General features: G+C 37.0%; 2 protein-coding genes and 1 long non-coding RNA gene across 4 annotated transcripts; all 3 read left to right on the plus strand.

The window, feature by feature from the left end:
- Positions 1-3,129: 3,129 nt before the first annotated feature.
- LOC121467653 lies at positions 3,130-4,464 on the plus strand. The gene is made up of 3 exons (XM_041709748.1): positions 3,130-3,302; positions 3,401-3,818; positions 4,185-4,464. Exons 2-3 carry the CDS (start codon positions 3,503-3,505, stop codon positions 4,271-4,273), a joined length of 405 nt encoding a protein of 134 aa, XP_041565682.1. The 5' UTR covers positions 3,130-3,302; positions 3,401-3,502; the 3' UTR covers positions 4,274-4,464.
- A 1,622-nt stretch (positions 4,465-6,086) lies between these two features.
- Positions 6,087-6,992, plus strand: LOC121467652. Its single transcript, XR_005977727.1, has 4 exons — positions 6,087-6,313; positions 6,377-6,584; positions 6,644-6,700; positions 6,771-6,992. It is a non-coding gene; the product is annotated as an uncharacterized LOC121467652 (long non-coding RNA).
- A 4,076-nt stretch (positions 6,993-11,068) lies between these two features.
- On the plus strand, positions 11,069-41,503 carry LOC108134987. 2 transcript variants are annotated; one of them, XM_041709749.1, is made up of 2 exons: positions 11,069-11,228; positions 40,389-41,503. In XM_041709749.1, the coding sequence occupies exons 1-2, from the start codon at positions 11,204-11,206 to the stop codon at positions 41,465-41,467; spliced, it is 1,104 nt and encodes a 367-aa protein (XP_041565683.1). In that variant the 5' UTR covers positions 11,069-11,203; the 3' UTR covers positions 41,468-41,503. The 2 variants fall into 2 exon arrangements, with proteins under 2 accessions (XP_041565683.1, XP_041565684.1); XM_041709750.1 differs by lacking the exon at positions 11,069-11,228 and adding an exon at positions 18,571-18,778.
- The last annotated feature ends 12,351 nt before the right edge of the window (positions 41,504-53,854 follow it).

Below are 53,854 nucleotides of genomic sequence, written 5' to 3' on the forward strand. Positions count from 1 at the left end.
CACTGGATCAAAACCCATCCCTTGTCGTTATCGGTTTTTGTTTCGAACCGGGTTGCAGAATTTCAGTAGTGGTCGGAGAAAGCAATTTGGAGACACGTTCCCACGAAAGTCAACCCAGCAGACATAGTGTCCCGAGGATGTGACGTAGAGGAGCTTACAACGTCCGTTTGGTTCGGTGGGCCTTCGTTCTTGCTCGACTCAGAAAATAATTGGCCTGTAAATAGACATTTCGAACTGCCGGCTGATGTAGTGTCGATGGAGTTACGCAAATCGGCACTAACTCTCGTAGTCAGCCCAGAGCCAAATTATTTGCTTCAGAAAACAGAGACCTTTTCGCCGCTCCTGAAGCTTCTGAGAGTGTTCGTGTGAGTTTTCCGTTTTATTCAAAGGTGCAGAAAGGTGTCGAAGCCCTTTGAAAAAAGTATTTTGCCAAGAGAACTGGATTTTAGTTAACATATCTAGTTAATGCTCAAGAAGTCTGCCGAAAAACAGTTTGGTCGTGCATGCGCTTCTTTCGCTGCAAGCCGCAACTCTTGACGCAAATTATGGGGAACTTGCCTTCGAGCTCTCCGCCCGTTCAATATTTGTGGGGTTGATTTTGTGGTCCCTTCGGCACAACGTATCGTATCCGTGGTAAGCCACCGTACAAGTCGTACGTGGCCTTGTTCGTCTGTTTTGCGTCCAAAGCGGTCCACTTAGAATTAGGGTCTGACCCAACCAGTGATGCGGTTTTGTTGGCATTTCAAAGGTTCGTGAGTCGTCGAGGGATTCCGGAGAAGGTGTTGTGCGACAACGCCACCAACTTCGTCGGCGCAGATCGGCACATGAGGGAGTTCTGAGCCCGTCTGGAGGGAACAGGGGGGCGGTTAAGAAACATTCGCATCAAAAAAGGATGCGAGTTTGCGTTCATACCGCCCAGAGGACCGCACTTCGGCGGAATATACTCTGGACATGAACATTCTGGTTGCCACCTGCCTGCCTTTTTAAGGAGAAACAGTCTTTCTTTATATGGCCTAATTTGCCCGCAATGAAAACACTTCAACTTATTCTGAAATTGTTTCTTCACAAATTTTGTTATTTTGTTTTTGTATGTGTTATCCCTAGGCTCTCGATTGCCTATAGCCTGCAACACTTTTGCACTTGTGTCCTTGCCAGCACCTTTTAGTTTAATTTCGTGATCTAGAAGCCGAGTCTTTACAAAGGCTAATGTTAAATTGCTCTCAGATAGAGTTTCTATCGCTGTTATTACCCCATCATAGCTAGTTGGAAGTGTTAGAAGCAAATGGGACACTTTGTCCATTTCATCTATCTTGGCTCCCGCCGCAACTAACTCAGTAACCAAATCATCAAATAAACGAAAGTGGTTTACTAGCGGAGTATCACCCTTCAATTTTAAAGACAATAGTTGTTTGCGTAATGAAAGTTGAGATGCCAGACTTTTACGCTCGTAAATAGTATCCAAATTTTTAAAAATTTCCTTAGCCGAGTTCCCATTGTTGGCAAACACTAAAAAAGAGTCACTCAAGTATTCAATTATAAGACTCTTTGCATTTCTCTCTGCTCGCTTCACTTCCTCACTTTCCTTATCACTTGGTTCCTCATCAATTACTTTTATCAAATCGTTTTCCTCTAACAAAGCCCTGACTCTAAATTTCCATATGGAATACTTTTCCCCGTTAAAAGGTGTTATATTTCTCTTTCCCTTTTCCATCTTCCGAGAATAACTGTTCTTCTTTTCGGTTGCTATGCGCTTCTCAAATTTTTTGTTGCTGGTCTGCTCTAACACTCGCACTGAAAAATGAAAAATGTGCGCCAATTTGGTGCGTCGTTATACATATATGTATATGTACGTTGTTCACTTATAAGCACAAATTTCAATAGTAATTATTTTGTTTAGACTTGATTTAAGTTTTAATTTGTTTCACTTTTTTTTTTATTTCACTTTTATTATTCGGTAACAATTAAAGCATTTTTCTATAGCACTTAGCTACAAATCGTGACTGGGCCCATAACCTATTGAATATATATAATTAATGTATATACAAACTCCAGGAACACACCAGCCCGATTTGCCAAATAGTAAAACACTTTAATTGTCTTTTTAGTTAATTTTTATTTCACAACCGCACGCTCTCGTTGTCTTCAAGTAAGTGGCAAGGGTACGCATGTGCATACAAAGGAAACAAAAACGTTCTTTGAAAGAGAGGGAGAGAACAAAGAGAGGAGAGGGCTTTGCCTCTCTCTGAGATCTTCATTGTTCATCCCCTTCCCACACACACACCATGTGTATATGTATAAGTGTGACTTTTGGTATTCTCAACACTCCTCATCGGCATCCTCGACCTCCGCGTAGTGCTCCATCTCCCTCATGTGTAATTCTTCGGCCTTCTTCACGCCTTCGGGATCGATGTGGCCTATAATTGCTGGTTGCAGTCCAAATGCTTGTCAAAAATCCACTCCAAAATAGGCTGGCTGCTCCAGGTAAGGACATAAATAGAAGAGAATGTGCTCCGTCCGTCCTCGGTATTCCATTGGTAGCTTGACCCGTCCTATAATTGACCGATCCTCTCCAGACTGCGGATAAGTAATTCTGGACGGGCACATCCAATGCCTCAACCAGCTCTCTGCCACCTTTACCAAGCAGACAAACACTCGCTCCAGTGTCCAACAACCTCGTCAGTTGCTTGGTCAGGACTCGGACTGCGGCGAATGGTCTGGGATCACGCGATAAACTCCGCTTCACGGCGGCCACTGCTTCGCGTCGGCAGACCCGACGTTTGCGAAATCGATCCCTGGCCTTCTGCACCTTGCGAGACACCATTCGCATCCCGTCTAGCTGATGCTCTGAGAAGATCCTATTCCTGATATCTAGGTACCGACGCATCCTCTCCGCATAAGGTAAGTATCGTAAATTAGTCTTATTAGTATTCTTAGAAGAAAACATTTATTTAACTCTACCAACTTTTCTTCTCGGCGGGACTCCTGTCTGGACGTCGACGGTTTTCCGCACAATCCGGACATTTGGGAGACACGGTGTCTGGCGTTCTGTTGCTGCGCAGTCCTGAAACCCGTGATCCCCGGCTCCACAATTCCAGCAGCCGGCTCGGAACGGATTCTTAAGCATCGCCCGGACTTCGTCCACCTCGTGCCATAGAGAATCCTCACCAGGATCTGGGCCAATAGCTTCGCTAACCTTGGCCTTCTCTGCCGGAGAATAGCGCATCGGCTGCGTGTACGTGGCCCGTCCACGTCGTCCAAAACTGCGTTCCACCTCGCAGCACTCTTGCCAGAGTTCATCCACCGTAAGTACATCCATCGCGTAGACAAACCTTGCGATGCTCTCCCTCAAGCCCTTTTTAATTATCCTAACCAACTGTCGCTCTGACATTGGCCTTTTCAGACGGGCCGCTAACTGCTGCATCGCGAGGACGTAATCGCCAACTCCTTCTCCGAGCTGCTGCTTCCTCTGCAGAAGTTGGTGCATCCGGTCGTGCTCCGTCTGATGGCATCGGAACCTATCCATCACCGAGGCTCGAAGCTGGGACCACCTGTCCACCCTGCAGTGACGCACGTGCACCCAATACCACTCCCGAGCCCGCCCAGTAAGCAGCACGTTGAACTCCGCTGCAGGAACTCCAACCGGAAGAGCGTGGTCCTGCTGCAGCTCGGTGTCCTGTGGTCCTTGTTGCTCTCGTTGCAGTCCCTGGCGCAAGCGGAGTCCTGGGCAACCCTTCCGATATGCGCGGCAAAGCGCCCTCCACATCCGTGGACCACATCTTTTCGTCGTCCTCGCCTGGAAAACCCTTCGACCGAAGCAGGTGATCATGCTTGCTGCCTTGTCGCTTTGACATCCTGAATTTTGGTAACCCATAACACGACTTCTAAAAACCCTAATTACCCCGAATTCAATGGGACCACTAAAAACCCAAATTATATATAAATAATTAAATTATGCTGAATGCTAGTAAATAATAATAAATAATAAATAAATACCACTAAATAATATGCACCTAAATAATACGAATACTTATATTACAAGGCCAATAAATAATAATAACAAATAAATAAGAAAATATATTAACGACCAACAAATACCTAAGGCTAAACAAATTCACACTAATAATTAACTCCTAACAAAAAAACCAGTCCCTTAAGTCTAAATTTCTTTTTCTATTGTTTTCCAGCCACAATAAGGGGAGATGGAGCCGATCACCAGCCGGTAGACTCCGCGCCAGTCGTCTTGCGCCTACAATTCCGTCCGAATTCTCTCTAAACAAGCCGCTCTTCAACTGGACTAACTTTCAGCCGTGCTGAAAGTCGCCAGTTAAGGAATTCGACTGTTTACAGGATCTCATAGGATTTCCTTTTGGAGTTGCACTTTTCATTCAAGTCGCGGTGGCCGAGCAGCGCGTGAGGACGTCACGGGTCACGACCACACATTTAAGTTTGAAACCGATATGATATGAACACGCAAATACCAAGAAAACCCAAGGATCTGCACAAAACAAACAACTACACTGTAACCCCAAAACAAAACATTCATTAAAATTAAGTTAACAAAAACAAGAAAGAAAGCAAACTTCGGCAAGCCGAAGTTCATATACTCTTGCAGCTATTGCAAGAATTAAACATTTTGAAAATATTAAAATTATGATTTACTTGCGTATATGTTCAAAAACATTGAAGCTATGATAATTTGCAGCTCAATTATTAGATAGTTATTTTATATATTTTTATTATTTCTTTGGGAGCTATATGATATAGTCGTCCGATTTTGATGAAATTTAAACCGTAATTCTAAAATATTAAACCATTACTATATGTCAAAGAACTAATAGAAAAATTTGAAAACAGCAAAGTTAAAATTTTTTTTGTATTTTTTTAATACAAATTTAATTCTGAAATATTTAACCATTACTATATGTCCAAGAACTAATAGAAAAATTAAAAAACAGCAAAGTTATAATTTTTTTTGTATTTCTTTTCCGATTGTTCCTACGGGAGCTATATGATACAGCCGTCCGATTTTGATGAAATTTAAAACGTAATTCTGAAATATTTAACCATTACTATATGTCCAAGAACTAATAGAAAAATTAAAAAACAGCAAAGTTATAATTTTTTTTGTATTTTTTTCCGATTATTCCTATGGAAGCTATATGATATAGGCGTCCGATTTTATGAAATTTAAACCGTAATTCTGAAATATTTAACCATTACTATATGTCGAAGAACTAAAAAGGAAATTAAAAAACATCAAAGTTATAATTTCGTTTTATTTATTTTTTCGATTGTTCCTATGGGAGCTATATGCTATAGTCGTCCGATCCGGCTCGTTCCGACTTTTATACTACCTGCAATAGAAAGACAACTTTTGGGAAAGTCTCATGATGATAGCTTTAAAACTGAGAGACTAGTTTGCGTAGAAACGGACGGACAGACGGACGGAGAGACGGACAGGCGGACATGGCTAGATCGACTCGCCTAGTGATGCGGATCAAGAATATATATACTTTATTCGGTCGGACATGTCTCCTTCACCGCGTTGCAATCTTCTGACTGAAATAATAATACCCTCTGCAAGGGTATAAAAATATGTCCCAAATACCTATATCACAGTTATATCACAGTTTTTGGTTTAACCTTTCGTGCTTATTGCACGGACGACCTGGGATGCGAATCCTTCGATTTCCTTCGAAAAGGATGTCACCGCCAAATCACAGCTAAACCCTGAAAACTGTGCCTCGGGAGCAATTGTCCTATCTCTAGTGGACACGCCTTCCTTTCTCCCTACAAAATTTAAATTTTCTCCCCCAGTCCACATCCACGGTGCAATTACTTGTGGGTCATGCAAGCCACCGTTCGTGGGCTGGCTGGAGATATAAATATGCGAGACGCCGTCGACTCGGTTATCACATATTTTGTTTGTTAATTTGGGCGCCATATTGTTATGGAACTGCATTTTTCCCGGAGGGCAGCGTCGGCTAGCCACGGAGTCCCAAGGCGGAGTACCCCCTATGCCCTGCAGTCCAAACAATCGATACCGGCTCATAGGACGTCTCACGTCACTGACTTGACGATTACCATCCCTATCACAAATCAAAACAAACAAGGTATTTTTTTTACATCAAAAACTAAGACAATTGGACGAAATTGGTGGCTTCGGTGTCCTCTGTGCCCCAAGAATGATATTGGAGGCACACCCCATTTCCGGCAGACCGGAGTCTATTCCTGGTGGATTAGGATCGGCTCATCTCACCGCCCAAAGTTACTCACACAACCATCTCGGTAGCTTGTTTACATTTAATTTTGGGTAAGATTAATTATAGAATACATTCAAATTTAATTCCTACTCATGATCTACTCTTTTTATTAGCAACACTTAAGGCTGAACTCAGACCGTCGCCTAAATAAGAAGAGGTCAAAGCGATAATGGAAGGTACATTTTTAAACGCTTAAAATTACAAGTGTTTGGGTAAAAACGCCACGGATGTGAATTACATGACACCAAATTGGAGGCGTTTGCCAACCGGGTCACCTAATCCTGAGGAGCTCCAAAGGAAAAGAAAGGACGTGCTAAAAGGGTAAGTACGCTAAATAAATCCCTTAATTCATTAAATTTTGCAACCCAATTTTAACGTAGTTTGACGCGCGGCTGGGGTGCGGAATAAATGCCTCTACTTCCAGATTAGATTTCACAGTGAGTGCCTTGAAACAATTCTTTGACTGCCTGATTTCACAAATTAATAACTAAAACTAATTTATTTCAGAGTTCAACGTCGGTCATTGTCGAAGCTGTGCTGCTGGTGGACGACGTGGTCTTCACGACCAGGTTAGGTCCACCTGGTAAGGTTTTCCTTCCCGAATCTTTTAAATTTCCGGGGCCCTTTAGATAGGGTCCCCGGCGGCTTCAATATTTAAAAAAAAAACACTGACATTTACAAGTTTAGGACTAATAAATAACTACTCACTTTGAGTTATCTAAACACTTATTACGAATTTTCGTATCAATTTTTCCCGACCGTTCTCCTACGACTTCTTGCAGTAACTAAAGCAAAACCCTGACCTACACCAAAGTCGCTCGCCATTTCTCTCCCGCTCTCCCAAAATGGGTCAGTGAACGTATCCAAGGCTATTTAACCCAGTTAACGAGCGGACCGGGCCAAATTTAAATAGCTAAATCCTCTCCCCGCTATCAACAGTCGGTGTCACCACCAAATCTTATCGATAGCGGGACCTGCTGACGTATCGGTTGATTTGGTATTTTCCCGACGGCTTCAATTAAAAATGCAACAAGCAAAACAAAATCTAGTTGAAATACGCCTTGCATGTTTTGTGACTTTCTTCGTAAAGCTGGTAGCTGACGAGAAAAATCCAGAAAACTTCAAACCGTCATTTAAAAAAAGAACGAGCGATCAGTTATTTGGACCGGCTTAGCATCACCAAACTTTTATCGATATTTTAAAAACTATCGCTTAATTTCTCATCTCTTGATACATTTTTTATTTTTCTCGGACAAACAATCAGTTCACACTCGAACAACATAATACTTCTTTTTTATTGAAATACCGTTAAGATTTTTGAAATTTAATATTTTGGTTTTATTACTGTTTTTTTATTTTGTAGTATGTTATCTATATTCAGTAGCATTTTTGGATTATTTTTCTGTTTGTTATGGGTTTTTTTCAGATATGGTGAGAAAATTTAGGAGGGAATTAGAAGAACGAATGGACGATGGAGAGAAAAGCGCCGCAGGCAAATATCGCGCGATTTTTGTTTAAAGAATGTGCTTGTCGATGGCATTCATCAAACCGATATTACTTCAATAGCATTAACGAAAATGATAATGTTTCGATGAACGTTAAGCAAGTTTGCTCATCTCAATGCCGTATCGGAACAATTACTTCGTCCCTCGTTTAAAATTACGGGTAAAAAAAACCTATTTTGGACGATATCTCGTTTAAAATAAGCTTTACGCAAAAGTGTCACCTAACATAAAATGGTAGATCATCTACTCTTGTTTTCATGTGTTTTTAATAAATGTAAAAAAAAACATAGATAACGGTTTTTACCGTTTTTCCAAGAAATTTGTCTTATAGCCTGATTCCATTGCCACGTTAGTGGACTTTTTAAATGTACCTGTTTACATTGGCGCATTAGCATTCAGATAATGCTTCTGCTAATGCTCAGCAGGACATCCATTATGCTGTCCGAGGTATTTGCCAGCTTGGACGACAAGAAAGAGAAGCTGATTGTGTCGTTATGACGGGTTTGCAGTGGAGACCACCACAGTTTCTAAAAAGGGAAAGTATCCCCTTATATGTGGGAGAAATGCATTGTGGTACTGCGAGCAGAAATTGCAGCATGCCCTCTAGGTTTCAGTCATTTTTATACAAAATACATTATATATTCAAAAGACATCAAAAATTGCGCCAATCTTGAATATCGAAAACATCTGTTGTAGTGGTGGCACGAACCAAATATCGTTAAGCATCGGTTATTTCCGGTATATTTCCTAAAAATGGTTTTTAATCGCATTTAATAATCGCATTTATTTTAAATGCGGCATTTAGCCGTATGGGATCCCCTGTGTAAATAAATGCGCATTACCCTAAATGCGTTTTAATGCGCCAATGGAATCAGGCTATTAGTAAAGACCCTAAAGCACATGGATCGCGAAAATTTGAAAATGACTTATCGACACATTTTTCACACTAATGCCTTCTTTCCACACACAGTCCATCCGTTGGAAACGGTTGGAAATTTCAACAAATGTGAAACTCCAATTTCCACAGAGCACATCAACCTTCAATTTCAGCTGATCCACTGGACTAATAAATAGTAAATAGTAAATAGTAAATGAGTAAATAGTAAATAGTAAATAGTAAATAGTAAATAGTAAATAGTAAATAGTAAATAGTAAATAGTAAATAGTAAATAGTAAATAGTAAATAGTAAATAGTAAATAGTAAATAGTAAATAGTAAATAGTAAATAGTAAATGAGTAAATAGTAAATAGTAAATAGTAAATAGTAAATAGTAAATAGTAAATAGTAAATAGTAAATAGTAAATAGTAAATAGTAAAATAGTAAATAGTAAATGTTAGTAAATAGTAAATAGTAAATAGTAAATAGTAAATAGTAAATAGTAAATAGTAAATAGTAAATAGTAAATAGTAAATAGTAAATAGTAAATAGTAAATAGTAAATAGTAAATAGTAAATAGTAAATAGTAAATAGTAAATAGTAAATAGTAAATAGTAAATAGTAAATAGTAAAAGTAAATAGTAAATAGTAAATAGTAAATAGTAAATAGTAAATAGTAAATGTAGTAAATAGTAAATAGTAAATAGTAAATAGTAAATAGTAAATAGTAAATAGTAAATAGTAAATAGTAAATAGTAAATAGTAAATAGTAAATAGTAAATAGTAAATAGTAAATAGTAAATAGTAAATAGTAAATAGTAAATAGTAAATAGTAAATAGTAAATAGTAAATAGTAAATAGTAAATAGTAAATAGTAAATAGTAAATAGTAAATAGTAAATAGTAAATAGTAAATAGTAAATAGTAAATAGTAAAATAAGTAAATAGTAAATAGTAAATAGTAAATAAAGTAAATAGTAAATAGTAAATAGTAAATAGTAAATAGTAAATAGTAAATAGTAAAATAGTAAATAGTAAATAGTAAATAGTAAATAGTAAATAGTAAATAGTAAATAGTAAATAGTAAATAGTAAATAGTAAATAGTAAATAGTAAATAGTAAATAGTAAATAGTAAATAGTAAATAGTAAATAGTAAATAGTAAATAGTAAATAGTAAATAGTAAATAGTAAATAGTAAATAGTAAATAGTAAATAGTAAATAGTAAATAGTAAATAGTAAATAGTAAATAGTAAATAGTAAATAGTAAATAGTAAATAGTAAATAGTAAATAGTAAATAGTAAATAGTAAATAGTAAATAGTAAATAGTAAATAGTAAATAGTAAATAGTAAATAGTAAATAGTAAATAGTAAATAGTAAATAGTAAATAGTAAATAGTAAATAGTAAATAGTAAATAGTAAATAGTAAATAGTAAATAGTAAATAGTAAATAGTAAATAGTAAATAGTAAATAGTAAATAGTAAATAGTAAATAGTAAATAGTAAATAGTAAATAGTAAATAGTAAATAGTAAATAGTAAATAGTAAATAGTAAATAGTAAATAGTAAATAGTAAATAGTAAATAGTAAATAGTAAATAGTAAATAGTAAATAGTAAATAGTAAATAGTAAATAGTAAATAGTAAATAGTAAATAGTAAATAGTAAATAGTAAATAGTAAATAGTAAATAGTAAATAGTAAATAGTAAATAGTAAATAGTAAATAGTAAATAGTAAATAGTAAATAGTAAATAGTAAATAGTAAATAGTAAATAGTAAATAGTAAATAGTAAATAGTAAATAGTAAATAGTAAATAGTAAATAGTAAATAGTAAATAGTAAATAGTAAATAGTAAATAGTAAATAGTAAATAGTAAATAGTAAATAGTAAATAAGGTCGGGAAGACTGGGTCTACTTCTCCGGTATTTCGGATATTCCTTGACGGTGGAATTTACGTTCCTAACTGCACTTTTCTAGCCGATATTTAGCCGATGTTTTTCGGTGCACTTCTAAAGTCTTGGCGCTAAAGAATTTGAATTGAAATGGTTTCCGTGAAAAAGATGGTGGCTTTTTAAAAAAAGTGAAACTTTGGTTTCCACAGAGCACATCCACCTTCCGATTTTAGCTGATCTGAACAGCTGTTGCTCGTCAAAACGTAAACAAAGTCAACAGGTCAACCATCTTTGGTAGGTGGATGTGCTCTGTGGAAAACGGAGTTTCACTTTGTTGAAAGTGACCGTTTTCAAAGGATTGACTATGTGGAAGAGAGCATAACTGGGAAGTTTTTGGAAAGGAAAAGACTTATGGACCATACCTTCAACGAATGGTGGAAGGAACTCTGTGGAAATAGGATATTTAATATGAAAATGCTATCATAAAGATCATCTATCGATATTTTAGTAGTAAAATGTTGCTCATAACTCTTCCATCGCTATTGTTTTTTGCTTTCGTCGACATCGATGCTATAAAATTAATATAATTTGTCCATTGCAGAATTCAATCCTTCGAAGAGTGAACAATAAGTTTGGACTCTTATATACGAAAAGCTGCAACAATATGGACGTAGATGATTATTTATACAGTAAGATCCTTCTGTTTATTAAATACATAAAAATATATTTTAAAATAACTTATTTGTGGCTGTCGGATATCTTCTGTAGACTTTTTGCAACAAAGAAAACACCAAAATAAAGTAAATAAGTTGACATTATAACTGTAAGTAATGTGTAAAACGTTTGAGTAAGCTGCCTTCAGTTGCAAGAATAATATGACTAACAGCTAGTTTTTGAGCTTTGTACATACCTAGGTACAATGGGTACAATAAATATATTAAACCCTGTCCCCAACCGAAGACTATAACAATAAGATGTGTAATGAAAAAGAGCAAGAAAATGTCTAAGATTGTTAGGTCATGAGCTAGAACGGCCCTAGTTCGATTTCTGCTTGAATGCTTTATTTAGTCTATTTATTTTTGGAGTAGGCATAAAATATTATAGTTGCTCTTGTTTTTTCGAACTGACTGTATGGTAATTTTATAATATATTAGTAATTTTTACTAAGAAAATTGGTTGGCATACACGTTTTATTATATTTTTTACATTTTACTATGCTAGCTGATCAAATACACATATATATAAAACTAACAAAATATTTTATAGAATCAAAAAATTGCAAAGGCAAAAAAATTAAAAGAAAAAAACTTATAAAAATATTAATTGTTAGCCGGCTCGAGGTCAGGACGTTGAAAAAAAAAACACAAAATTATTTCAATTTTGGTAATTCGTCAATATATATCGGAGGCTCTTCAGCAACCGTCTTCAGGACAACTATAAAATAATTACAACGATTTTAATATTTTTAACAAACAGATGTACAAAACAATTTACATTTGACCTACATTTAATTTACACGTCTGCGTCCGGTGACGTGGAGTTGTTAACTAATTTTTCTTTCCTAGTAAGTGTCTATATAAATGAGCGCAATTGTCAGTGTCCGTTTTGTAGTTCATCCGTATGTCTGTAGGTGTTTTTATGATATGTAGCATTTCTATGGTGAATCGTTTGGCATAGTGTTGATCTTGTGATAAAATACTCGCCTCTTCGAAGTTCGGTGAGTGATTACTCTTGGCACAGTAGGACATGAGTGCTGATTTTTGCGTGTTCGTATGATGTCTAGCTTTGAAGTCCGATTTATGTTGTGCTAGTCTAGTTTAAGTTTAGATTTTGTTGTTCCTATATATATCATGTTGCATGTTTCGTTGTTGTTGCCGTTGCACGGTATTTTATATATTACGTCTTTTTGTCAATTTCATTTATCTTTGATTTGGTTTTGTTGTATATAGATTTTAATGTGTGATCCGGTTTATGTGCGATACTTATGTTTTCTTTGTCGTAGCATTCCGATTTCGCTACACGTTCGGATAATGCCGGGACGTATGTAATTTACATATATTTTTGTTTTATTGTTTTTAACGCTGTTTTGTTTTCTTGTTTTGTGTTCCGATAATAATGTTTTTATTATGTGTTTTGGGAAATCATTATCTGTCAACATTGATTTTATCTCCTGGGTCGTCTCTTCGGTGGTAATCCGTGTCTGAAATATTTGAGCATTCTATGTATACAGCTCCTAGCTGTATTTATTATCATTTGTTTTGGGTGTTTGGAGTTGAAATTGATGATTCGTCCGGACGTAATTGGTTTTCTTGTACCATTTTAATTTTAATCGATTTCCACGTCTAATTATCACTGAGTCCAAATAAAGTAATTGGTCGTTTTCTTCTAGTTCCATTGTAAATTTTATATTTTTGGTGAAAGAGTTGAGCATGGTCAGTGTAGTTTTAATGTCATCCTCTTGAATGATTGCGAACAGGTCATCTTCGTATTTTTCAGTAATCTTGGAGGTCTTATTAGTTTTCTAACTCTCTGAACTTCGAAGAGGCGAGTATCTTATCACAAGAACAACACTTTGCCAAACGATTCACCATAGAAATGCTACATATCAAAAAAACACCTACAGACATACGGACGAACTACAAAACGGACACTGAAAATTGCACTCATTTATATAGACACTTACTAGGAAAGAAAAATTAGTTAACAACTCCACGTCACCGGACGCAGACGTGTAAATTATATGTAGGTCAAATGTAAATTGTTTTGTACATCTGTTTGTTAAAAATATTAAAATCGTTGTTATTATTTTATAGTTGTCCTGAAGACGGTTGCCGAAGAGCAACCGAAATGTATTGATGAATTACCAAAATTGAAATAATTTTGTGTTTTTTTCAACGTCCTGACCTCGAACCGGCTAACAATTAATATACTTTGGAAAGGTCGCCAAAACCAACTATATAAACTTATAAAAAGTTAATACAAACAAAATAGTTTTGAAAAACTTTTGTGGAGCTAGAACCCGCGCCGTCCTGCCTTATAGACGTGTACTTTCACCACTTCACTACGATTCCACTACGAAGCAGCCGACAAGACATGAATTTAAGACTGATTTGCAGGAGTCTTTTTAAAAAAAGACTTACACTTACACTATAAAAATAGTGGGTCCACATCGAAAATCCACTCTCAAAATTTTGGTTACCTTTCGGTTGTATGACCCTTACGCATCTTAGTCTATTAAAGAGTCTTTGCTTCAACCTAATCAGAGGTTCTTTTTTGGCCATTTTTATACCCTTGCAGAAGGTATTATAATTTCAGTCAGAAGTTTGCAACGCAGTGAAGGAGACATCTCCGACCCTATAAAGTATATATATTCTTGATCAGCATCACTAGGAGAGTCGATCTAGCCATGTCCGTCTGCCCGTCTGTCCATCCGTCTGTACGTCCGTCTCTACGCAAACTAGTCTCTCATTTTTAAAGCTATCTGCATGAAACTTTCCCAAAAGTTGTCTTTCTATTGCAGGTAGTATATAAGTCGGAACGAGCCGGATCGGACGACTATAGCATATAGCTCCCATAGGAACAATCGTATAGCTGCCATAGGAACTATCGAATAATTAGGCCGCAAATCATTATAGCTGCAATGTTTTTAAACATACACGCAAGTAAAATCATAATTTTAACGTTTTCAAGAGTATTTAGTTTTTGAAATAGCTGCAAGGGTATATGAACTTCGGCTTGCCGAAGTTTGCTTGCTTTCTTGTTTAACATTATTTATTACAGACTTTTAAGATTGAAAAAATAGCTTTTTATGTTGTTAGAAATTCCATTAAATATTCTTATTATTTCATTTAATCGAAATTTAAACAAACAGGAAACTAAATTCCAAAAGATATTAAAATTGCTTCAATTTAATATTTTTTATATTCATTAAATATTGGAGAAAAGGAGTAAAATCAACATTGGCGGCATATTCCAAAGACTGGACAATTGGCACGCCGGGCACTTTTTTAATGCGGAGATTTATTAAAAGTGGAAAAAAATTGTATAATTTCAATAACATGGGGCTACACAATAAAAAATGTGCATAAAGTTAGCAGAACAACTTTTGAAATTTGAACTTTTTTCTTATCGACAATTTGCCGTTATTTATCCGTAAATTCGTGAAAGCAAAAAATTTGCCGCTCAATTTTTTTAGCAGAACATCTTACTAAACTTGAACTTTTCCAAAAAAAAAACTTTAAAATTGGAGCGGCAAATTTTTTTCTTTCACGAATAATTTACGGATAAATAACGGCAAATTGCCAGTTAAAAATTTTTTGGAAAAGTTCAAGTTTAGTAAGTTTTAAGTAAATTTAAAAAAAAAATCCTTAAAACAGGAGCTGCAAATTTTTTTCTTTCACGAATAATTTACGGATAAATAACGGCAATTGCCAGTTAAAAAATGTTTGGAAAAGTTCAAATTTAGAAGGATGTTCTGCTAAATTGTTATCAAGTTAGCAGAACAACTATGTTTAAAAAAAAAAACCTTAAATTAGGAGCGGCAAATTTTTTTCTTTCACGAATAATTTACGGATAAATAACGGCAAATTGCCAGTTAAAAATTTTTTGGAAAAGTTCAAGTTTAGTAAGTTTTAAGTAAATTTAAAAAAAAAATCCTTAAAACAGGAGCTGCAAATTTTGTTCTTTCACGAATAATTTACGGACAAAAAACGGCAAATTGCCAGTTAAAAATTTTTTGGAAAAGTTCAAGTTTAGTAAGATGTTCTGCTAACTTGATATCAAGTTGATATCAAGTTAGCAGAACAACTATGTTTTAAAAAAAAAATCCTTAAAACAGGAGCGGCAAATTTTTTTCTTTCACGAATAATTTTCGGATAAATAACGGCAAATTCCCGGTTAAAAATTTTTGGAAAAGTTCAAGTTTAGTAAGATGTTCTGCTCCTATTTTCTTATTTACCATTCCTAACTAATCGTAGAACGTTGCTTAATACTGTCTTATTTTATAATCTTATACGTTGTAAGATTGATAGCCCCGATTTGGCAGTTCGTCTTAACATAAATGTGCAAGTGGAAATAATAGTCCCCCAATACTAAATCATTTTAGGTCAAATTATAACTCACGAATCGTCCCGTGCGACACACTGCTACGCCCCTCGCCCAACCGGGCGTGGACCGTGGGTCTCGTTGCGAAAAAAAATTAAAAAAGTAACGATCTACCAAAAAATTTAGTATTTTGAACTTTTATATGATCTTCATAATGTTTAATATTTAATTGATGCTTTAAAATAAATTTTTTTACCCATTACTCGTAGATAAAAAGGGTATATTTTTTATAGTTGAAAAGTATGTATCAGGTATAAGAAACGTTTTCCACCCTATAAAGTATATATATTCTTGATTAGGAGCATTAGCTGAATCGGTCTAGGCATGTGCGTCTGTCTGTCCGTCCGTACGTCGATATCTCGAAAATTATACAAGCTATGGATTTGGGATTTGAAATGCAGATACTAGTATTTTTTACGCAGCGCTATTAAAACAGAGCCACGCCCACTCTAACGCCTACAAATCGTAAAAAACCAAACACGTTTGTCACGTCACTCTGAAACATGTTAGACCTTAGCTGTTGTAATCGTGTGTTGTTTGTATCTATCGGTACCAATATCTTGGATTATAATGAATTGTTTAAAAATCAACCAAAGATCACTAAGCATAACATTTAAAACAAGTGTCCTAAAAGACCGCTCCACTTAAAAGCATTCGTCGGTAGGGTATGCAGGCACCAACCGCTCGCAAAACATCGACAAGAGCTGATTTAGTTTGAAGTTTTCTCAACCACTAAAGTGCAGTCGGTGTTTCAAGTGACACGACTGCGATATGCCCTGTTCCCATCTCAGTGGACTGATGTCTATAAATTCGAATACATACATATATGTAAAACATTTTACTGCTACCACTGATTTGAATTTGTAAACAAAAAAAAATGTATGCTGAAATATTAAACAAAATATATTATAACATATAATATTAATATATATATCATAACCCAATAGTAAATACGCCCATATTCTTAGGGTACCAAGTTTGAAAAGTGGCAAAAGACAAAATATTCTGGATGCGCCGAAATGAAATAAACGCACACATGCTCCCGTGTACGAGAATGCATGATCACGCATACATACAAGGACGAATTCAAGCGCAGGGCAGCCTTCTTCAAAAAGCGCCTCTCTGCGACTGAACGACTGAACTCGTGCAATGAGTGCGCGAGCATAAAAATGAGAATGAGAATGAGAGGGCAAAAAACCCGAACGCACACGAAGTGCATGGACCTGCTGCTGTGAGCACGGTGGACCTTTCGGGGTCCGTTTTTTTGTGTCGAAATGCGTCGTATGAAATGACCAGTCTAGCAAAGTAGCAAGTTCGTTGGAGGAACATATTACATAAATAAAATTTTAACTCAGTATAGGACAGTATTTTGTTACTTTGACAGTATTTACTGACTCAAGGGGGGTATTCTGCTCTAGAAGCCAGAATTTGAACCATTTTTTTCAAGTTAGGTAAAAGAGAAATGAAAAACATTTTTAGTATACATTTTTATATGGTTTTTATTCACATTTTAAGAATAAAAAAATTTAAAAAAACCTATATTGGCCGAGGTACAGGCCTATGGAGTAGGGTATTCAAAAAATCGCTGTGTCCTGGTTGACATGATTTCACCCCTTGTAGAGACCAGAAAAATAAACAAATAAATTCTTAATTGGTAAAGATGCCGCCATCGGGCTGACCACCTTAAAAAAATATAAAAATAACAACATGGCGTCGACTTGAAAACAAAACCTGTTTTTTAATAATTTTTTTCGATTTTTCGAATATTTAAGAAATACTTACAATCAACTTTTGTTTAAGTCCATGGCAGACTCGATAGAGTAGTATAAAACAAGTTATATACCAACGCGTTTAAAGTTTAGGAAACATTTGTAATGGCTCGGACGCCGCATCACAAAACCGGCTGCATAAAATAGTTCGAATTAAAAAAATTTTTTTTTTTTTTTTCAAATATTTTAAAAAGTCTAAAAATTCAAATAATGCAAAAAGATCGATATTTTCAAATTTCTAGACCAGAACGCTCCCTTAAGTCAGTATTTACTAAAATAGTATAGTTTTTACTACTGTGGGCCAAAAGAAAGGTTGATTTGTTTGTAAAATGAAACTGTTTTTATTTATTCTTAATCAATTTCATTCCCTTCAAAAAAATCACTCAGTTTTTGGAATAATCATGCATTTGAGCTTGTCAGAATAGTCCAAATAGTCTTTCAAAATGGTTTTCATAGATCCTTCTGATATTCTTATCATATTAGTAAGGTCTCAAACAGTGAACGATCAATTTTTGTGCACTAATTCCTTCACTTCATTGACGTGTTGGTCATTTGTTGACGTCGATGGTCGTCCGGAGCACTGCAAGTCATTAACACGTTCTCTCTTTCAAGTCTTTGTTACACTTATGAACACTTTTCTGCGACATGGTAGAATCACCAAAATCCTTCCGCAACATCCTCAACGTTTCCGCAGCCGACATTTCATTCCGCTAAGAAAATTTTATGGCATTTCTCTGCTTAAACAATTTAGACGTTGTTAAAAACAAAAAAATGCACTCTTGGTCGTTTGGTAAACAGAATGACATTGGCATGAAATTTGTCCCTGTGTTTAACAGTCATGCCAACTCAAGAATAAAGATCTAGCTCCAAATGTTGGCCCGCGAAGCTTAAATTGAAAATTCACCTTACTTTTTGCTCATAGTAGTATATAAATTAGTTATATTCACATCCGTAGCCGGTTGGCTGTCGAATTAATTAGTTGTCTTCCTTCTATCCGGGTGGCTGGCGTGGTGAGGGGGGTGACAACTGGAATTACGGTGAGAGGGTAACTGCCCTCATGTGCCTCTGCCCTTAAGCTCAGCAGGCGTATTTCAAAGTAATAAAAAGGCGATGGCCTGAGTAGTGTTCTTGAGCATAGCTCTGTTCATAGGAATTCGAAACAAGACTGAAGTTAAGGAATAAACTTATAGCTAAGAAAGCTCACAGCGACAACGCAAATATGCAGTGTCTGCCGTCTGTGCATGAGCATCCGGCCCAATGCTAGGCCAGCAGAGCGTTGTTGTCAAGTTGATTATGGTCAACGACTCTGGTCTGGCTGACCACATTTAACGTATATATGTGAATTGATATTTGGGAATGGTTACAAGGTTGAGTAATGTTTAATAAGTTTTGAAAAACTTTTGTGCTGACGACGAAAAATTCTAATTTGCGACCATTCGGCATTCTGTAGCTGCTCGGCCACCGATCGGCCGATCTGCCCCTGCTAGCAGTTGTGAGAGCGACGAAGAAAATTACACAACTGCCAGCGTTAAATTTTTAAAATCGAGCTGTTTATTTTAGGAATATTGAAGGTTATGAAGTCCCCCACTGCCACTGTCGGTGTTCTGCCGGTAATCGCTGCAGTAGAGAGATAGCTCGAAAAAATTGTGGTGGGGTGGGGGTCTGCACTCTGGCATTTTGTTTTCAATAATTGTTTTGAATCGCACACTGACACAAGGATGGATTTTTGACAGCTATCTAACTATACTTGTTAGTTAAAATTTTTCAGAAATATCGAATATATTTAGTATAAATTGTATTTGTCGAGAGCGGACGTATGTAAAAGGGACTGCGAATAACGGGATATGCGGAGGAGCACCGTACGGAGTTGGTTTCGAGATGTATGTGAAGTGGCGGAGGCGTTTGTTATTGAAATGAACAATTAATTAACAATTGTTTTAGCTGGCAGGTCTTTAATTTTATTGGAGTAGTTTTTTCAGAAGTGGACAGTTTTGGAATACGTATGGAATTATATACATTCGCACGCAGCGGGATCACAGTAAACAATTTTGGAGGAAAAATTGAGTTCGTTATTTTTTATTGTGGCTGGGCTATATTTCCGAATGAACGAAAATATGGGACTTGGATTTTGACAAAATCATACAGAAAGCCGAACGAAAAGAACTTCCAAAAATCTGACTGTATTTCTGACTAATTTATTGGATACAACTTATCTGAAGCGATTTAATCCACCAAAACTGCTGCAGTAAATCTGGCTCGGTTGGATCAAATATTGGGGTGAGGGTGGCGGCTTCATTAGGTCTATATAGAATGATGAAACCGATTCCCGCGTAGGAATGCGAAAATAAAAGTCTCGAGAACTTTGAGGTTTTTGCGCTACGTGCGGGTCTTTATTAGAACTAACGTAAGCTTAACTTATCTAGAGCGCTCCAAAGCGGATCGGAGACTAAGAAGGAGAGTTTGAGCGGGAGAGTGTAGGGACAGCGGATGGAGACTTGTAAATCTACCATGCCAGACTATACAAACGCCTACATGGCGTGAACACTCAATAAATTCAATTTTTATTATAGCTCAAGCATTCAGCCAATATTGTAAAGCCACCTATGTAGATTAGAGATCAAAATTGTTCAGATCTAATTAATAAACTCAAGCAAATAATTGGGCAAAACAACTTTTATATTACTATTTTAAAAAGAGGTAATATATCTGAAACCAAGCTCCAGATAACCAATGAAGCCAACTACCGCTCTGTAACAAACTTCCTGGACAGTGAGCGTGCTAATTATTACACCTACCAACTCACAAAGTAGCAAAGGACTTAAAGTTATAAAAAGGGTAGCGAGTCAACCGTATATAGCTGAAGGACTTCAAGAAAATGGTTTTGACGTCAAAAACGTAATGAACATAACCAACAGGAAAAAATTCCTCAGTCACTCTTCAGGATTGAACTTAAACCAGACGCGACTACTCTGAAGAAAAACGCAGTGCACCCCATATACAAACTGCAATGCCTACTCCATCGAAGAATAACGGTAGAGGAGCAGCATAAACGAAACGGCCTGGTACAGTGTACAAACTGCCAGGAGTTTGGAAGTTACTTTTGCGTCTGCACTTCAATACCCTGGATTATTGCCTACAAGAACCGTTCAGCCCGAGGCATTACAGCCCCACCCGCATATACCAAAACCAAAATATACTCTGATTCCAGAGCAAAACGCTCAAAGACCAACTCAACCTTATAATTAACAAAACCAGACTCCACAAATACAAAACAGTATCGAAGCTACTTAAGCTACACTCACTAACATCATGCTTTCAATGCAAGGTACCCTCCAGGAACTAGTGCGAAACCAGAACAACATTATGGAACTTCTAATCAAACAAAATTCAACTTAAATGGATCCCTTAAGAATATGCTTTTGGAACGCTAACGGTGCTTCGCAGCACAGACTTGAACTTCTACAGTTCTTAAACACCCAGGACATCGATATCATGCTCCTCTCAGAAACGCACCTAACCAATGAAAACCATTTCTATCTCACTGACTACATCTTCCATGCGAGCAACCACCCAGTCGACAAAGCTCACGGAGGCACCGGAATCCTTATCAAACAGCGCATTAGGCATCAGCCTCTGGAGGCGTTTGCTTACAACCACATACAGGCCACATTAACCCCAAAGGACGTCATTTATGCAACTCTATTATCAAACCCGGTAATTAGCTAGATTTTGTTTCACCAGGTACTCCCACATACGGGCCAGCAGATCCGAACAAAAATCCAGACATCGATTTTGCTGTAACTAGGAGAGTACCGTCCAGGCTGATACATGTTGAAACCCTGGCGGAACTGTCATCTGACCACTCGTCTGTTTTACTTTGTCTATTTCTGAGAACCAATACAACAAACTGGCTAAAGTATAAAATATATATACTCTCACACTTTGAAATCGAACCTAAAATATCCTGTGAAGCTGATATTGAAGACTCACTTAAACATATAACGGATGTAATGTCCTCTGCTGCCAAACACTCTACACCCGAACTTTCAGCCTCATGCCCCCCCAAAAACTACACGAACAACCACACAGATCCAGACGCTCATTCGCCGAGACTGGGAGGCACACCGCTCCCCATCCACTAAACAATGGTTTAAAGAAGCTTGTCGGAAGTTGTCTACAGCTTTACCAACCGAAAAGAATCAGACTCAACGTGCCTATAAAGCGCAACTATCGCCCACCAGCAACAAATTTCTACTATGGAGAGCGCACCCAAACATTCAACGACCAATAGAACCTGATTTTCCAATTCGATCACCAACAGGTGGGTGGGCCCGTAGTGACGAGGAAAAGGACAACATATTCGCCTCTTACTTAACAAATGTCTTCCAACCTCATCCGCCGACAAACCAATTCACTTTACCATATTACAATGATACCAAATTCAATGATACCAAATTCAGGCAATCAAAGCCTATCAAAGCTATTTGAAAAACTGCTTTTGTGCCACCTCAGAAACGACAGAGCGATCCCCCTGCATCAGTTCGGCTTCAGGGAAAAGCACGGAACTTCCAAACAGGTAAATCGCATTACAGCTGAAATACGCACAGCGTTTGAACGCAGGGAATACTGCAGTTCCTTATTCCTAGACGTATCTCAAACCTTCGATCGCGTTTGGATTGACGGTCTGGTTCATAAAATCAAGACTTTCCACCACAAAACACCCACAAATTACTTGAATCTAACCTTAAAGACAGATTATTTACTGTCAGATTCAAAAATTTCTTCTCCGCCAACCACAAAATACCCCATGGAAGTGTACTCGGACTGATCTTGTATGTCCTATACACGGCTGACATTCCCACAAGCAGTCAGACAACTCTATCCACCATTGCTGATGACACAGCTATACAGCTATTCAAAATGTCCAAAAACAGCAACAGCGTATTTAAAGAACCACCTGGGGGCCGTAGAAAAATGACTAGCAGATTGGCGCATACAAGTCAACGAACAAAAATGCAAACATATTACGTTTACACTCAATCGGGCAACCTGCCCACCACTGGCCCTAAATAACAAAGAAATCCCCCGAGTCACATACCTGGGCATCCACTTAGACAGGCGGCTTACCTGGAGAAAGCACATTAAAGCGAAGAAGATTTCCCTAAAATTCAAGGCCAACAGTTTCCACTGGCTCATCAATTCCCGCTCACCCCTGCCACTGGAACTCAAAGTACTTATTTACAACACTTGTTTAAAACCAACCTGGATGTATGGGTCTGACCTCTGGGGAAACGAAAGCAGTAGCAACATACAAATCATCCAACGAATACAGTCGAAGATACTGCGAACATTATCGCAAATATCCACAGGGACCTGGATATAAAACCCGTAAAAGAAGAAATTGATAGTAAAGTCTCGAAGTACGAAGCTAGACTATCAATACATCCAAGCCAACCGGGCAGCTCAGGCGGCTCAGTAACGACTCTCGGTTACAACGCAACGACCACCCACTCCTGCCCAACTTAGGGCCACTAACCAATTAACAATTATAATACAGTATAGGTTAAGATTTGAATACTTATTGTAAGTCTCTTCTAGAGAAGATTCAATAAACAAATAAAACGTATAAATAAAAAAAAACAATTTATTTATTGTCTAAAGCAACTTTTTAATAACTTCCAAAATGTAATTACATTTAATAAATAAAAATTATGAAAATATTCTTACAAATACCTCAGCACTTTTAAAAAAGGGAATTCAGTCTATATAATACATTTAATTTTTTTCGTACTTATATTGTTCTCCCTCTTCCCACCAAAAATCTTTATCTCATTTTGGGCCTTTCTTTGAACAGAACAACAAATATAGAGTGTGGCAGAGCGGCAGAATTTGGTTTGCCTTCTTTGTTTCGAACTTCGCTGGACGAAGCCCTTTAAATTTGTTTTGGTTTCAAACAGGGAAAAGAAGGGAAGGGAATTTTGCTAATGAAGGGTACTGTATGTAATCTGCGTTTTAAAAATAATTAATTAAAGTCAAAAAAGTTTGCAAAGCCCCATTTGTCTCGGGTTTAAAAAAAAAAAAACAAAGAAAAGAACAAAAGAACAAAAGAACAAAAGATGACGACGATATCATTTAGCTTTCAAAGAAGCAATCGGAAAAAATACAAAAATGTAATTTCATTAAATGTACCATTTTAAAACAATTCATCATATAACCTCCATAGAAACAATCTGAAAATTAAAGGAAATAAATATATCAACCCTGTTCTAGTTTTCACTACCGAAAGATTTACACGGATTCGAATTTCCCAGAATTTTTCTAGTTTCGACGTCCGAAAAATCCCCACGGAATCGAATTTTCCTCTGTTAGATCTCTGTTAACTTCCGAAAAAAACTCACGGAAACTTTCCGCCAAGCAATTGTCTGGCGGATTTAATCCCGCAAGGACAGATTTTAACTGTATAATACTTTGCGATAAGTTAAAGCGCAGATGATATTTTTACCTTGTTCTATGATATTTTAATATCATTATTGCTTTACAAGTTTGGTTAATAATAACCAGTTTTGGGAAAGGTAATAGTGTTTTAGATCTAGGTAAGGTACAATGTATTTGAGAAAACAATGAAATAGGTAAGGTAAAAGCTACACAATTTGAGAAGTATTTAGGTAGTGAAAAATGTACAATAAAAGTCAAAAACATTTTGTAGTAATTTTTTTAATTTTCACGAAGTTGTAAATTAATTATAATATTGTGTATACGCTCTGGCAATTAAGTTTGATTGTAGAAACAATAAAAAGAAATCTTGCATATCTTGAAGTTGCAGTAAAATGATGCTATTTTTATTAACGTATTGGCGAAAATAATGCAAAATTACATCATGTGGAATCAAACTAATTTGAAAACAAAACAAAAAAAAAACAAATTATGTTTCAGTATAAATAAAATAAAAAATGTACCTAGGTAAGGTAAAAGGTATTCTCACATTCTTTTAAAGGAAAGGTATAAGGTATCATAAATTTTTACCTAAGTACGTACCTAGGCACAAGTAGCTAGGTACACCCCAACTCTGATAATAACATATTTGTTTGTTTTTTTAAATTATTTTGTGATTGCGCCTTGAAATCGTTTCGGTTCTAGCCTACATCAGTGCTAAAAATCCGCCGCCCCAGTTCTAGTTTCCGAACGAATTTGGTAGGTATAATGCAAGGGTCATGATACTTGGGACTTATTTTACTTTTGTATTCGTTTAAATATGGAAGGAAACGTATTTCTTTGAAGTTAAATTTTAAAGTGTTTTTGTTTATAGTGCAGCTTAATTACATGTAATAATTGTGCGAAGTATGTTGTGTTTAGACATTTTTAATTGCCTTTGGCAACTCTGATCCTCAACACTACTTTGAAAATATCACAATACTGGTACGGTACCTAAACAGCTGATCCGCGCAAAACATTTAAAATAAAAAAGTAAGTAAAACAAACGTAAATGCAATAGTCTTTTCGATTCAAATATAACCGGATTTTTTATTTAAAAATGCGTGCCACATAAGAACGCAAGTTGGGAAAGTATTCCCTAGATTGAGTTATCTGCTCTGATTTTTGTTCGCAGGAAATGTTCTCGGAGCATTGGTTTTCCAATGATCCCACCACTTTGTGTAGTATTTTGGTATATGTGATTCTTCCTATATTCACATCGTGATCCGTTGCCACCGCCAGTTGGTAGGGGTTACTAGAAAACGAAAGAACTGTTGCAAGCTGGGTTACATGAGCAATCCAAAGATGTCCTGGGTCGGGTCTTACTTTCTCGATTAGAAAAAATAGCTTTTTGTAAGATTGAACAAATCTGCAAAGTTTTCAGTTATTAAAGTAATTTTAAATCGATTGATCTGGCGATCTGGCAATTAAAAATGTTTGCATTGCTTCTTAAATGTTGTTTATTGCGTCTAATGTCTAACAATTGTATTCTCCTCTACTATTTACTCGACAAAATTTGCAATATTTTACAAGACGAAACAACAATAAAGATAATTTTTTTTTTTGCATAATTATTGCAATTTGTTAAATAAAAAAAATGCCTCTGAAGAAATAGTCGACGTAACTACGAGTCTAAATATCAATCTTCTAATTTCATATCAACCCGCTCGCCAAAACTTGACTTAAACGGGACCCTTGCCGATTTTACAAGTATTATGAACAGGACAAATTCTGGACAAATTTATTTTCAAGTCAAAAGCAAAATTTACGATTCAAAACATGTGTCATTAGATAATAAAAAAAAATATTTCAAATCTATGAAGTATAACTTTTGTAATTAATTCCCTAAGTAACCACTTAGTTTCTCGGCTCGAGAGTAGAAGACCCCCTTAAATAGTTTTACTCGATTTTTACCGATTTTGACCATCGAGGTCTCATTTTACTAAAAAAAATAATGCTAACAAATTCGAAAAACGACGTTAATCAGCATCACTAGGAGAATCGATCTAGCTATGTCCGTCTGTCCGTCCGTTTCCACAGCTGTTCAGATCAGCTGAAATCGGAAGGTGGATGTGCTCTGTGGAAATCGGAGTTTCACATTTTTTGTTGTTTAATTGCGAAAATAACTTGTTTTAAATTTTAGCGACAATTGCGACGACGAAAGGGAGTGTTTTCGATGTTCCAACATTGGAAAACCAATGCTCCGAAAACATTTCCTGCGAACAAAAATCAGAGCAGATAACTCAATCTAGGGAATACTTTCCCAACTTGCGTTCTTATGTGGCACGCATTTTTAAATAAAAAATCCGATTATATTTGAATCGAAAAGGCTATTTTTGCATTTACGTTTGTTTTACTTACTTTTTTATTTTAAAAGTTTTGCGCGGATCAGCTGTTTAGGTACCGTACCAGTATTGTGATATTTTCAAAGTAGTGTTGAGGATCAGAGTTGCCAAAGGCAATTAAAAATGTCTAAACACAACATACTTCGCACAATTATTACATGTAATTAAGCTGCACTATAAACAAAAACACTTTAAAATTTAACTTCAAAGAAATACGTTTCCTTCCATATTTAAACGAATACAAAAGTAAAATAAGTCCCAAGTATCATGACCCTTGCATTATACCTACCAAATTCGTTCGGAATCTAGAACTGGGGCGGCGGATTTTTAGCACTGATGTAGGCTAGAACCGAAACGATTTCAAGGCGCAATCACAAAATAATTTAAAAAAACAAACAAATATGTTATTATCAGAGTTGGGGTGTACCTAGCTACTTGTGCCTAGGTACGTACTTAGGTAAAAATTTATGATACCTTATACCTTTCCTTTAAAAGAATGTGAGAATACCTTTTACCTTACCTAGGTACATTTTTTATTTTTTTTTTAAATTTGCTATGTTAGGTTTTAATATACTGAAACATAATTTGTTTTTTTTTTGTTTTGTTTTCAAATTAGTTTGATTCCACATAATGTAATTTTGCATTATTTTCGCCAATACGTTAATAAAAATAGCATCATTTTACTGCAACTTCAAGATATGCAAGATTTCTTTTTATTGTTTCTACAATCAAACTTAATTGCCAGAGGGTATACACAATATTATAATTAATTTACAACTTCGTGAAAATTAAAAAAATTACTACAAAATGTTTTTGACTTTTATTGTACATTTTTCACTAACTAAATACTTCTCAAATTGTGTACCTTTTACCTTACCTATTTCATTGTTTTCTCAAATACATTGTACCTTACCTAGATCTAAAACACTTTTACCTTTCCCAAAACTGGTTATTATTAACCAAGCTTGTAAAGCAATAATGATATTAAAATATCATAGAACAAGGTAAAAATATCATATGCGCTTTAACTTATCGCAAAGTATTATAAAACAATTAAAATCTGTCCTTGCGGGAATAAATCCGCCAGACAATTGCTTGGCGGAAAGTTTCCGTGAGTTTTTTCGGAAGTTAACAGAGATCTAACAGAGGAAAATTCGATTCCGTGGGGATTTTTCGGACGTCGAAACTAGAAAAATTCTGGGAAATTCGAATCCGTGTAAATCTTTCGGTAGTGAAAACTAGAACAGGGTTGATATATTTATTTCCTTTAATTTTCAGATTGTTTCTATGGAGGTTATATGATGAATAGTTTTAAAATGGTACATTTAATGAAATTACATTTTTGTATTTTTTCCGATTGCTTCTTTGAAAGCTAAATGATATCGTCGTCAGCTGTGTTCTTTTCTTAGTTTTTTTTTAAAACCCGAGACAAATTGGGCTTTGCAAACTTTTTTGACTTTAATTAATTATTTTTAAAACGCAGATTACATACAGTACCCTTCATTATCGAAATTCCCTTCCCTTCTTTTCCCTGTTTGAAACCAAAACAAATTTAAAGGGCTTCGTCCAGCGAAGTTCGAAACAAAGAAGGCAAACCAAATTTTGCCGCTCTGCCACACTCTATATTTGTTGTTCTGTTCAAAGAAAGGCCCAAAATGAGATAAAGATTTTTGGTGGGAAGAGGGAGAACAATATAAGTACGAAAAAAATTAAATGTATTATATAGACTGAATTCCCTTTTTTAAAAGTGCTGGGGTATTTGTAAGAATATTTTCATAATTTTTATTTATTAAATGTAATTACATTTTGGAAGTTATTAAAAAGTTGCTTTAGACAATAAATAAATTGTTTTTTTTTTATTTATACGTTTTATTTGTTTATTGAATCTTCTCTAGAAGAGACTTACAATAAGTATTCAAATCTTAACCTATACTGTATTATAATTGTTAATTGGTTAGTGGCCCTAAGTTGGGCAGGAGTGGGTGGTCGTTGCGTTGTAACCGAGAGTCGTTACTGAGCCGCCTGAGCTGCCCGGTTGGCTTGGATGTATTGATAGTCTAGCTTCGTACTTCGAGACTTTACTATCAATTTTTTCTTTTACGCGTTTTATATCCAGGTCCCTGTGGATATTTGCGATATTGTTCGCAGTATCTTCGACTGTATTCGTTGGATGATTTGTATGTTGCTACTGCTTTCGTTTCCCCAGAGGTCAGACCCATACATCCAGGTTGGTTTTAAACAAGTGTTGTAAATAAGTACTTTGAGTTCCAGTGGCAGGGGTGAGCGGGAATTGATGAGCCAGTGGAAACTGTTGGCCTTGAGTTTTAGGGAAATCTTCTTCCCTTTAATGTGCTTTCTCCAGGTAAGCCGCCTGTCTAAGTGGATGCCCAGGTATGTGACTCGGGGGATTTCTTTGTTGTTTAGGGCCAGTGGTGGGCAGGTTGCCCGATTGAGTGTAAACGTAATATGTTTGCATTTTTGTTCGTTGACTTGTATGCGCCAATCTGCTAGCCATTTTTCTACGGCCCCCAGGTGGTTCTTTAAATACGCTGTTGCTGTTTTTGGACATTTTGAATAGCTGTATAGCTGTGTCATCAGCAATGGTGGATAGAGTTGTCTGACTGCTTGTGGGAATGTCAGCCGTGTATAGGACATACAAGATCAGTCCGAGTACACTTCCATGGGGTATTTTGTGGTTGGCGGAGAAGAAATTTTTGAATCTGACAGTAAATAATCTGTCTTTAAGGTTAGATTCAAGTAATTTGTGGGTGTTTTGTGGTGGAAAGTCTTGATTTTATGAACCAGACCGTCAATCCAAACGCGATCGAAGGTTTGAGATACGTCTAGGAATAAGGAACTGCAGTATTCCCTGCGTTCAAACGCTGTGCGTATTTCAGCTGTAATGCGATTTACCTGTTTGGAAGTTCCGTGCTTTTCCCTGAAGCCGAACTGATGCAGGGGGATCGCTCTGTCGTTTCTAAGGTGGCACAAAAGCAGTTTTTCAAATAGCTTTGATAGGCTTTGATTGCCTGAATTTGGTATCATTGAATTTGGTATCATTGTAATATGGTAAAGTGAATTGGTTTGTCGGCGGATGAGGTTGGAAGACATTTGTTAAGTAAGAGGCGAATATGTTGTCCTTTTCCTCGTCACTACGGGCCCACCCACCTGTTGGTGATCGAATTGGAAAATCAGGTTCTATTGGTCGTTGAATGTTTGGGTGCGCTCTCCATAGTAGAAATTTGTTGCTGGTGGGCGATAGTTGCGCTTTATAGGCACGTTGAGTCTGATTCTTTTCGGTTGGTAAAGCTGTAGACAACTTCCGACAAGTTTCTTTAAACCATTGTTTAGTGGATGGGGAGCGGTGTGCCTCCCAGTCTCGGCGAATGAGCGTCTGGATCTGTGTGGTTGTTCGTGTAGTTTTTGGGGGGCATGAGGCTGAAAGTTCGGGTGTAGAGTGTTTGGCAGCAGAGGACATTACATCCGTTATATGTTTAAGTGAGTCTTCAATATCAGCTTCACAGTTGAAGGTGGATGTGCTCTGCGGGAAAGAGGGTTGCACCGCAGAAACGTCGGCTAACTATCGCATAAATTAGTCCGTCAAATTTTAACGGCGAACTGGGAAGTTTTTGGAACGGCAAAACCTTATGGACCATCCCTTCAACGGATGGTGGAAGGTGGATGGATCTCTGTGGAAATACCCTATTACCCAGAAATTAAAAAAAATGCATGTACTAACAATTATAATTCTGCCATATATAAATATATTCCGAATTTTAAGTGAATTGTTTTGTATCATAAACACGCAATTAAAATACTAATCGCCGACCCAATTTGTGCAAAATTAATTCCCCCAATTTTCGTCGAAGTGAGCAACCATTAGGATATAAATAAAAAGGCTAGAAAAAAAGTGCAAATTGTAAAAAATGAGTAATTCTAAAAAACTAGCGACAAAAAACTTCAGCCGCAGTTTGTCTGAACATTTTTCAGCGCCTTTCACAATTTTCCCGCGCTTTTCATAATTTTTCCGCGTCTTTCGGCATCAGGCTTATATATTCGTTGCCCTTAGTTATCGGTCAGTCGAAAGGAACAAATTCGCAATTTAACATCGTCGAACTACTGCAGTCACAATTTTTCGCGTCGTTAATACAAATCAGTATTCAATTTCGCGAGTTTTAATTTTTTTTCGGTGAAAAACTATAAACAATACCAACAAAAACCAAAACCAATTTATTCGTGTCGGTTCGGCCAATAAAGTAAATTTAACAATATTTCGTCGCTGGAAATTTTCTGCCGTTCTTGAAGTTGCGCCTGACGTTTCGGCAAATTTAATTGCTCAATTTGCTGCTGCCGCCAAATGGAAGACAAAAAGGAAGTTGCAATTATCAAGTCGGCCATCCAGGTATAGAGTGTCAAAAGTTGAAAGTTAATCTGTGGCGTTTTGTCAATTGTGTTTGATGGGCCACTTTCAACTTTTTGCATTCGTGTAAAAATCGGTAGATAGTGAGCATTCTAACCAAGAAATAAAAATTTGCATGTACTAACAACCAAAATTCTACAATAAACATAATATATTTCGAATTATATGTGAATCGCTTTGGCTAAAGAACAAGCAATAAAATACTCGTCGTCGACCCAATTAGTGCGAACTTAATTCCCCCAATTTTCGTCGTAGTGAGCACCAATTTAGGGTATAAATAAAAATAGCTGGAAAAAAGTGCAAATTGTGAAAATTGTAGCTCTCAGAAAATTAGCGGCAATAACTTTCGCCGCAGTTTGTCCGAACATTTCCCGCGCTTTTCAGAATTTTCCCGCGCTTTTCCAATTTTTCCGCGCTTTTCATAATTTTGCGCGCGTTTTGGCGTCAGGCTTATATATTCGTTGCCCTTAGTTATCGGTCAGTGTATCATTCTCCGTTAGCATCTGCATAGGAAGAGCCGCTAGCCGCGTACACATACACACGCACACCGACACCGCTGCCGCTATTTCGACTTATCTTTTGTCGTTTTCGTTCTCGATCGCTGCAGCAGTGCAATTTTCGGTCTGCCTAAACGTTTGTTCGTTTTTTCGGTACGCTTGAGCTTGAGCGGTAGCTCCCCTACAGTGCGTGCGTGCGGCATATACTGTCGCAGGGTTTATACAAAAAATATAAAAACCCTATTTAGATTTTTCGCTGTAATTCGGCACTTAGCTCCCTTACACCGTGTGCGATCGGTATATTACTCGTTGATTTTTTATTATATTATTTAACAAATAAATAATTTAATAAAAATAAATATTTAACACCTTTTCGATACCAACCAAATAAATACAAATAAACGCAATGGCAACTAAGGATATCGAAGAGCTTAAACACCAACGAGATGTTTGCATGAAAAGTATTAACCGAACTTATCGCAACTTAAAAGAAGCTAAAATATCAGTAAATCCGGTCGAGCTTGAGTGTCGATTAGAGATTCTAAATACGCACATTGAAAATGCTTCACTTTTGCAAAATTAAATAGAAGTGAAAGATACAAAAGATGTATACCGCGAAGAGTTGGAAGAGAGGGCCGTAATGACAAAGTCATTTCTGATTTCAATTTTAAACAAGTGCAAACAAAATAATATCGAGAAATCCGCTCCGCCAGCAAATCGCCCGCCTCAATGCCGTCTGCCGAGCGTTGCTCTCCCAACTTTTAGCGGAAAACACTCCGAATTTAAAAATTTTATAAGACTTTTCGAAACTTTCGTTGACAAAGATGACACTTAACACGATATTGAAAAATTTAATCATTTAATTTCGTGTTTAGCTGGAGACGCTTTAGGAATAGTTAGGGCCTTTCAAATCACTATGGAAAATTATCCCAAAGCCCTTGCTAGCCTGAAGCGGGTGTACGATAATGATTGTCTTATTTTTTTTGACAACATATCGTAACCTTTCAATTTGCAGCCTTCAGCCTTCAGCTATAGCCTTGAGAACCCTCATCGACACGGTCACAGCCTTGAATGCTTGCTGTCTATTGGGGGTGATAGACGCATTCCTAACAATTTAGCAAAGATTCGATTTTGCTAAAAGAGCTTCCTTATTCATTAACTGCTTAAGAAAGGGTCACACGGTCAAAAAATGCAATCAAACAGATGCAGAGTGTGCAATTCCACCCATCACTCGTTGCTACACATATATTTCCCAAACACAATTCTCGCGTTGCCACCTTTGCAGACCACGCTATTGCAGGAGACTCCATCCACTTCGCATGTTTTGCATGTTTGCATCGGAGCGAGTCATTCTTGCAACTTCTGTTGTGAGCGTTCAAACCAAAAGTGGCGAGTTTGTATTAGCTCTGGTTCACAAAAAAACTTTGTGACCGATGAGCTCGCTCAGAGGCTCAAAATTACAAGAGAGGACTTGTGCATGAGCTTGCGAGGCATTGGTGGAACTAATGCCCAAGCCACAAAAAAAATACACAAGATTGTGAAGTCGCGAGTAGGGAACAGCCAGTTGTCGTCCGATTTTTGGATCCTGAAAAATGTTTCTGGTTATCATCCGGATCAAACGGTGAACACCAGCGGATAGAGGGTGCCTGAAAATACAGTATACAACATAATAAATATGCTTATCGGCGCAGATACGTTCTTTGAACTTGTATCTGTTCGCCAGATAAAGCAGGGCCCGGAACTTGCCATCTTACAAAAGACAGTGTCAGGGAGATGTGCCTCTGAACATAAAGTAGACTGAAAAAATGGTACATCTCAGCTGCTAGGAGGAAGCGTTGGAGTCAATTGAAAAAACCCTGTAGAAATTTTGGTCTGTGGAGGACTTGTCGCACGCCCAAGGCTAAAGTCCATACTCCTTAGCAACAAAGCAAACATTTTTAGAAAAATACTCAGACTGTCGTCCGGTAGATTTTCAGTTCGTTTGCCGTTCAAACCTGACCCAAATACTCTTGGTTCATCATACGAAGTTGCGAAACGTAGGTTTTTGTCGCTGAAGAATATGTATCTTGAATTCATGGAGGAATCTGTTTCTGTTATCCACAAATGAAAAAATAACAGAAACAGAATAATACTCCGCACTATTTCATTACGCACCAATGCATTCTACGATGCATCGTGCCGGACTTCCACGCAGTGTGCGTTGAATGACATCTGGATGGTAGGCCCAACTATCCAAGAGGAGCTGTACTCGACTCTGCTTCGGTTTATAATGCATACGTTTGCCCTTGCGGCTGACGTCGAAAAGATGTATCGCCAAGTTATGGTGGACGAAGCTGACCGAAACTTCCAGCTCAAAGTATGGAGACGAGATCCTTCTGAGTCCCTGAAAATCTTTAAGTTGAACACCGTTACATATGGAACTTCGCCAGCACCCTTTTGGCGATTCGGTGTTTAATGCGGCTAGGAGATATGGCGCAAGCAACTCATCCAAAAGCCGCAAAGGTTATTCAGAATGAATTTTGTTTTGTTAACTGGCGCCGGATGCGTTGAGGACCTGCAAAGTTTTTGAGACGAAGTTTCTCAGGTCTTGCAAGAGGCAGTCTTTGAATTGGCAAAGTTGTTTTCCCAGAGTGCCCAGAGTTATCCGCATCTGATAGCACTGTAATGCCACTTATGGCAGACTCAGACGTATCTAAGAGCCAATTTCGGTTGGATGACTCTTTCCAGGATCTTCGCGCGACAAAGTGAAATATTTTTTCGGTGGCTGCTCGACTTTTCGACCCACTTGGCCTCTTGTGTCCTTTGGTCACAAAGGCAAAGATGTTGTTACAGAAACAGTGGCTTCGAAAATAAGATTGGGACGAGTCGCTACCGATGAAGTTGCTTACATCGTGGGAGACGTTTAAAGCGACGCTTCTGCAGCTGCCGAAAATTAAGGTATCGCGATTCGTCAACACAGATCAGCAAGTCCCGATTTAAATACATGGTTTCGCTGACGCTTTCATGCGAGCGTATGGAGCGTGCATCTACGTTCGTACTCAAAATGCTAAAGGTTTGAAAGTGTCTTTATTGGCCGCCAAATCGAAAGTGGCTTCCCTCAAGAGGAAAACTTTGCCTCGCCTTGAGCTGTGTGCAGCTCACCTTTTAGCAGATCTCTATAATCGTGTCAGGCCATTGCTAAATTGTCCAATTGAGAATGTATTCCTGTGGGCAGACTCCGAGATCACTTTACACTGGATCAAAACCCACCCCTCGTCGTTGTCGGTTTTTATTTTGAACCGTGTTGCAGAGACTCATTAATCAGAGAAAGCAATTTGGAGACACGTTCCCACGAAAGTCAACCCAGCAGACATAGTGTCCCGGGGATGTGACGTAGAGGAGCATACAACGTCCATTTGGTTCGTTGGGCCTTCGTTCTTGTTCGACTCAAAAAATAATTGGCCTGTAAATAGACATTTCGAACTGCCGGCTGATGAAGCTACGCAAATCGGCATTTGCTCTCGTAGTCAGCCCAGAGCCAAATTATATGCTTCAGAAAATAGAGTCCTTTTCGTCGCACCTGAAGCTTCTGAGAGTGCTCGTGTGGGGTTTCTGTTTTATTCAAAGGTGCAGAAAGGTGTCGAAGCCCTTTGAAAAAAGAATTTCGCCAAGAGAACTGGATTTCGCTTTTGAGAAAATTGTTGAAGCTATCCAATTTCATGAATTCAGGGACGACAAATATTCAAAAGCGAAACCCTTTTATTCAGGAAAAAAATTAGATTGGTGCTCCTCGACATTGCTACAAGTTGGCGGTCGGTTATTGAATGCTTCTTTCCCGTACAAAGCCAAATGCCCGTTGTTACTCTCTAAAAGGTCACAGTTCGTCAGATCCTATGTGTCACACTTGCACGTTACGAATTGTCACGCTGGCCCACGAACGAGCTCTCGTAAGTCGTCTGCGCGAGAAAATATGGCTAGTTAATACTCAAAAAGACTGCCGACGAATAGTTCGGTCGTGCATGCGCTTCTTTCGCTGCAAGCCGCAACTGATGACAAAATTATGGGCAACTTGCCTGCAGATAGACTTCGAGCTCTCCGCCCGTTCAATATCAGTGGCGTCGATTTTTGTGGTCCCTTCAGCACAACGTACCATGGTACCATGGTAAGCCACCGTACAAGTCGTACATGGCCTTGTTTGTCTGAGGCGACCCACTTAGAATTAGTGTCTGACCTAACCACTGATGCGTATTTGTTGGCATTTCAAAGGTTCGTGAGTCGTCGCGTGAAGGATGCGAGTTTGCGTTCATACCGCCCAAATCACCGCACTTCGGCGGACTATGAGAGGCAGGTGTGAAGTCAGCAAACCACCTGTTCCTCTTGGCCGCGGGGGAGCTCGGAACTCTCATCACCAGCGTGGAGGCCGTGCTCAACTCCAGGTCCCACGGAGCTCTAAGCAGCGACCCGAACGACGGCAAGGCCGGACCCCTGGTCATCTGCTCATCGGCGGCCCTCTTCTGGCCCCACCATCAGCGGCGCTCCCGGACCAGATCAGACTGACCTGCTTGCGACGATGGCGAGGTGTCTCGTCTCTCAGGCACAGGTTGTGGCAGCGATTGTCCCGGGAGATAGTGATCATTTGAACTCCATCGAAAACACTCCCCTTTCGTCGTCGCAATTTTCGTTCAATTTTACACAATTTATCTTCGCAATTAAAACCGCCGTCCCAGCTGCAGTCACACAAGTTTCGCGTTTCGTTTATTAATACAAAATAGTATTAAATTTTCACTACTCTCAATTGTTTGGTTGAAAGAGAAGTGAACTGTATTAATCCAACTTCAAACAGTCTCGATTACAAATGCAAATTTTTTAATAAATATAGTTATATATTTTTAACTCGAAGCTAAATAATTGATTTTGATACCAAGCTAAATAATTTATTTTTTCACCTTACGTTTTATAATAATATAAACGGTCTGGTTCGACTAATTCGGAAAAGTCCACCAATTCCGTGAATATAAAATCATAAAATTTATTTAAACTATTCATAAAAGGTTTTGGTGTGCATAAAATTCTGGGAAGAAAAATGTTTTTGTGGAGTTATCCGGAGATTAATTTATTAAAAAAATTATTTAAAAAAGTTCTTCAGGGTACAGATCCTTTAAAGGCCCACGTTTTGCGGCAATTCATATGTTGCGAACACGACTTTTCATCGATGTACGAGAGTTACTTCTTTCCAACTTAATTGTCGACTAAGTTCAGGACTTGTGTGGAGAAAAGGAGGTACTATGTGAAGATAAGTAAGAAAAATAGCTCAATAGACTGTGGAAGAAGTAGATAATGGTTTCCCTTTTATACCCGACGTCCTGAAAATCTGAACAAAACTGTTATAATTTTCCCTAATGTGGAAACCGTTCCTTGAAAATGGTAACATTTTTTTCGCCTTAACCAATTGGAAAACTATTCAAAAATATAGTCCCGAAGTTTCATGGGTTTACTCCAAATATTTTCAAAGAAAAAGGACCCAGAACCACCGCACTTCATGCCGCGGCTTCGTATGTACCAAAACTTTAAGGATCGTTTTCAAAATTGCGAGCGAATTATTTAACCGATTTTCTCAATTGCGTGAGTTGTCTAACTATTTTGATATCGAAAAACACAGGTAAAAATTACACTTTTTTCAAAATCCACTTCTACATCCCCAATTTTTCTAAATTCTCAAAACCCCTCTACTATGCGCATGATAAAACTTTCCTGATTAATAAAAAATTTACATTTTTCGTTTGGGATAAGAAGCCTAGCCAGAAAGTTGACTGCCGCAAAAAATGTCAATCAACCAGATCGTTGATATGTTTTTTCTGAAATAAAATAATTTGTATTTTGTAGTTAATTAATATATATTAACAAGCAAGGAAGCATACTTCGGCAAGCCGAAGTTCATATATCCTTGCAGCTATGGTAAAAATAATTATTCTTGAAAACATTTAAATTATGATTTACCTGCGTATATGTTAAAAAACACTATGGCAGCTGTATAATATCGTTTTCCGATTTTAATAAAATTAAAAGCGTAATTATGAACTTTCAAATTATTAATAAGTCAAAAAGAATTAAAAATAAAAATACAAAACAAAAAAGTAACATTTTTTAAAAATATTTTTATTGTTTCCATGGGAGTTTTATGTTGTAGGCGTCCGATTTTGATGAAATTTATAGCGTAATTGTGAAATATTTAACCATTACTATATGTCGAAGACATTTTTTCACTTATTTTTCCGATTGTTCCTATGGGAGTTATATACTATAGTCGTCCGATCCGGTTCGTTCCGACTTATGTACTAATAGAAAGACAACTTTTGGGAAAGTTTCATGCAGATAGCTTTAAAACTGAGAGACTAGTTTGCGTAGAAACGGACGGACATGGCTAGATAGACTCTATTAATGAGGCTGATCAAGAATATAAATACTTTATAGGGTCGGAAAAATCTCCTTCACTGCGTTGCAAACTTCTGACTGTTATTATAATGCCCTCTGCCAAAGATTAGTTAGTTATTCATCAAAAATGTTGTAATCTCAAAAAACAAGGAGAGTCGATCTGTCCATGTCCGTCTGTACGTCCGTCCGTTTCTACACAAACTAGTCTCTCAGTTTTAAAGCTATCTGCATGACACTTCCAAAAGTTGTCTTCCTGTTGCAGGAAGTACATACATAAGTCGGAGCCAGCCGGATTGGACGGCTATATCATATAGCTCCCATAGGAACAACCGGGAAAAATAATGAAAAAAATTATAACTTTGACTTTTTATAGTTTTTTTTAAAGTTCTTCGATATTTAGGGATGGTTTGTTATTTTTTAATTACGGTTAAAATTTGATCAAAATCGGACGACCATATCATACAGCTCCCATAAAAACAATCGGAATATAAAAAAAATTGTAACTTCACTAATTTTTAATATTTTGTTTAATGCTCGTAGACATTGTAATGGTATAAAAGTTTGATTCAAACATTTAATTATAATAAAATCGCAAAACATTGTCATATAGCTGCCACACGAATGTTTAAATAATTAAGATGAAAATCATTATAGCTTTAATGTTATTAAACATGTACGAACATGTTAAAAATGTCTTAGATTTAGATGTTTTAAAAATATTAAATTTACGCAATAGCTTCGTCTTGCCGATTGTATGAGAGTTGTTCAACGTTTAAAAATTTAACCCTAAATATATCCAGTATGTTCTTGAAATTAAACAAAAATACATAAATTTTATACCCGTCAAAAAATGGAACAGCATTTTACAAAAAATAATAAAACCACATAGTCTGCGAATCTGGAGGAAGTTTTTGCACATCCTTGTTTCAGTATACATTGAGGGTGTCAGCATTCATCTAAGCAAGTTTTTACGGAAAAATGTTAAGAAGTTTTGTTTTTCATGAATATATATTTAGGACGCAGTGTATTGCTCCTAAATAAAAAACAAAATTTTTCTTTCCGAAATGATGCAGAGATATATTTTGTTATACAGAAATTCCTCCTGGAAGATTTGGCGTAATTTTTTCAACAATTATCCACTTTATTTTAAGTTAACAGTCTGATTATATTTGACCTTTTCTACGGCAGCCATATGAGTTCGTGGTTGGATGTTGGTAAAATTCGTTGAGTAAATAATTACTTGTATTTAAATATACATACTCGCTAAAATTTTGAACACCACGCTTCAATAAATAAGTCAGTTTTTGTACTATGTTGCTAATAACAAATAGTATTAAATTAATTTTTATTGTACGGTATTGAAAATATTTATATTTCATTGTCTTTATATTTTTTGATCAGGTCAGGATTTAACGCTAACTAAGCTCTAAATCGTTTTCAATTTCCGCGATTTCTTTCTAAGTTATTTTTAATTTTTAAACATATAATATAACACAAGAACAAATTATGAAATGCTAATTCTTTAAAATAATAAAGGAAAACTATTTATACATTTTCTTGTAAAAAAAAATTTTAAATACGCTTTAACTAAGGCATAAAAGCACAAATGTACTCGGTAACTATTGTGGCACTAAAACAAAAAAAAAAAAGTTTTTTTTGATTTCGGACGCGACGTTTAAAAATGACAAAAGTAAAGCTGAAAATGGGCATTAAATATATTATTATTTAAGTTATTTACATTTTTATCTGAAAGCCTTTGGCAAAAACTTAGTTACGTGATATTTTGTTTGATCCAAAAGCATCCACAGAAGCCACTTAAACGAAAATTTAACAAAATGTTCCTCAGACAAATAGTTGGTGTTCCTTATGTTTCAATGTAGTATATTTTAGTGCAACAGTAAGAAATGCCCTCTTATGTAATCGATTATCTAAATTTAATAATAATAATATTGTATTTACCAAAAAAAAAAGAATCGTCAAATTGATTTTAGCTCTCCTGCAAAAACTAATAACTCAAAAAAGTTATTATAGGCCTTCAAAAAAAACCTTCCTTAAAAAGTGAAAAAAAACTAACAATCCTTCAAAATACCGACAGCCCGACGGCTATACATAACCAATTTGGGAAATAAATTAATAGAGAAAATTATTAAATACAAATTTATCACATTTTTTTAAACTTTTATGGTTTTTAAAGTATTCCGTACTCAGAAATTAGAAATGTATACCTACTTTCAACAGTAACCTGCTTCGTAGATTAATACACCGTCTGTAAATGCTGCGTAACACAAAGCAGGTAACACACTCTTCCGTATAAACTCAGACACTTTTTGAAACCCCAGGCCATGTTTCTTTATTTGCAGTTAGTTTAGACGATCAATTCTATATGCAAACAAGAAACGCAATAGTCGAGCTTCCCGATTATTAGATATCCGTTACACAGCTAACAAACTAAATACTCCTCTACAAAATCGGGGTCTAGATGGCGCCTTCTGTCAAACTGTCGAAAGTGCAGCACCCCCAGTCCCTGGTAACAATTCATTCGTTCTGTCTCCCTAGATCAGCGATCATCTGTGGCCTATTTAACGTATGATATTGTTCTGCCGGCAGAGCCAGATTACCTAATAAGTCATTAACTTTTTAAAAAATAAAAGTTTTGTGTTTACCGATAGAGGTTTAACACGCTCTAAATGACATGACCGATTTTCGCGAATTGCAGACGTTAGAGTTGTTTCATAGTTGTGGATCTGTAGGAAAGTTTTCCTTCTTGTTTATAATTTTTTTTTATTAATATATAATTTAAAATTATTCATACTAATTAAATTCTATCTTTCAGGCGAATTATCGTTGTTAAGGGTGACACCTCAAAATGAATACGATAATACTGTTTTGGATGACATTATGAACGCATCAGTCGATATATCGTTAGACCTAAATGATTTGATACCTGACTTTCAAAAAGAACCAATATTCTCAGGACCGCATTACTCGTCAAACTTAATAAGAGACGTATCAGATTGTAGCTTAAATATACTACCTTCAATTTCTTCGTTTCCTTGCTCAAAACAAAATTATTCTATGTGTTTTGCTGAATATCCGGAAAATGTAAACGAAACAAATAAATACTTGAGTTCCGACGACAAGAAACTTCAATTAGAAGGTGGAAACAGTGGACGTCACATGCATGATCGCTATACACCATCTCCTACAGGAAGTTGTAGCAGTTCAAGTGGCAGTTCAACAAGTGGAATACAGAGCGATGTATCGTATGTCTCACTTAAAAGGAAACTCGAGGGAATCTCTGTTAAAGCAGATAAATTTGGATCAATTTTTAAAACTATTGAATATGCGAGAAATAATAAAGACTTAAATGGTATTTATTCAAACTTACCTGATATTGAAGAGTCATTTCATAAACCATCGCAAGAGCTGGATGTTAGTACATATAATATTTCAAGGAATTATCCATCTTCCAATTTCAAGCCAATAAATAATAATACATCTTCGGAGCCCCAACAATTTGAAATATCGCCAGCTGTATTACCAGCAATTGAGCAACCTAAACCGAAAACTATATTTTTACCTCCAAATGACTATAAAGCCCTTATGCAAAAGATACAATATAACGAAACTAAGTCTTCCAAAATTAATGGTAGTTTAGGAACTAAAACTCCTAATATTGCTACGAAGAAAAGTAATGTAAATGTAATGCAATTATTGGAGGAAACCCATGCCCACATAGAGGAAAAAGAAAGCACACATTCACATTTTGGTCCTAAATTTGAATTATACAATACTCTTACAATCAATGAAAAGATATACAAAAAACAACAACGTATGATAAGAAACCGGGAATCTGCTACTTTATCTCGTAAAAAAGAAAGGACTATGTTGTTTCGTTGGAAACTCGGATAAACAAACTTGAAGAAGAATATAAGATTCTAAAAATAGTAAGTATCAACATTTATTTGTTAGAAAAAAAAATAGTAAGTTGTTATGATATATTCCTTTTAAAGGTGCTATACAAAGGTAGACACAAATATATTAAAAAGAATTTTTCAATTTAGGGATACAAATTTAATACATTAATAATATAGTTAAATTTAAAAAATTTTAAGAGCTCAATGTTGCGGATATAAGGTACATTAAAAAGGACCATGACTTAAAGAATCTATGCTGTCGGGGCACAAATAATCCTTAGGAACTGTTAAAAAATACGCAAACAACTCTCGTTTATGCAAGAGTAACAGCTGTTTTTTTGAAGCAAAAAACAGTTTTAGTTAAGTTAAGGTACAACAAAATTTCTAAATCCCTTAAAAAAAAGACTAGTAACAGTTATTTAAAAACCGGCGCACTTCACTATAAAGTTCTAATGTTTTTCTTAGTTTCGTACTCTTTTAAAAATATACCCTCGGGCCAGAATCTGGTGATTAACTATCTTACAGGATGGTGCTTTTCTAGCTTAAAAGAGATAAAATAGCTCAATCTCGAAAATATGAACTTTAATTTTGTTCCTAATATAAGCAGTAATATCCAATGATAAAAGATGGAGGCGAGCCGCGAAAAAATATATGTTTCAATCCGTTATTACGCGAAAATATGTAACCGCTTTTGATACCTCGGATGTGGGACAGTTAATAACAGTAACATCGGTAAACTCAAACCACAAAGTAACGGTTTAAGCATTTCAATTGTAGAATCTGCTTTTTTTTTGTGTGCGCAATGTTTACAGTCTGTTCCGATATGATCAGACAACCCTTCTTGGATTAAACCATTTCTTTTCTTTCTGCACGTAACTTATATAAAAACTAACATGCAAAAAACAAAACTAACAAGAAATATACCACATTTCGGTCAGTTTATATATCCTAGAAACTTTTGCAAAAATTAAATATATCTATTTTTATGCGTGTCTGCTTAAAAACAGTGAAGCTATAAGGATTTTCGCTGAATTATGCGATCACTCCTATGGCAGTTATCGGTGTCCTACTTAATAAATATTTAAATACACTACGACATGATCGCTCTTTGTAACTTGGATCCTAATCAGCCTCATCAGCCTAATCAGCAAGAAAAGCTGAGTGACAAATCTAGAAAAACTTAACAAAATTGCTTATTTTAGCAATAGCCTTTCTGCACCGGTAGAATTTAAGCAAATTTCCATCTAGATATAAAATGACTATGAGATATCGAAAAAGAGAAGAGAATATTAAGAGGTTAAAGAAGACTAGAATATCAGTTTTTGAAAAAGAATAAGACTTTCCATCAATATCAGGCTTTGTGGAATAGTCAAAGTCATAAATACCCTCATCAGTTATATTAAAAGACCAAATGTTAAAATAGTGTTTAAAATTAGATGGTTACACCAGCTACAAACAGGCTCAAAGTTGCCAAAGAAAAATGAAGCAAATATGTTGGCAATATTAGCCCAAGAGTAAGCAACAACACATTAAGATTGGACTTAAAGCTATTTTCCACATCGGAAATGTATTAATTTTATAGGAATTTATTTATAAAGCCAAATTCTTGCTTGTGCTGCCTGTGTCAATCGTTGTCCACTGAATTACCCCACCTAATGAACCTTTTGTAAAACTTATTCCTTAAATTGTTGTATTTCTGTAAGCCTTAACCCCGTACCTTGGTTGAAACAATTCTTTCAAGAAAATTTTTTAGCGCCACAAGAAAGTAATCGTAATTAATCTCAAAGCAAGCATTCGATTACAAGGAAAATCAATCCACCCAAGCTGACATGATTACAATTATATTGTAACGACCTGATTTCTTAAGTATCTCGCTCGCTACGTAAAGGTGCGGCTAGCTCAGAGAGGTTGTTAGTTCGTTCCACAAAATTTATATTGGGTGATTGACTTTGACCAAAGGGTTGTGTTGGGATCGTACAAGTTTTATTGGCCTCCTGAAAAATAACCTCGCGGCTCTTCTGCTACTGCTACTGCTGCTCCTCGTCGTTGTCCTCTGCGGCGTCGCTCCTCGTCGTCAACGGCTTGCTGGTGTCTGACTCGTGACGGCTCCACCGAGACACTGGATGTTATGCGAACCTCACTGTTGGGACCAGCAAGGTGTTACGCCTAGCAGGTAGAACTAGGTTCTGCCTCTTCGCGCAGCCACCTTAATCGCAGGCTCCCTAAGATTGGTCTGGATTGTGTCGGCAAGGTAGAACTTGGTTCTGCCTCTTCGCCCAGCCACCTTTATCGCAGACTCCACGCAAGGACTCCCTGACCTCAATTTAACCACGTTCTAGCATCCGTTGGATTTCAGCGTTGTAGTCTCAGCATTATAGACTTATAATCGTTCGGCGTCTCGACTTTGCGATCTTGATCCTGGCAATCGGCACTTGATTTACTTTCTACTGGTCCCGCGTACACGCACTCGCTTTGATTCTCGCACTATTACTTCAGGCTGAGCTGCGCTTGCGCCGCCCTCTTATAGTCTATGATGGTCCAGTTATTCCTCTCCTGCAGCTCACGTGATCGGGTCCAAGGTCCACTGCCGCACCGTTAGTTCACGGTGCGTCCTCTTTGTGCTCGTCCGAAGTCCGTCTATTCACCGTTCGACCTTGTTGCCCTTGCCATGTGAGGGTCCAATGTCCAGCCCGGTACCGTTAGGTCACAATGTCTCCGCTTTGCCCGGGTCCAAGGAGTTTTAGACTCGTCACAATATATTAAACTACATTAACGTCTATCCTTACGATAGACATGGAACAAATTTGAATCAACGAACTTATTGGAGCTAAAATTAGGGTTGAGCCAAGTTTTCAAATAATATTGAAACATCAAATTCGCTTATGGAAGTATTCAAGATGACGGATTGCGTTTGGGTTTTGTTGCGCAACTCCGAAGAGAGCGCTGTTTGGGAGTGGACCCATTTCAAGTTCGGGGACCCATTTCAATTAATGAGACGTTATTGTTGTTGCGAAGAGAGCGATGCTCCAGTAAATACGCTAAGCTATCCATGTGTATGGGTGATGCGCCGAAAAGCACGTCACGGGCGTAAGCTTCGCGTGCGAGGACACACGCAAAGCAGTCGTCAAATGTGACCCGATGAAGAGAGAGAGCGCAACTTCCAAGAGAGCGCTGTGTGAGAGCGGACCCATTTCAAGTTTTAGACTGGATAACGAAAAACGGCAGAATCATCTGAAGTTGCTGTTGCGGGGACACCTGCGGATGCGTATGTTGATGACAAGGATTGTTGCACAGGGCGAGCGGCTTAAATACCAGCATCTGTAGATGTTGTTGGTAATAAAGTTGAGAACTGCGGTAAAAAATAATTCACGAAAGTGAACCGCTAATGACGTCAGTGCCGTTGATAATGGGGCGTTTTTAGAGGCAATGGCTCCCCAGCTACTATGTCTACAACAGTAGGATCCAAGTGCTGCCTTTCCATGTGAATTAATCGCCTGACCTTAACTAATTGTTGCCAGGTCTCACCACTGAAGACAGTCTGATAAAATTGCTCCGGGACTCCAACCATAATATTAATGAATATCAACATATTTTTTTGTTAGGAAATATTAACAATTATTTTCTGCTTATCAGAATCAAACTTGCACAGCTTTGGCTTTGTGCTTACAGCAAATTTGCCTATATGCAAAAATTTTTTGCTCGGTAATACCACTAACCATACAACATATAGACTGGTCATTTCATACAACGAGTTTGGACACAAAAAAATTCAAAGCGGGAGGCCCCCGGGCTCTCAGCAGCAGGCCTCGGCACTTCGTGTGCATTCGGGTTTTATTGTACGAGTTTTATTGTACGAGTTCAGTCGCAGGGAGGCGCTTTTTGAAGAAGGCTGTCATGCGCTTGAATTGGTCTTTGTATATATGCGTGATGTGCATGTGTGCGTTTTTTTCATTTCGGCGCACCAAGAATATTGTTTGTTTTTTGCCACTTTTCAAACTTGGTACCCTAATAATATCATCAAATCACTGCAGGAAAAATACAGCAACAAACATCGAAGGAGTATCCAGAAATTACTCCACATTTGCCTAGTGGTAAATCAATGCTGGTAACTATAGTTTGTTATAACAAACCATTGTGGTAGCAATACAGCAAACTCTGCAGGAGCTTATGCGCACTAAAATCTGATCCTGGAGTTCTTAATAAAACTTAAATCTTTTTAAACGGTTTCTCTCAAATTATCTTTCTGGAATGCAAATGGCACAAAGCACAAACATAAGCTTTTGAAGTTCCGAAATAAACACGACAGTGACGCCATGCATTTATCAGAGACTCGTTTAACGAACAAAAACAAAAAACATACATTTTATGCGACAAACCATCATGATGGAAAGGTCCATGGAGGTCCTGGTATTATGATCAAGAATCTAATAAGGCGTTACCAATTGCGGTCGTTTGCTACCGCCTATATTCAAGCAACATCAATACATATCGACACTCAAAGCGGTTATATAAGCCACCGCGCTTCTCCATCTCCGAAGCAGAACTTGTAAAATTCTTTGACCTATTAGGTGACCGCCTCAAAGCAGCTTTAAAACGCAAAACATAAGCACTGGGGATCACAACTCATCAACCCCAAAGGAAGACAACTATACAACGATATAATAACACCACCAAACAAGAGGGCCTTCATATCTCCAGGCATGCCTACATACTGGCCCGCAGATCCTAAAAATAAGCAGGATTTTTTTTATTTTTCTCTTACGAGAAGAGTGCCGAAGACTAACACTTATCAGATCTATTGTCGGATCTTACTTCCACATGCTTAGTGATTTTGCACACTGCACAATTATTGACGTTATCTTTAATATTATTAACTAAATTTGGCCAAAAATAGTGTCGTCTAATCCTTTCTGTCTTATTAAGTCCCATAATGAGACGATAACGGACTATCGTGAGGTTTTGGTAAGGCAATCGAAAAAGTTCTTGTGGCAGCCATAGTTAATGAACTTCAGATATACAAAACCAACTTTTTTAAACGTTTATGGTCGAACCTGCTTTTTCCAATGCTTCTGAAATTTCGCGCAACACTCTTATGTGCCGCTCAATAGTGTAAGAAATTATAAGGAGGTCATCCAGATAAATGAATACCTCATTTCGAAGGTAGGCTGGACTTATGCGATCAATTAACTTTGACATTGTTGAAGGGCATTCGTAAGGCATGGCTTCAAATAGGTATAAAGGTCTCCCGGGAACTGTAAAGGCGGTTTTGTCTTTAGAATCCATCTCGAGTGGTATTTGTCATTACGCCACTTTAAGGTCCAGGCTAGTGATGAACTCAGCCTTTGGTAGACGACTTAAGATTCCAATTATTAGTGGCATAGCAACCTTTCGTTTCACCTCATTGACCTTACGACAATATATACAGAGGCACAATTTGCCTGGCTTTCTTACGATCACCACTGGCGAAGACCACGAACTTTGGATTCTTCAATGACTCCAAGGCCAATCATACGATCTATTTCCTCATACATAATTTTTTCGATAGCAGAGGGAAACTGGTCGTTACTGAATGTGCTTTGTACTACGTACATTTATTATGTGATGCAACAAATTTGTTTTACCCAGACTCTTTTCAGAAAATGCTGGAAATGATTGAATGGCTTCTTCTACACCCGAACTTGTTAAGCTAGCAATACCGTCTCGGTCTAAATATAACGACTGAAAAAGTGACGGAACGATGTACAAATTTATGCGCTTTTCATGTGGCTTTTGCATCTTTCTGGTGGTGAATGCAAGTGTTGTGGTACTGGCAGGTTTGTGATTTTGTCTGGTAGAATTGTTTTTGAGGATTGAGGTGGCTCTACAAATCCGTCTGAGTCGTAATGCTGTTTGTTTTTTCCGTGCACTTGCCACTGGTGCACGATCACCTACGTTTTTTGTGCCAGTACATTTCGTACAGGACGGTTTATAAGTATTAGGCTGACCACAGCCGTAACAAAACACCTGCCGTTCGCAAAGACAATCTTGGTATCGATGGCCTTTCGCTCGACAGTTTCAGCAAGTCAAATTAAATGCTGCTACCTCAAGACTCTCGTCTTCATCGCTGAAAGTTTGCAACAATGCTAGGTCCGACAACGGAACCGAAAGTTTATCTGCGAACAATACGATCGACTCATAAAATTTATCAAACGATTCATTTTCTTTCTGCTTACGTCGATCTATTGCTGAGCGAATGTTGAGATCCAAAAGTTCATCTTTAAATTGAGACCCACTGCAATGATCCGGTACCCTGACTTATTTGAACGCTTTTATGATAACCAGTCATTAGCACTTCCGTCTTATATATTACTTATATAACGAGCTATTTGATCAAAGTTAGTTTAAAAGGTAAAGGCTTCAAGTCGATAATAAATTCGACAATCGACATGTATGACCGGCCTGGGAAACGCAGTTTCCAGTTTATCATTATCTGGCTAATACGATCTAGTCTTAAGTTTGTATTCATCTGGGAAAACCTAGATTCGGACTCATTTCCTGCTTAGAGCAATTTCCTACTGGAGATGAATTGCCTGCTACAGGCCTACTTTCTATTGGAGGAAAATTTCCTGTAGCCGAAGAATGTCCTGTTGCAGGAAAGTTCCCTCATTCCTGAAGCTGATCATAACTCTCTATTAGCCTAATACCAGCATCTGCGGCTTATTGTTGGTTCTCCAAAAGAGTTAACTTTCGTTGCAACCCAGCGCTAATAGTTTCTGCTAAAGTTTATAGTTCTGGCAAGAAATCAGTTCGTATCTTGGAAACCCTAAGCACCTTTCGAGAATATTGTAAGTAACGGTAGAACCCTTTTTATGAAAGTGTATCTAATCCTTTTCTACTTCAAAAACCTATCAGAGTTTTTATTTTACTGTGTGGCAGGTGATAGAAATTTTTTAAAATATCCACTTCCAATCGCAGGATCCTACTTGATTTGGCTTTTTCCTCTTTAATGAAATTAAAAATGTTCGGAACATTTCTACATTAATAGTTCGCTAATCCAAATTTATGTTAAATCAAGCGTGTAGGTGCAAATAGTTTTATTAATTTTTTTTTGTGTTAGAAAATGTAACGAAAAGTAATAGTTGTAACCATATTTTTAGTCTTCAGCGGTATATGAAAATTTCGCACTGTTTGATGAAGTTGACTATTTTGTTCTCTATCGAGGCAGCCAAGGTCAGGCCTCACACCTTGGGTGCCATAATTATTTCTGTAGCATAACGATCTATTAAAAAAGATCTGGTGGAAAAATTTACGCGTTTGCGGAGTACGCGATATCCTCTGTTTTTCATATGTCTGGTCGGCATGGGGTGGATACTCGAAACAAAACCGCCACGTTATAATGCTCGTATGCTAGTATAAATCAATTAAAATTCGCGTACTATTTATTTGGGGACATTGGGAAGGTAGAGAGAAAACAAAGGCTGAAGAAAGGAAAGAATACGAAAACAAAACAAAACGTGAGAGATACACTTGCCAAAACATAAGGAATGTTTATATATAGTTAGATTTTATTCCTAGTAAAAGCTCTCTATCATTTCGATTTCATTTTTTTTTTTTCTTTATTCTTGTGTGTTACAAAAAAAATAATTTGAAAACTAGTGCTTCACTAAATTTCGGTTTTATTTACATACATACAATAAAACTGTCTTACTAATTAATATCATTATTTCTTGTCGAATATGGCAAAGAGTTTACTGTTGCTGAAAGAGAACGGGATTAATATATATATAAATTTATAAAAAAATGTAAGTAAATAGCATATGATCATGGTAAAGATTTCAGGTTTTTAAATTTATAAGTGACTGCGCGTGTAAATCTTGAGGGAACTTTTGTACCGGCCCTCGTTTATTAAAACAGCAAGCAACGGTTCAGCAATACAGCGTAAACGCTCAAATATGTATATTCAAAACAAAACATCGTAAATTTTATTCGGTTTATTCAGTGCCGAAATAACTAAATAAAGGAAATAATGAAACAAGGTATGTTAAAGGTAACTTACAGTCAATTAACTCCGGCGGCAAAATATCTTTGGCAGCGGCGATTGTCTAACAAATAGTCTTCTCATACATGTTTAATTAGTTATATGGTCGTCGGTTTTATTTGAAGCATCTAGGTGTTTTTAACAGTAAACATTCGTTTGTTTTTTGTTGATATTTTAGGTATGAATTTTATTGACTGTATTTGCGCGTTTGATCTGCGGGATTATACATTTACTGAGCACATTCACATATTTTTTATTTCGCCAAAGTTTGCAACGCAGTGAAGGAAACATCTCCGACCCTAAAAAGTATATATATTCTTGATCAGTATCACTAGGCGAGTCGATCTAGCCATGTCTGTCTGTCCGTCCGTTTCTACGCAAACTAGTCTCTCAGTTTTAAAGCTATCTGCATAAGACTTCCCCAAAAGTTGTCTTTCTATTGCAGGTAGTATATAAGTCGGAACGAGCCAGATCGGACGACTATAGCATATAGCTCCCATAGGAACAATCGGAAAAATAAATGAAAAAAACTTATTTTTTTGCTGTTTTTCAATTTTTTTTTTTAGTTCTTCGACATTTAGTAATAATTAAATATTTTAGAATGACGTTTTATTTTCATCAAAATCGGACAACTATATCATATAGCTCCCATACGAACAATCGAAAAAATAAATACGAAAAAATTATAATTTTTCTGTTTTATAATTTTTTTTAGTTCTTCGACATATAGTAATGGTTAAATATTTCAGAGTTACGGTTTAAATTTCATCAAAATCGGACGACTATATCATGTAGCTCCCATAGAAATAATAAAAAAGTATAAAATAACTATCTAATAACTGAGCTGCAAATCGTCATAGCTTCAATGTTTTTAGACATATACGCAAGTAAATCATAATTTTAATGTTTTACAAAATATTTAATTCTTGCAATAGCTGCAAGGGTATATGAACTTCGGCTTGGTGAAGTTTTCTTCCTTTCTTGTTTTTTTTATGTTCACTGTCAGTTTTCAAAGGCTCTCAGCAGCAATATTGATCTCTTTGCCTATAATTTTTTTCTTCAATATCTTATAACCACAGCAAATTAAGAACTCTTATTATAATTATTACATTTTTTTTATGGAAAATCTATATTCATACCATGTAGAATTTTTTTCTATAAAATTACTCAGAAAAATATAGCAACAACGTGCATTAGTTTTATGTTGTCGTAGGGTTAGGATGAGTAGCAACAGCTTCTGCTGATGCTGCTGCGGCTGCTGCTCTGCAATGGACAGCTTGTTGGGCCTGCTTAGGCATCTGTATAGCTACTGAGGATAGCCCTGATGTTGCTGCACCTGCTCTGCTCTATTTCAACTGGCTTTTGGGCTTATTTGGGATGCTGTGTAGCGGCTGATCGTACTACCGCTGTTGTTGCACCTGCTCTGCACCTGCCTACTTAGGCTGCTGTGTAGCTGCTGATCGTGCTACGCCTGTTAGGCAGCGCTACTAGGTATGGCCACTAGGCAGTATTGTAAGCCAGAGCGGTTAGGGTTAGATGTGGTCTCAGGAGGAATATGGTTGTGCTAAGCCAGCATCCGACAAGGCCTCTGGTAGTTCCCTGTATTTAGCCACCGTTGAACGCGTCTTGCGTTATAGGAATAGATTTATTAAAAAAAAAAAAACTAAATAGAAGCACTAATAAGCTTTCGTTGCTTATTTTTTCTTTTGGATGGTTGTTACTCACAGTTTATTTCTTAACCAAGTAACCAAGAAACCACGAGGGCTGCCTGCTGGTCGGGGAAAATTTATTCCAGACAACTGGTATCGTTGGCGGTGGAAATATGAAAGAATAAGCTAAAGCCGTGAGCTTAGCAGGTTACACCAAAACGGAAATATCTCCCTGTCAAAATTGATATAGACCAAAGACCACTGACTTCCACTCAGCTTATTTTAATTATTGCGTTGCCATTACGGCAGAGTTCGGGCTAGAGGGCGCCACCTGATCATGATGGGCTGCACTTGGTACAGGCTAGCATTCTGAATCTAAAACCTAAACTCCACTGCCTACTTTTTTATAAGAGAGCTCGAAAAGCCCTTCTATAGTAGTTTGTTATAATAAAATTAGTACTGAAGTATAGCTAAAGTATTTTTTTTTTAATCTGACTATATTTCAAAAAAGCCGTGAGGATCAAACCTTCAACATATAAAATATGTGATATCAAATTTAATAAATACATAAATATAATATCTGGCTGAAGCGGCCCGAATGGGAACACTTAAAAAGTGTATTTATTTAGTTAAATGCTTATTCAGTTTTTGTCACAAAGTTTGAGAACAGATATTTAGTTCGTTGACGGTGCAATCGTCTCGAATTTTTTACATCGTTAAAAGGTGTTTTTGTTTGATATAAACCTAGCCACTGAATACAGTCCACCTCGATTCTCCGATTCCGGAGCAGAATTTGTAAAATTCTTTGACCTATTAGGTGACCGCTTTATAGCAACTGGTGACTAACACGCAAAACACATCCACTGGGGATCTCAACTCACAAACCACAAAGGAAAAAAACTTTACTACGCTATAATAACACCACGAAACAAGCTTGACTTCATCTCTCCGAGCAAGCCTAAATACTGGTCTACAGATCGTAAAAATAACCTGACTTTATTAATTAGGCTGTTACAAGAAAATTGCTCATATTAGCGCGGAATACTTGTCACCTTCTTCACCTCTATGGCCATCCACAGCTGTCAGAGCGCTCACTCTTTTTAACTTATAGTTAAAATTGGCTTAAATACAGAACGTATGTTAGTACCCATATTAATTACTGCCCAATCGCGTTAGTGTCTGTTATGTCATTGGCTGCACAACACTTCCCTCCAGCAGTCTTAATTCTAGGCATATTGAAGAACTGCTACGCAATAAAAGAAGGCTTTAACGAGGGTGGCAACCTATAAGTCACCAATATAAATATAGCCAATAACATACTACGAAAAGCCCTCGAAGATGATATAAATCGAGCTAAAGTATCCAATATGGAGAGTACCTCCAAATAGAAAACTATTTTCACTGTAGAAAACTAAATCAGGCATACGTCCACCAATTACCAATTACCAATTATCAATTCACCATTACACCCTCAAACAGGAGATTGGGCTCGCAACAACGAAGAGAGGACAAATACATTTGCGGTCCATTTAGAAAACGACTTCAAACCACTTCCAGAAAAAAATAGCTTTGAGGTTCCAATAATCAACAATCATAAAGCTACTTCATAATCTTATTCAAAATTATATTTTATTCAGATGAAATAACAAGAGTCATAAAGTCTCAAGAAATCAAGAGAGCACCGAGTCTCCCCTAAAATGATCATAGAATTGCCGAGCTGTGCAGTATATTTTCTCTCAATAATATTTAATAGTGTGACGAAATGGGGCTATTATCCTCAGCAATGGAGGAAGTCTGTCATCACAATGATCAATAAAGCCGGAAAAGATAAGTCCCAACCATCGCCAAATAGGCTAATCAGCCTCCTGCCGTTTCTATCGAAGCTTTTTAAAAAGCTGCTCCACAGTCGCATCAAGCAACACCTTCAGGTCTATAAAGCCATTCCAATGTACCTATTTGGTTTTCGTGAAAAACACGGAACCATTGAACAAGTAAAGCAGATAACCTTAGGGATCCGAAATGCATTTGAACGAAGAGAGTATTGCTCCGCAATTTTTCTAGACGTTGCCCAAGCATTCCACCGTGTTTGGTTAGACGACATAATTCATAAAATTAAAATTATACTTCCACAAAACACGCATAAAATATTGGCGTCATACCTGCAGGAAAAAAGTTTTCCAGTGCGATGCAAAGATTTTGTCTCTGAATATCATCCAATTGAAAATGTAGTACACCAACTTGCTTGGACCGACACTTTATATAATTTACAGAGCAGATCTACAGACAACCAGTCTTAAAACAACATCAACATTTGCTAATGATACTGCCATTCTAAGTCAATCTAAATGCTCTGCAACGGTAACGCAAAAAATTTTCTTTAAAGCCTCTGCAACGGTAACGCAAATTGGTTTGCCGATTGGCGCATACATGTAAACTAGCAGAAGTGCAAACATGTATCTTTAACCCTAATCAGACAAACTTGCCCTCTACTATCATTAAAACACATCATTATTCAACAAGCAACTGATGTTACATATTGTTACATCAGTCAATAAAGGTTCCGTGTGTTTTTAAAAGTTCAGAAACGCACTGGTCAGTTTTTTGGAATAATACTTTTTTTTCAAACTTTATTCACTTGTGGTCATCTCTATGACCTTTATATTCTTAGCTTTAGCTTAGCGCTGTGCTCCGCAGTCGGCGCTGTCGGTCAAGCCGG

This window comes from Drosophila elegans, unplaced genomic scaffold, assembly GCF_018152505.1.
Source record: "Drosophila elegans isolate 14027-0461.03 unplaced genomic scaffold, ASM1815250v1 contig_477, whole genome shotgun sequence".
Taxonomy (NCBI): Eukaryota; Metazoa; Arthropoda; class Insecta; order Diptera; family Drosophilidae; genus Drosophila; species Drosophila elegans.

Coding starts and splice junctions, on each gene's coding strand:
- LOC121467653 (XM_041709748.1), top strand. CDS start 3,503: ATGGCATCGGAACCTATCCATCACCGAGGCTCGAAGCTGGGACCACCT. Junction 3,819..4,184: donor AAACCCTTCGACCGAAGCAG/GTGATCATGCTT, acceptor ATTGTTTTCCAG/CCACAATAAGGGGAGATGGA.
- LOC108134987 (XM_041709749.1), top strand. CDS start 11,204: ATGGACGTAGATGATTATTTATACA. Junction 11,229..40,388: donor CGTAGATGATTATTTATACA/GTAAGATCCTTC, acceptor TCTATCTTTCAG/GCGAATTATCGTTGTTAAGG.